This window comes from Myotis nattereri, assembly GCF_964212035.1.
Source record: "Myotis nattereri genome assembly, chromosome: 9".
NCBI classification, from domain to species: domain Eukaryota; kingdom Metazoa; phylum Chordata; class Mammalia; order Chiroptera; family Vespertilionidae; genus Myotis; species Myotis nattereri.
Window position 1 is genome coordinate 67364948 of NC_138084.1, and position 66796 is coordinate 67431743.

The 66796-nt window shown below is 41.1% G+C and overlaps 1 pseudogene across 1 annotated transcript; it reads left to right on the plus strand.

The window, feature by feature from the left end:
- Positions 1-57038: 57038 nt before the first annotated feature.
- On the plus strand, positions 57039-58569 carry LOC308525556 (PAT complex subunit CCDC47-like; annotated as a pseudogene). Its single transcript has 2 exons — positions 57039-57174; positions 57678-58569. The product of its transcript is annotated as a PAT complex subunit CCDC47-like (transcript).
- Positions 58570-66796: the final 8227 nt, after the last annotated feature.

Below are 66796 nucleotides of genomic sequence, written 5' to 3' on the forward strand. Positions count from 1 at the left end.
AAAGGGAGGAGGGAAGAGAAGGAAAGGAAGAAAGGAGAAAAGGTAGGGAGGAAGGGAGGTAGGTTGGAAAGAAAGTGGCATTTTTCTGAAGTAACAAAGGGCCAAGCACTGTCTTCTTGCATTTACTCCGATTTATTAGGGAGTGGCCAAGAATCTGAGTGAGTCTGTGCCTGATATCTAGATGAAGATACGAACAGAACTAGACAGGACGGTAGGCTGGGAAAACTTCCCCCAGCAAGTCCCCAAAAGGACTACTAGTTTATTTCAATTTGAGAACCCATTTAATCACTTTGCTGCCACTGGAACCTTTTAACCATGAATCCAACCCTAAATGAGATAATATAATCCAGATGTAGGAAATGAGCCATTCGCCTGGCAAAGCATTGCTTAGAATACATGCCAATTTTTTCCAGAAACCAAATTTCTTTCAAAAATTTCCAAAACATTGACAAGCGCAAATGATTTAGTAGATCTCACCCCGTCTTGTACAAACATGGATGTTGATGAAACTGATCAAGCAGGAGGTTAAAGATAGAATTTTATCTCTTTTTTCTTCCAATGCTTTACACATTTTGGAAAGTCCTACACCTGCGAGTTTTTGGCTGACTTCCAAGTTCTTTCAGCTTGAAGAGGCAAGTACATTTCATAACTAGTAGAAATGGAGACATTCATCCTAATATTTCATTTGCTCCCAGGGTATTTGGTCATATCCAGATTAAATAAATGGTTTTGAAACCGTTTGCTCTGTCACTAATCATTATCTTACTGTAGAATCTAGTCTGTTGATTCACATGGAGGCAGGGCACTATTCCAAAAATTAATATGACCCACCCCCAAACTTAGGCATTAATCAGGAACCAGTAGTGTTCAAAGATGACTTGGGGATGAGATCTAAGTAAACATATATTCCAACCTACTTTCTGCTGTCCCGAGTGATGGGCGACATTCATATACAGTGAACACTTCCTTGAACTACACTGGGCACCACCCGTAATTCCACCTCTTTCTTTCTGATAAGAAAAAATACTATAAAGTGATTATAGTGACATTATAATAATAAATAACCCAGGAAATGAAATAAAATTTAAAATGCAAATAATTTTTTCAAATTATTTTATTATTATTATTCCTCCTTACTGACCTCATACAATTAATAGAGACAAATTATTAAACTGGTCTCCAAATTCATGGTAGCAAAGTGGAGGATTGCTCCCCAAATGTAGGATATAAAGATAAGAATGTTGAAATTAATACAGGAAATTCTGTGTAAGAAACCTTCATTTATAAATGGTAAAATTAAAGAATATGAAAATAATTTATATTTTAAAAATACCTTATTTTAACAATTTATTTTGAAACTTTATTTTACAAATATAATAATACTTGACAAGTGTTAATAATTTAATGTTCTATAATATGTTTATAAATTTTTACATTTAAAATGCATTAACTACTTAATTTCAGTAATTTCTCTGGTATTATAAATTCTGAACATGTTTGAAATAATAAAATATGAGTATTAAATACATAATTTTATGAAACAAGTACTGAAACACCTGTATTATCATTTTGTTCATTTCAGTAATTCATTGAAATCTCTCAGTTGCTAATGAACCCCTCTCCCCACTCTCTTGATTTTTGTTGGGTTTTATAATTGTATTTTATTTATATAATTCTAACAGAGTAATAATTGACATATAGGCAAATTTGTCTGCAGCAATATCTGGTGTTTTCTGCCTGGGGTTTCTGGTCTGTGAGGGAGGAAAAAGGAACAGACCAGGTCTAACGGAATCATACTGTGAGATCACCCAGAACGCTTTGTTCTGCCTCCAAATAGATTAGGAAAGCTCTGCTCTTGGTTACACTTCTCATGTAGGTATCTCTCAAGGAATATATAGATTATTGGATATGTTTCTCTAATAATCACATTTTTACCTCAAAATTGTGTTCCTCAGTGCAGATTAACACTGAGCACTGGTTCACCAGTTTCCTGTGAACAGCTCTGACCTGCATTGAACTGCTATGTTCTAACGATGATTTGGGGGGTAAAGGATATTAGAGCCATAGAGATAGAAGACAGATGGTGGTAACCTAGTTGAGCTAGGTAACCACTCTTCCATCCCAGACTAGCCCACCCTAGATTCCCTGTTATAAAGTGCGTTATCTGGCCGAAACTGGTTTGGCTCAGTGGATAGAGCGTCGGCCTGCGGACTGAAAGGTCCCAGGTTCGATTCCGGTCAAGGGCCTGTACCTGGGTTGCGGGCACATCCCCAGTAGGAGATGTGTAGGAGGCAGCTGGTCGATGTTTCTCTCTCATCGATGTTTCTAACTCTCTATCTCTCTCCCTTCCTCTCTGTAAAAAAATCAATAAAATATATATTTTTTTTTAAAAAGTGCGTTATCTGCTCTTTGCTATGCAATACAAATGCAATTGACTTATTAGGACACACATGGTTGAGTTTCAGGAAAACATATACAACAAATATATGCACAAGCAACTTCCTAATCTAGATATAATTCATCAGGAGGCGGTCCAGAGATTTCTTTTCAGTTGTCTAAAGAGAGTTAGTTCTCTGTGACCCTAACTTCCCTATAATTCATAATTGTTTTTCTGTGAGCTGCATACTACTTTGAATTATTTTTTAATTCTTGAATTTATGCAGTGCTCAAAAATTACTTAATTGATGGCTAAATTAAACAGGAAAATCACTTAGACCCAAATTCAGTTTAAATTGTAAGTAGCTATATTCAATTAGAATGCTATTATACTATTGACATTATTAACACATAAGTTTAAAGAAGCTAGTTACAATCTCTTATAATTTGATAAGATTTTAAGGTATAAAGTGTCACTAAATAATGTGAGTCATGTTGTCGGGCCTCAACTCTAGACAATATTTGTGGATTTCCTTATGAAGAGTTTGTGAACCACGCCCTTGGGGCAGGGAGGAGAGTGCCGTATACCTTTAGTAAACGCTTTGAAATTGATTTGGTATCTATGAATCACCATCGGATTTTCCACAACCACAGAGGCGAGAGAGGGAACTGTAGATAACGAATAAATGACGTTTCATTTCCTTTAAAGGCATTTAAGGAAGTCAAATCTTAGTTCCGAAATGCAAAATATTTTCAAAATAAAGTAAACAATTGTAAACACTCACATTTCAGGCTATTAGCAATGGCAGTACTTGAGACGTAGATTCCTCTCAGTATCACACCTGAAAATGTTAATAGAGGCGCACAACAGAAACAGGCACCCAGTTTAATCTCAATACAGTGGGGCCTTGATTTACGAGTTTAATTCCTTCCGAGACCGAGCTCGTTAAGAAGCTCATTAAGGAGCTCGTTAACTCAAATTACTCTATCAACTCAATGCAAAAAATCTGCTGAGAGACAGCTGGTATCTCAAAAAACTCGTTAGTCGGGACACTCGTAAGTCAAGGCCCCACTGTACTTAAAAGATGTGTGACTTTGGAAAAATTGACTTAACCTTTCTGAGTTTCATTTCTCTCCCCTGTAAACTATCAATATGAGGAACAGAGATAACATAAGCAGCAGCCCCTTATCTGACATATAGCAGGTTCTCCACACTTATCATTGTCAGTCATTGCTGTTGTTATTGGTTGCTACTGAACATTAGTCAGTATTTGTTGAGCATAAATTATGCATGAAGCATAGTACTTAAAGTTTTAGGAGACATTTAAGAAATAGAAGATGTAACCTTTAAAAGACAAAACAAGTTGGCAGCATCCGTTTTACCAAGCGGTATTTCTCGTACGCACTCTAATATCAGACAACAGAAATAACCAAGAGCTAGGACAGATCAGGTGGAAGCCTGTGGACTGTAAAACACTGTTAGGAGGAAGTGAACTTTCATTAGGCTCTGCAGGGATTTGGTGAGGGGCTGGGACTGGCAGAGAGAAGCAAAGAGCATTTTAGTAGAAGAAATGGTGTATGTGGCAGATGTAGGGATGAACAAGCTGTTTCCTGGGTGATGCTCTTTCTTGTTTTATTGCATTCAGAGCAATCTTCCCCTTGACCTTTCTCCCCACTGGTCTTAATCTTTGAGCCCCTGGTGCATTGGGGTTTGACAATCAAGGCCAACCTGAAAGGCGGCTGAAGGAGTGACAGGTGTGGTTAGCTGCACGTGCTGCCAGGATGCTTGGACACAGAGGCCAGAAGTGATAACAGGTTATCTGCCAGGCCAAGATAAAGGAAGAAAAGGGAGAGCAGGAAGTCAGAACTTAATCACCTGTAAGGCTCAGCTTTACCAGGAGATGGACGTAGTGGTCACCCTCTGGGAATACTGGAAGGGACTCCTGGAGGCCCCGTTACCTTTAAAATATTTATGGTCATTTCTGCAGCCCTCTAGGCTTTCCCAGTTGGGTGGCAATTCTAGTTGTCCAGTAGCAGCTCTGGTGATAGTCCCACCAAAGCCAGTCACTAACCAGGAGACACTGCTGGACTCTATCTCTTCTCTCTCTGTTTCTTTGCTCCTGCTTAACTCTCTGCTGCCTATATTAATTCCTGACTCTCCCAGTTTGCCTTCTTTCATAGTCTCTTTATTTATGGTTTTCAAGTGTCTACTTGTTCTCTTCTTAGTTGTAAGTTTTCCAGCCTCCCTTCTCTCTCTCACCTCTCTCTGACATATGAAGTTAAGTCCTCATTTAACATCGTTGATAGGTTCTGAGACTGTAAGCAAAATGACAGATGACAAAACCAATTTTCCCACAGGCTCTTTGACACGAGCAAGAGTTAAGTTCCTATGGCAATCGCATCAACATCGTAGTAAAATGGTGTTGAGGAAACCAGAAAACCACATTATTTGAAGACCTGCTGTGCTCTAAGAGAGAGTCTTATGGATTCGTTTAGATTCTCTATAATGCAGAATTCCTCTTGCAGCGTTAAGTTTTCTGGCAAGCCTATAAACAGCTGCCTTTGGTTCAAGGGTCCTGGAGAAATTAAGTGGCCAGGACGGTGCTAGGGTGATCAGTACAAGCAGGGGGATGAATGAGGAAGAAGCCACTCCTGGACAGGAGTCTGTGGGCCTGGTATGCACTGAGAACATCACTAACTCCCCCAGAATTCTGCAGCTGCGTCTCAATCTTCACGAGGGTTGGCTAATCCCCCTGTTAGAATATAAATGTAGAGCAGAACGGACAAAAAGGGAGAGGCCATAATCAAAGTTAACAGTTCTCCCCAAAAAATCCCCCAAATCAATCACTTATAGGCTAAGGAATTTTCCATTTGGCTAATTTGTCCCTGTACAACTGTGCTACATTATACATACTAAATAGAAATTAAGTGAGAAAATAGATAATAAAAATTGCTAATATTTAATTAGTAACTAGGCTACATAATCTTATTTTATTTATGTAACAATACATAACCACATTCTTTATTATAATTTCCTTCCTACAGATAATAAAACTAAAATTCAGAGAAGTCACACTTCTTAAAGCCAATAAATGGTAGGCACCGGATTTAAACCTAGCACTTTCTGAAAACAAAGCCCATGGGCTTCCCCACTATCCGATAGTGTTTCTCAACCAAAAATGTAAAATAAAAAAATTTGGAAGATAAAACTGAAACCTATCTCACAGAAGAAAACCAAGACTAGAGGTCAACACTCAAGACTGAAAGTGTCAAAAGATCTGTATGTAACACCAGGTCAGCACCATCAATCCAGCAGGGGACAAAAGCTAGCCAAGTCACTTTCTGCTTGTTGTTAACAATATATAGTCATGACTCAATAACTTGTTTGCTTTCAGAGTCCTAGGCCAGCAAACAACTGGCCCCAACGACCAAGCTGGGAGAATATGAGAGTTGGCCCAGACTCAGGATTTCCTAAGGTGTCACTCCAGTACTTTCCATCTGCTGATATGCACTAAAACCCCTCACAATAATCACCAAGTAGGCATCGTGGAAACGAAGTATATACCTAATTGTGCTGCATAATTCTGAACCTGATCATGTATTTCCTAATACAGATTCTGTCACACAGGGCCAAATAGGTCCAGATCAAAAATAACTTTCCAAAGTGGCTACTGCCCTATATTTGGCATGTCGTGTTTGCACACAACACTCCTAACCAGCCTTTGGGTAGACCAGTCCTAAATAATTACTGGGGCAGAGTTCAAACTTTGGGCAGAAAAACATTCCAAGTCAAAATAAAGAGGGCTTGTCACCCAGATCCTATTCTCTATAAAATCACCAACAGTAAACCAACCAGAAGAAAACCATGCAATTAAAAACAAGTAAAAATAATGAAAGGTTCATCAAAATCCTCTTATAAGATTTGAAGTATTGCTATTGAGTCAAATGGTTTACTGTTTCTGTTTTGAAGAAGATGTCACACTGGGGACACAGTTTAACGTAATATTTTTCTTTAGGTTACTGGAAACCACTGTTGTGCTACCAACTAAAGTTGGCACTGCTCTGCTGTGGGATGAATGCCCTCCACTTATGGCTTCTCCTCCACAGCATATAATTTTTACCATACAGACATTGAGCAATGCATTGGATCTCTGGTAAACTGTTGGAGGGTTTCCCTGAAGTCCTAACTCCTGAGAACCCATGAAGTTAATGGAAATTGGGGTGTAAACCACCCTGGAGTTCTCACTGACAGTTTGCCAACCCATTTCTTTTTTTTTTTAAGCCCAAAGGGTAAGAATTCAATACAGACACTGAACTGATCTCCTGACCTCATTCTAGTCCTACTGGCTGTGGTAAATAAACCACTCCTGACCTGAATTTTCACCATCTTCACCCAGTTCCTGTTAGTGGTCATCCTGTCTCCTCACTGGACAGAGCCACCGGAATCCATTCAGCCACTGGGTAAGAAAGTCACCTATTTGAAAAGTCAACATCTAAACCATTTATCAGGAGACAAACAAAACCTGAGGGTGGCAAGTTCTTTTCCAGGACAATGTGGGGGTGGCAAATTGATAGAACATTGCTCATTACAAGTCTGAAACTCTGAAAAACAGCTGTAATCATGCACGTCTTGGGGCTGGCTCATTCCAGTGTGATGGCAGATAAAGACTAATGAGCAAAATATTATGACTCATATCCTGGCATCAACATTAGACAATGCCTCAGGGTTAATTAAGAAAATAAAAAACATTAAGGTGTATTTTTAATTTGACCTGGAAAGTTGAGTATGTGCCTTTTTTAAGCTCAGAAATCACTTTTTTGAAGAGTTGATATTAACACAGCATCCATATGGCAAAATGGTCCTAGTGCCTAGATTAGTTCTCTTGTTTAGATGTGTGCTTTCTTTAGCCCAATGAAGTAGTGATTCTTACTTTTTTTGTCACTGCCCATAATTCTTTATCTACATATTAGTTTAAAACATTCAAAATTGCCATTTTTGTAGGTCAAAAATAGACAATGCTAGCAATGTCAAATGGCTCTGTTTAATATTTGTGTGTGTGTCTATATGTGTTGGTGTGTGTGTGTGAGTGTGTGTGTGTTGTGTACATGTCTGCATGTGTCTCAAGCAGAAGCTCTATACAAATATTTTATTTCAATATCTTATAAGGTAGGTCAATTTCTTCAAGGTACCCATGTGAAAACAAGGGCTAAGAAAATGTAATAACTTGTCTATCTAAGGTCTTTCAGGATTCAAATCTCGATTTCTTTCCTTGAGCCACATCCTCTTTTCAGGCTTCCCATTATTGAGGCAATGAAATTGGCTGAATCACCTTGACCTCAAAGCTGTCTTGGGAAGTGACCCAACTGAGTGCTCCCAAGCTTGTAGAACCCCTTCTCTCATCCTGCCCCAGGATGTGGCACTGAACAAAGGAATCAGTCAGCATGTTCCATGTCTGCTTATCCATTAGCAAACACTGGTAAATTTAATTTAGAATGTTTTAATGATGGTGGTACTGATTTCTACAAGAAACCTTGAATAAATTTTCAAGCCAATTTTTGGGGGCTCTGGTTTGAGCAAAATATTGCACTTATTTTAGAGAAATGCAATTTTTCCCAGAAGTCTGAAGAAAAAAAAATGTGCTTATACTATAGTTGAGCAAAGGTGTCCAAACACTGTGAAATCAAGTTCTCTTCTCTTCCAAATTATAGAGCGTGAGAAGTGGTTTGCTGGCTTTCCGGTTCCTACTCTGGGCATGTTGGGAAGGAAGACCACAGCAGTCTAGATTTCCATTTTTGGGACTACTTTTTTTTTTTCTTTCAGTAAATGCTCATGCAAATCCATCCTTTCCTGTTGGTCTTTGCTTGATTTGTTTTCAACTCACATGCTTGGCTGAACTGAAATTATTTTTTAAAAAGCCTTTGCACTAGGTCATGGGAACACTCCCAGCTCCCATTCTTAGTAGCAGCAAGGAAGCTGGCTTTGGGTGATCGAACATCTTCAGGATTTTTTGAGAGGGGAAGAGGACACGAATAACACAGAAAAGCAAACAAGTGAGGTCACCAGCCAAGCATCTTTGTTCCAATGATCTAGCTCATTAACTAAGAAGGAAGCTGTACGATGAGCTGTTCCCCGTGCCAATATCACCAGATCAGAGGGCCACGCAGAATTACCCTTGCCTCAGACTGAGGTCTCTGTGTGCCGAGTTTGTCCGTGTGTTCTTAGGGGTCTGCGAGGTTCCCGTGAGAACGCTTTATGTTGTGTTTTCATTTTCATGGTCATCTTAAAGTAATGAGCATGAGCATAACCTGCATGATTTAAATGACCACCCTGTAACCAAGAAGCAAGACGTAATTCCGGGCCCAGGTTTGCACTTGTGTTCATATATTATTGAGAATTACTGAAAAAGGAATAGGGGAAAACTTACTAGGCCAAGTAAACGCTAAGTGATGTCACACGCATTGTAGGAAGGGCCATTCCGGGGGAGAGAAAGGGTACTGAATTCCCCCTCTACATTAATGAGGACAGGCCAGCACATAAGCATATTTGGAGCCATGATGCAGTTGCAGCAAAATTATACCAATTGTCTCACTAACTTAATGCAGTTCATTTCAAGCTTGCTGATTTTATCATTTTAAACAGATTTTGTAAATTTCTTTTGCTTTGGTCGCTGTAAAAGAATGGTAGATTTATGGAGAGTATAATGAGTATTAATTTGTACATATGTAAATGTGTTATTTTGCTAGAGCAGCCATAACAACATACCACACACTGGATGCCTTAAACAACAGACACTTAATATTGCACAATCTGTAGGTTAGAAGTGCAAAATCAAGGTGTCAGCGGGGCCGTGCTCACCCTGAAGGCACCAGGCAAGGCTCTGTTCCAGGTCTCTCCCAGCTTCTGGTAGTTCCTGGGCGATGACAGCATCACTCCAGTCTTCACACGGTGTTCTCCCTGCATGATTGTGTCCAAATTTCCCCTTTCTATAAGAACATCAGTCATATTGGATCTGGGACCCACCCTTCTCCAGTATGACTTCTTCTTAACTAATTGCATCTGTAACAGCTCTCTATCCAAATAAGGTCACATCCAGAAGTACTAGGGGTTAGGACTTCAATATATAAATTCGGAGGGACACAATTCAATTCATAACAGAAAACAGCATAATAAAAACAATTTAAGTCATCATTAACAACCTAAGGCAATTTTTTCCCTTTACAAGTGGTCTGCATGTTTCTCAATTTGGAGAAACCATGCTTAAAATGATATGATTTGGGTAAGAAGAAAAAAATTGGAACTCATTTGCTGATAGAAACCCTTATTAAAACCTATAACTATTAAAAATAAATTCTTGATAGATCAAACTATATAAAAGCTAGAAAAAATAGAATTAGCTATTGAGTCAGACCACTTGAAAAGAATCAATCTCTCCACCTAGAGGTAAAAGAAGAAATCAAAATGGAAAAAGATAAACAGGCTTAGTAGTATACAAATGTTTTAAAAAATTTAGACTTTTAAAAAAGGCAGACAGATTGTGAAAAAAAATGCACAACAAATAGAATAGAAAGGGAGATGATATGTTTATTTTACAAGGTATGTACAAAATGATAACAGAAGCATAAGACCTAGTAGATAAATAAATAAAAGACAAAATTAGATAATTTTTGTTTTTTTTTTGTTTTTTTGTTTTTTTTTAATATTTTTTATTGATTAAGATATTACATATGTGTACCCTCTACCCCCCCTCTCCCCGCTCACCCCCTCACCCCCCCGTTGTCCGTGTCCATTGGTTAGGCCTATATGCTTGCATATAAGTCTTTTGGTTGATCTTTCCCCCTTGCCCCCACCCTCCCCTACCTTCCCTCCAAGGCCCGACAGTCCAATCAATGCCTCTCCGTCTCTGGGTCAGTCCTTGTTCATCAGTTTATGTTGTTCATTATATTCCACAAATAAGTGAGATCTTGTGGTATTTATCCGCTCTCCAGTTCCATCCATGCTGTGGCAAATGGTAAGAGTTCCTTTTTCTTCTTCCTCTTCTTAAAGAATACCTTTCAGCATTTCATATAATGCTGGTTTGGTGGTGATGAACTCCTTTAGCTTTTTCTTATCCGTGAAGCTCTTTATCTGACCTTCCATTCTGAATGATAGCTTTGCTGGATAACGTAATCTTGGTTGCAGGTTCTTGCTATTCATCTCTTTGAATATTTCTTGCCACTCTCTTCTGGCCTGCATGGTTTCTGTTGAGAAATCAGCTGACAGTCGGATGGGTACTCCCTTGTAGGTAACTGTCTTTCTCTTGCTGCTTTTAAGATTCTCTCTTTATCTTTTGCTCTTGGCATTTTAATTATGATGTGTCTTGGTGTGGTCCTCTTTGGATTCCTTTTGTTTGGGGTTCTCTGCGCTTCCTGGACTTGTAAGTCCATTTCTTTCACCAGGTGGGGGAAGTTTTCTGTCATTATTTCTTCAAAAAGGTTTTCAATATCTTGCCCTCTCTCTCCTTCTGGTACCCCTATAATTCTGATGTTGGTACGCTTGAAGTTGTCCCAGAGGTTCCTTACACTATCTTCATATTTTTTGAATCTCTTTTCTTTCTTCTTTTTCGGTTGGGTATTTTTTGTTTCTTTGCATTTCAAATCTTTGACTTGATTCTTGGGATCCTCTTGTCTGCTGTTGGAGCTCTGTAATGTATTCTTTATTTCAGTCAGTGTATGCATAATTTCTAATTGGTCCTTTTTCATGACCTCCATGGTCTCACCATACTCCTTGAGGGATTCATTAAATTTATCGGCGGTTTCCATAAAATTCTTGACAAACCTTATAAACGTGGCCTTGAACTCTATATCCAGTCGTCTGGCCTCCTCCGTTTCTGACAATTGTGACCTGTTTCTTTGTCTCCGCATTTTGGCTGCTTCCCTGTGTTGATAGAGTGGCCTGCGCGCCAGGTGTCCTGTAGGGCCCAGTGGCTCAGCCTCCCCAGTTACCTGGGGTGGACACTCTTGGTGCACTCTTGGTGCCTCGCTTGTTGTAGGATCACTGGGAGGAATTGACCTCCAGTCCAATTGGCTGTGGGAAGCAGCTGTGTCTGAAGTAGGAGAATGGACCCCCTCTGACCACTGGGTACAGTGGCTCCTGGATCTAAGGAGGTGCTAATTCAGCCCCTGCCTGAGACCACACAGCCGGGCCACGAAGAGGCTCAGCTGTGAAGCAATGCAAACCGCTGCGGGGCCTTGGGCCTTCTCTTGGAAGTTCCGGGTCTGGCTGGCCTGGCTGCAGTTAGGTAATTATCAGGTTGCAAAGTTCTGGGGCATTCACATGCAAAAGCCTCTGCCGCAGCCCGGGTGGGGCGGGGTCTCAGGGAGTCAAAGGGCGGAGAAAGAGGCAATGGCTGATTCTCCGCGCCCGGAGTCGCGCGTCTCAGTGTCCCGGCAATGGCTGCAAGCACCTCTGAGGGAAAGCGGCCCTCAAGTTCGCCCGCTGCCACCTGAGAGAGCAGCCTCTCCCCGTATGTGTCCTGGGTCCCCAGAGACTTCCCGGAACCGGAGTTCAGAGCAGTCGGGAGCTTGTGATTCAAAAAGACAGCCGCGTCCTCAGGTGCCACCCCCTTTCCGCGCGCCGGAGCCGCCGCCGTACCTCTGCACTCAGCCTCCGCAGCTCCTCTGGCTCTCAGCGTGCTTTTCTTTTCTTCTAGTTGTAGAAATTACACTCAGCCAGCCTTCCTGTTGTTTTGGACGATGTTTGCTCCGTCCTTTGGGCTAATTTTCAATTGTTGTGGGAGGCGACTATTTCCCGGGGTTTATCTATGCCGCCATCTTAGTTTCTCCTCCAAAATTAGATAATTTTAAGAAGAGGAAATGTGACTGCGACACAAATAATCAAAGAAATGGGAATTTATAACTGAAATGTTATTTGCAAATATACAGGCAGGTATATATGGTGGAACTGGAACTCTTTATTTAAATATGTGTTCTTTAATTGATTTCAGGGAGAAAGGAAGAGGGAGAGAGAGAGATAGAAAAATCAATGATGAGAGAGACTCATCAAGAGGCTGCCTCCTGTACCAATTCACTGGGGATCAAGCCTGCAACCCGGGCATCTGCCCTGACCGAGAATTGAACCATGACCCCCTGGTTCATTTTTCAACGCTCAATGGCTGAGCCAGACTGGCCAGGAAAAACTGGAACTCTTGTATCTCGCTGGCACTAGAGTAAGTTGTGACCACCCTTGTAAAAAGCACTATTGAAAACATAGATTACTTTAAAATTTTTATTTATCGAGGTAGAATTCACATAAAATAAAATGAACCATTTCAAGTGTGTAATTCTGACAGGTTAGTGCATTCACAATGTTGTGGAACCACCACGTATATGGAGTGCCAAACATCTTCATCTTCCCAGAGGAAAGTCCTGAAACCTTTAAACGGTTTTTCCATCTGCCTCTTCCCCCGCCAGCTCTTGACAACCACTAGTCTGCTTTCTGTTTCTATGGATTCACCCATTCTGGGTATTTCATATCAACGATGTCATAAATATCTCATCTGTTCCTGTCTGGCTTCACTTAGCATAACATTTTGGAAGTTTATCTCCTTGTAGCATGTATCAGCACTTCATTCCTTTTTATACATTTCATGGTATATATGTATGTTCCTCAATTCGTTTATCCACTCATCCATTTATAGACATTTGCTTTGTGTCCATCTTTTAGCTATTGTGAATAGTGCTGCTACAAATCACCTTTAAGAGAAACAAACAACACATCTTTCACATCTCTTATTCAGTCATTCTAACTCGGGAACTTTCTCCAAAGAGAATAACCTAAAACATGGGGACATCTGCATCCTTGTTTATTGCAGGGTTATGGGTGTAACTAGGAAAAATATGGCTGTAGTAAAACCCGAGCTGACTGCTGGGTTATAACCTGTTTACTGAGCCCCTTGTCCCTGGCGTATGAAGTCCTGAGTAACCCTGCTCCATCCTCACCTCTGTTCACCCCTCGTTCACTCTGCTCAGTCACATTGGATTCCCTTCTGTCTGGCTGGGGACTTTTGCCCTTCTCCTCAAGGCTCTGTCACACTTTTCTCCTCTATTTCACTGCCTCTATCTCCTCCTCACTCGCTCAGCACTGTGGCCTGACCTCTACTCCACCACTTGACCGAAATTGCTCTCAGGAAGTGACTCATATAAACGATGTGGGAATAAACATCCATAAGATAAATCTTTATGGGATCTCTTGATGACATCCTTAAAAACAAATTGCTAAAGAAAAAGAAATTAGTTTTCGACATGCTTGAGCTTTTCTGCCAAACCAGTTCTGGAAACTTCTGTTGATTTGGTCTCTCACCGGTCATCTTCCTCCTTCTCTCTCCTCCCCATTCACAAGGTGTAACCATTCTCCAAAGTGCAGACAACCTTCTGGCCCCAGCTCTTCTCTCTCTACGGTTTCCCTAGTGACAAAAGGCAGTGCGGGACCCAGCACTGCTCTGACAACTCAAGGATTAGAGAATTTGAGAGCACTGGGAGTCAGCATCCTCAACATCTATGCACGTGTTTCATGCAAGGCAGTGGCAGCAGAAAAAGAGGTTAAGGTGCTTTTGAGATGGTTAGATCAAAAGAACACAAACTGGACTCATTCCTGAGTGCTTGTGACATCCAACCTTTTGGAGAATACACAAAATAGCATGAGGAGGCTGGATCCCTAGTGACAGGTGGGGACCAGACGCTGGTGAAATTCAAATACAGGGGTGGGCAAAAGTAGGTTTACAGTTGTGAGTACAGTTTATTCTTGATTTATTATTAATTAATGTATTATTTATTTATATTACAACTGTAAACCTACTTTTGTCCACCCTATATTAATGTTAATGTGGTCTCTTCTGTGCCCACAAGTTGGTAAAACCTGGGGCCTTCAGGATTGAGTCAGATCCATAGTTCTCTGCACCCAAGAACTCCACAAAGCAGTTGTCAGTTGAACACCTGTCAATTACTGCACACACAGATTGCTTCAGAGTAACTGACTCGCCGATGCTACTTAATGCAGAAGTAAAAAAGAAATGGCACAAGTAAACACTGCTGCTCATTACTGCAGCAGGACAACCCATCATTTCTCTACTTCAGCACAACTTTAATGTCCTCATATGCATATTTTGTTAATTCAATCCAAGGAGCACCGACCATGTGTTCATCCTTGAGCCAGATGCACGCATTAGATACACATTGGATCTGACATGGTCTCAGCTCTAAAAGACGAATAAACAAAGGAGAAAAGACAAGATGAAGGGATCCCAAGAAGAAGCCCTTTCTTCTCCACCAGAGCTCAGAACAAATTGAGAGATAAGATTAAAAAAAAACACAATAAAAATATATAGTTAATGCCCTTTGGAAACACAAAAGATGAAGGAATTATTGCTAATAGGGGAGTAGTAAAGTATGTAAAAAGGAGGCAGCTATTTAATTGTGTTGAAAAGATGAATATGGTTTGGACAGGTTTTACCAGGAAAGGAATAGTTGGGTCAGGGGTAGACTGCAAGGCAAAGGGAGCAACATGACTCAAGTACAAACACGAACATTCACCATGAGCTAAAGAAAGGGCAAGTATGCAGCAGTAAGGGCAGGGTCACCTTATGAGACCAATTTGATTGGAGGGGTTGTCAGGGCCTGAAAGCAAACATTTTTCAACTTTTACAATTATCAAGCAACGTCCAAATGTGCTTCATCATGGCTCAGGGTGGAGTGAAGTTTAAGGCCAGGGGAAATTCAATTAGGGATATGAGTGCCAAAAATGGGGAGAGGGATATCTGTTATCCAGGCTACTTGGTGATACAAACAAACAAACAAACAAACAAACCAAAAAGTCCTAGATTTGCCAAATGTCTCTCATTCCCAAGAATACTCTGCTTTATATATTGGGTAGTATGGAAGGCATAAAATAGGAGGAGCTTTTTTTTTTTAAGCAGGTTGAGTGAAATTATAGAGGACTTGGAATAACACTTAAGTGAGTTTGTACTTTATTCCATAGAAAATGGAAAACAAGATTGTTTTATCAGAGTTATAATGTGACAGGTGCCATACTAGTCACTGGTATAAAGTGATACTAGCCTTCTAAGAGTTCATGTTCTAGTTAAGATCAACACGTATGAAGATAATTTCCATAAAATCAATGCAGGTATAAGGTAACATAATCGGTCATATGCCAAAAATATCCTTCTGGAAACAGTATGAGTACTGCTTGGTGGGGAGACAGAGATGGGAGGCAAGGACCGCCATTAGAAAAGAATAGAGACAAGCCAGGCAGGGGGTCAAGAGGGTCACAGGGTGGCCAGGAAGACATGAAATCAATTGCACAGGCACACGCATTCATTTCGGAAAAAGGAGTTCCACATCTTCTGAAACAGATGAAAGAAACAAGCACAAGTAAAGACGCAGAAAATCATATAGCCTTTTAGCTATTCCATGATTTAAAAGATAATTTTCACATTTTGCTTCAATGGGCTTTTCCTTTCCACTGGTTGTGATGGAAAGCTTTCAGACCAATGTCTCAGATTCCAAACACAGCACACTTCCTTGTTTATTTAAATTCAATATGCCCCTGCGGTGGAAAATTAACCAAGAGTTGACCCGGGTGCCTGTTTGTACACTTAGGAAACTATAGGATGGATTCCCAGAGGTTTTTATTTTGCCAGGAATCAAAACCACAGTTGTTGTGAAATTACAAAACTGAATAATTAGGATAGTAAGATGGGGAGCTTTTTTTGAGGGAGAGGGAAGGAAGGAAGAGGCACATAGAGTGGGTTAGAAGTAATGGCAGGAGACACTCGTAGAGGTTATTATCTCTAGCTATCCCTGAACAGCTTATGAAATCAACTACTGGCACTGATATTCCTTCGTTTCTCAAACATCTATTGACCTACTACAATGGGTCAGGCATTCTTCTAGATACTAGGGACATAGTAGTATAAATAATAGACAAAAAAATCCTCCATGAGCTTACATGTTGGCGAGAAAAGGCAGATAACTAAAAAATATAACTAGAAAATAATAAATATGTTAGATTGTGATACCTGCTATGGCGAAAACAGCATGGAAGGTAGGAGGTGATGTTCATTGCTGGGGTTAGTGGTGTGCAGGGAAGTCTTCAGTGAGAAGTTAACATTTGCATAAGGACCTGAAGGAAGTGAGAGAGTGGACAGTGAATGCTTCTGCATTATAATGTCCACGGGCACTTAAGACTCAGCATGCTCAAGACGATGCTCATCCTCTTTCTTTTCAATGGAAGAATCAGGGTGGGGGGACCTGTGTTCCCAGGGTTAGTAATGGCACTAGCATACACTGGACCCCTAAATCATCCTGACCTTGTTCCTTCCATCAGTCCCCACATCCAGTCTATTCCCAAAGCCTGCCTCTTGGACATTCCTCTGCTTTGTTCTTCGGTGCCAAGTCTACTTCCATCTGCCCAACGGTATTAGCCTCCAGGCCTCTCTAATCCCTAGCTTGCCTCTCTCAAGTCTATCCATGCCATTGCCTTGCTTAGAATGCTTGCCTCTCCATGTCCTCTGTCATTGTCCAACCGCTCTAGCATGGCAAACAAGGTCCTCCAAGACCTGACCCTTCCATATTCTACACCCATGTTTTCTTCTAAACAACTAAGTGCTCCTTCCCAACACAAAACATGTTACTCCTCCTGCCTTTGTGCTATTTTCTCTGCCTTGAATGTGCTTCTGATCCCTACGTGTCTTATTAACTCCATGTATCTTTTAAGCTCAACTTGAAGACCGCTTCTTCCAGGTTTGACGAAGTGCATCTCGTCTGTGCTTCTTCTCAGCGTAGAACATACCGCACTGTAGTGTTATGACCTGTGGATGTGTCTACCTCCCCCTGAGACTGAGCATTTGTAGGAAAGAACTGGAACGTATTCATCTTTATATCTCCTAGCATATTCCTTCTTGAACTTTTCCAGTAAACAAATTTAAAGATAAGGCTCTCAGAATACAGATAGTGCTTATATTTTTGACTGAAATCTGATGCTTCCCGATACTTGTAATCCCATCTACAAAAATACCTCTCAGCTTAGCAAAATGGTTTGCTCTTTCCTATGTGGGAAGAGGGAGAACATGCTGCTCATTGACATTCCCCCTGGGGTCAGAGCAGAGATCCCTCTGTGGCCAGGGTGTGGGCAGCACTGGTCTGTGCAGGGCAAGGGAGAGAACTTTTGGTTAATTGCAGAGTCAAGATTGGAGTAGGTGAGCATTTAACGTTACAATAGGACAGAGAGCAAAGGGAAGCCAGGAGTTGGCAGAAGGCTGTGTGCGGTCACTGTGAAACTTCTGGTAATTATTCAAATCTTACTAAGTCATAAAGTGTTTGGTGCACAAATACTGTGTGTACATGTGCAAGTGCATGCTTACATGTACAGGTGGGGTGTAATCTGGGAGAGGGGCATGGGTTTATGTCTAGTGAGGAGTGGCTTAGGAGAGATTGCTCGCAAGGGTGCCGGATTAAAGACATTGGGGACCCTAAGCAAATAACCTGTCACTATTCTCAGTGTTTGGGTTATTTGAAGTAATGCAGGCCACGTGTTTTGGGGTAATGCATGGACCGTGAAGACGGAATGAGGTGGGTTTCAATCCTCCATTTAACTTCCACCAGGTGTGTAGCATTGGGCCAGTCACTTAACTTAGAAAAGTCACTTAACTTCTCTAAGTCTGAGCCTTTACCTTTATTATAAAGGGGATAAATAACACTACTCTGGGATTACTAGAGTGCTCAGTGCATTGCAACTGTCGTTACATTCATCAGTCCTGTGTTTCAGGAAGATGTTTCTGGTGCTGGCTCCAGGAGTGGGCAGAAGCCAGGAGAAACTAGAGACAAACTGACAAGAGGATATTTGAGCAGGTCTTCAGGAGAGAGTGGGGCCAAGAGTCTGAATGCAGAAAATGTTGATGCAAATGAAATAAAAGACAAACAAAACGCTTTGAAGGGCAGGACTGAGTAGCTGACCTGAGAGAAGGGAGGGTCTGAGACGGAGCCAAAGCCTTGCACTCCAGTAAGTGGGAAATGGATGGTGATGCCATGTTTTAGCCACTCCACTCTCCTGTGCGTGCAGAGCATTCCCGGCCTGCTCTCTGAAGTCTGTGCTGTTCTCCTCTCCACTAACCGAGGCGCCAGGCCTTGGCACAAGTCCCGTGTCATCAGAAGTCTTCCCTGAGCACTCAAGTCTAGGGTCAGCAACTTATTCTCCAATCAGCTGCTGCACTGTAAGGCACTTAATTAAACTTTTCCTGCGGTTTTAGATGTGACTTGCCCACTAAATTTCTTGTCGTTTGAAGATGAGAAGCAAGTCTCACTTACTGTTCCATTATCATCTCTGCCAGGTGGGCCACACCTGCTCCCTGCTTTTGTGGTCTAGTGTGGACGGTTTCCTTTGTTCTGGACTGAAAGTAAGGGTGTGAATTGCCATCTGTGAGAGTTCCCATAGGAAGAGAGTAAACTGGCCCTGGCTGGTGTGGCTCAGTTGGTTGGTCATAGTCCCACGCACCAAAAGATTACCAGTTCAATTCCTCTCTTTAAAATCAGTGAGCATGTCCGAGGGTATGGACTAAAAGGGGTAAAAAAGGTAAAAGAGAAACCAGGACACAACCCCAAAGAACAAACAAAATCAACACAGTACAAATATTTTGTACTCACTATATTCATTCTCATCACTGCCACCACTAACATTTATTGACCATCTACCATATGCCAGGTACATGGATCATCTCATTAAAATCTCACAATAACCGCATAACGTAGGTACTACTGTACCAATCTTACCACTCTTCTCATTTCACAAATGAAGAAATGAGACAAACAGGTTAAGTAACTTTCAAATACTAATAGCTACTAAGAGATGAAAGATAGACACTCTGGTAGAATTATCACACGACTGTTCGAGTTGTGTTAGCAACCAGATTAAAAGAATTGTAGTGAGGGAAGGAGGCAACTACAAAATAGAGCGTGAAGTGGTAGGAAGAGCACCGGGCTAGGAGTCAGGAGCTCTGGAGCGCTGGTCCTAAGCAAGGTGAGCTCCCTAGAGCTCGGCGCTCTTCATCTGGAAGGTGAGGGGGTTACACAGATAACTTCTAGGATCCTTCCGCCCCAGAATTCTGTGCTGGAAACATCATCTATCTGTTGGTGTGATAAGAGGCTTACTAGCATCACTTTTTAATATAGATCCACATATTCTAGAAGGTTATTGGACTACTCAGATCAGGTCACATGGAGTTTTGAGAAATGTTTTGAAGTAAGAAAGGAAGTGGCATAAAGTAGAGACACAACAAGGAATTCAGGCTAGAATATTGTCAGGAAAATGACTAAAAGGAAGGAGTGGGTGAGTCATGTGCATCGGGAGCTAGCAGATTCTCTGGTTACAGTGGGAACTACCATCGCAGCAGGAAATGGGTAGAATTAGTCAAGAAAGGACCAGGTGGAAAATAATCTTGAAAGCAAGGCATAGAGTTCCAGAAATTAGAAACTGGGGCAAAATATCGGTCCAACAAGCTTTTGATTTTGTACAGGAAAAAAAAAACACTAGATAAATTAATTTCTTCTTCCATTAATTTATCTGAGCATAACATGAACATAGTTAACAGGAAATTTTGAATAGGAAAAGTATGAAATAAGAAGTTCTGACAGTCTAAAAAAGCCAGATCTGAGACAAATAAAATGGTTTTGAATATAAGAGTTACATTTCCTCAGAGAGTGCTTATGAGCGTGTGTGTGTGTGTGTGTGCATGTGGTGTGTGTGTGTGGTGTGTGTATGTTTGTGTGGTGTGTGTGTGTGTGTGTGCGTGGTGTGTGTGTGGTGTGTGTGTGGTGTGTGTGTATGTTTGTGTGGTGTGTGTGGGGGGGTGTGCGTGGTGTGTGTACGGTGTGTGTGTGGTGTGTGTGTATGTGTGTGTGGTGTGTGCGTGTGGTGTGTGTGGTGTGTGTGGTATGTGTGGTGTGTGTTTGTGTGGTGTGTGTGTGGTGTGTATGTGGTGTGTATGTGTGGGGTGTGTGTGTGTGTGTGTGTGGTGTGTGTGGTGTGTGTGTGGTGTGTGTGTGGTGTGTATGTGTGGTGTGTGTGTTTGTGTGGTGTGTGTGTGGTGTGTATGTATGTTTGTGTGGTGTGTGTGTGTATGTGTGTATGGTGTATGTGTGTGTATGTGGTGTGGGGGGGGGGGGGCTTTGGGGAGAGATCTGAATGCAGTGTACACATAAATGTAAGAGGAAATTGCTGAGGTCTGCATGTTAGGGGTTGGATTTTTTTAAGTGATGGCTGGCATATTTTCTTAATTTTTCCCCAGAATGTAAAATCACCAGCTGAACTTCTCAAATGCACAGCAAGTCCCTTAAACTTTGTTTCACCTTTCTGAAATTGTGGTATTCAGGAAGAGGATATTTATTCAAGAGGAATAAAATAATGAAACTTTATAAAATTTGTTGAAGACAGCTTCACTTCTGAGACATTAGAAAACAGCAAGCCTATTTTTATGTAAAATCCTAATAAAATGGTTAGTTTTGATAATAAACTAGATAGGATAGTTCTTATCAGATGCAAACATTTTCCCTAGAAAAGTGCATCATGAAAATATTTATCCTCTATTCTCCTGTTTCTGAAATGCATTTTTCTTTAATTATAAAAGTGACATGAGGCACATTTAAGATTTGGATTTTCTAATGTGTTTTGGGGAAGTGTCCCTGGGCAGAGCTGTAGAGCTATAGCAGGCCCTTGATGAATGTTGTTTCACTCAACGTCATTTTGTTACAAAGATGAGATCCATGGGAACTTAACTCTTGTTATATCGATTACCCCTATGGTAAGATTGGTTTTGTTACATGTAATTTCACTTAAAGGTGCAGAACCTGTCAATGACTTAAAGTGAGGACTGCATATTGGAAAGGGGAAAGAAATGTACTAATTTGAGTGTGCATTTACTATGTGCCAGGCACTAAACTGGACCCTTTATACACATTCTTTCATTTAATCACCATCATGATCCTACACATGAGAACAAAGAGCCTCTGAGTTGCTTGCCTGAGTTGCACAGCTCATAAATGAGCATGGGATGCAAGCAAGCATAGGTCTACTCAGCATCAAAGCCCATGTCACTTTATAAGCAATAGATTCATACTACTGACCACCTCATTTTGCCACTCAGGTGGAACAAAGGGGTTCCTACCTTTTAATAAAATGTTTTGGTGTTTAAAATTATTAAACAATAAGTACAATTTACAAAGGTTATTTGGAATCAATTCCATTGAACTTCCTATTTGCTTATTTGCTACCTTAGAGTTGTAAAATTTGCTGGTTAATAGTAAATCATACATTCAGCTCTATCTTAAAACACATGTCCAGAAGCATAGTTCCCATCGCTGCCATTGCTACTACCCAGGACCACACTTCTGTCATCTCTTGTCTAGATCACTGCGGTAGCCTTCTAGCTGGTTTACCGACTTTAGCCCTTGTCTCCTCTTCAATTTATTTATGCAGTACTGCATCCCAAAGGGATCCTTAAAAGTTCATAACACAAAAGTCTCCTACTCAAACTCTTTAATGACGTTCCATCTCACTAGAGTAAAAACCAAACTCTTAAAGGGGTTGAAAGATCCTACTTGGTCTGGGCCATGGGTCTCTCTTTGATCTCTTCCACTGCAGTTTCTCCGACCCCCCCCCCCCCCCCCATAACCCTTCCTCTCCGCCACCAGGTCTCCAGTTCCTAGTATAAAGCAGGCGTGCCTTTCCTCCGGGGCCTTTGCTCTTGGCTTTTCTTTCCCTTCCCAAGAACACTCTTCCTCAACATATCTGCAGGGCTTGCTTTTAAATATAGTTTAGTTCTTACTAAAATGCTAGTACATTAACAGTTATGCAACTATCATCACAATAAAATTTTAGAACATTTTCATCACCCCCAAAAGGAACCTCAAACTCACTAGCAGTCATCCCCCATTCTCCTTCTCTCCATTATCTGGCAATCACTAATCTAATTTTTGTCTGTAAAGATTTGCCAATTTGGGATTTTGGACATTTCATATAAATGGAATCATACGACATGTATTATTTTGTGACTGGCTTTTTAGCATAATGTTTCCAAGGTTCATTCATATTGTAGAATGTATCAGTACTCATTTCTCTTTCAGACCAAATAATAGTCTATTATATGAGCATACGATTCACTCATTAGTTTATGGACATTTGGGTTGTTTCCATTTTTTTTTTTTTTTTGCTGTTATGAATAATGCTGCTATGAATATTTATGTGCAAATCTCTGTGTGGATATATGTTTTCATTTTTCAGGCAAATACCTCACAGAGGCATTGCCGGGTTTTAGGGTAACTCTTTATTTCTCTTATTTAAGTTTCTGAGGATCTGTCAGGTTATTTCCAAAGTGGCTTCACCATTTTACAATCCCAATAACAACATAGGAGGAGTCCAATTTCTCCACCTCCTCTCCAACACCTGCTATTGCCTATCTTACTATAGTTCTCCCAGTGGGCAGAAAGTGGTATTTCATAGTTTTGATTTTCATTTCCCTAATGACCAATGACGCTGAGCATATTTCCATGTGCTTATTGACCTACTGTATATCCTATCTATTCAAACTTAGTGTCTATCTTTTAATTGGGTTTTTGTCTATTTATTATTGAGTTTCAAGTGTTCTTTACCTGGATACTAGTCTCTTGTCAGCTATATGACTTGCAAATACTTTTTCCCAATATGTGGGTTGTCCTTTTTCCCCAACTTGAGCCATTTCACAATGTTGCTAACAAAATTAACATAATATTAAGCTGTGTTAATAACATTTTATAATCCAGGACAAAATATATCTCTTCTCTGCTAGTCTGGCCACTCTGGAATGTCAAAATCAGTTCAGGGAACCACAGTGTAGAAGGCATTCCCCTCCCACCTACCCCCCCCCCCAAAAAAAAGAGGTGAAATCTTTCAGGGTTAAATAAGGATCTGAAAACCATCCCATATTTCTTATGAGGAACAGAATAGGAAGCAGAGTATACTTATCAGAGAATAAGGATTCTCCAGTTACTAAAGGATTCTCGAGTACTCCTCTGGAAAACAAAAGTAAAATAAATGGATGCTAAACAAAGAGACATACTATTTTGGGCTCTATGTCATGAAGAAATTACAACAGTCACACAAAGCCAAATACATACTAAGTATTTAATAAATAGTAAATTGGTCAATGAAGAAATGAATTAGAACTACCCCAAAGTAGAATAAGCTGTTTCAACAAGGAGAAGATTCAGATTAATAAAATGTTCAAGAAAGTAAAAGGCCATGTGCTGCTCTTGTAGTAAAAACATTGCCTGCAGACTGGATGAGGAAACCTCCAGAGTCTCCTCTAAGTCTGATTCTATCACTTTACAAACCAGGATATGGTAAGCTATTGATGGAAATTAAAATTTTTAAATTAATTTTTAATTAGTAATATACTCGCAATGTAAGGTGCAAAGGGAATATAGGGAAACTGTATCCCAGCCACCAGTATCTTTCTCCAGAGGTAACTCCTGTTACTGTTCTCATCCAGGGATATTCTATGTTTACAAAAAGTATTTATGAAAAAATATTTTTGCACAATGTTAGGTACCTTGTTACACCCAATGTTTTGCATCTTGCATATAATACTTAAAATTTTTGTAGCAAATTATAGATTATGTCAGTACATAAAGACCACTTTTATTCTTATTAAGTTCTATCCCATAGTATAGAACTGCTACAATTTATTCAACTTGACCCCTATTAATCAGTAGTTATGTTGTTTTCTATATTTTTCTATTAAAAACAATGCTACAGTGGATACATTTATGCACTCCTTATTTTGCACCTGCAAAAATAATTGTTTTTAGGATCAATCACTGGAATCAAAAAGGTTTGCATTTTTGCTGTTGATAGATTGCCAAATTGCTTTCAACTGGAGTTGGGTCAATTTATCTTTTCACCAAAAATGTTTGAGAATAATTATTTCCCCTCACTGCAACCCCTGACTCAACACAGTGTTATCAGTTTTTATCTTGGCCAACATGATGGGTGAAAAATAGTAATTGTCAATTTTTATATCTCATTCTAAATGAGGTTGAGCTTCTTTTTATGTTACAGCCACTTGTATAATTAAAATATATATCCTTAGCTAGTGTGCTATTGGGTTATTAGCCTTTTCTTAGTGATTAATTTGAGTTCTTTATGTATTAAGGAAATTAGCCATTTGTCTATGAGTTGCAAATTTTCCCCGATTATAATTATATTTTGACTTTGTTTTACCTTCATGAGTTATTTTTTTAAAAATATTTTTATTGATTTCAGAGAGGAAGGGAGAAAGAGAGAGAAATAGAAACATCAATATGAGAATCATTTATCACCTGCCTCTTGCACATCCCCTACTGGGGATTGAGCCCACAACCCAGGCCTGTGCCCTGATGCCGGGGTCCAACCCCAGCGGTCCAGGGGTTCCCAAAGGTGTGGACGGAGACAGCGTTCAGAACTCTCTAGCTTTCCTTAGTCTCCGTGGATCTTCCTGTGCGTGGCTGAGGCCACAGAGAAAGATCCTGAGGCACACTGAGCCTTTATTTTTATAGTGAGAGGTAAACAATGTAGTGGTTACCAAAGTTACACTGTTCTTGTGAGTTTCACTTGTTTACACTGTTCTTGTGAGTTTCACTTGTTTTTGTTCTTGTTCTTGCTGCACTTCCCTCAGCCCATTAGCTTCCCAGGTAAGATCTAGGGAACTTAATAAGGTCAAGCCTAATTATGCTTAAGAGGACTGTGCCCTCTAAGCTGGGACTTGTTTGTGACTTTGCCAACAGGTCAGTCCGAGGCTTAATCCTATATCGGCGCCCCACACCCTGACCTGGAATCAAACTGTAACCTCTTAGTTCATGGGCTGACACTCTACAATGGAGCCACAGAGACTGGGCATGAGTTATTTTTAAATTCTATGTACTTGAATTGAATATCGATATTTTCTTTTATGTTTTTTGAGATTTATTATAACTTAGAAAAATCTTCCCTATTCTAGAATCATATTTAAAATTATCCTATATATGTTAAGGTATTGTTTTTTACATTTAAACCTTTGTACCCTCTGCCCAGGCTGGTGTGACCCAATTGGTTGGAGCGTTGTCATATATATTAAAAGGTGGCGGGTTCAATCCCACCATAGGATGCGTACAGGAAAGGAAGAGATAGAAACATCAATGATGAGAGAGAATTATTGATCATCTGCCTCCTGCATGCCCCCTACTGGGGATCAAGCCTACAACCCGGGCATGTGCCCTTGACCGGAATCCAAGCTGGGACCCTTCAGTCTGCAGGCTGACTCTCTATCCACTGAGTCAAACGGGCTAGACTAGAGCGTGGTAATTCTTTACAGGCATTAAAAGTGCTCTAATATCTTCCTATACATTTTCTTCATAGCATTTGCTACAATTATATACTTTTATATAATTAAACTGTCTTTCTGCCAGATTAGAGTGTAAATTCCCTGAGAGCTGGAACACATCTGTTTTGTTCAACATTTTACCTCACTATCTAGCACTTAATAGGTGCTCAGTAAATATTTGTCAAATTCATAACTTCATAAATAGTTCTAGAAGCAAACAGATCTAGTTTTTAATTCTTTTTCTACCTCTTCCTACCTGTGTGGCCTTGGATATGTTTCATAGTTCTCTATAATTTAGTTTCCTCACCTGTAAATGAACACAATTAAACTAAATAATACATTATTATCACCATCATATTGATTTCTTATCCAGGTCCTCTCAGCCCTACAAAATCTACTTGCAAAGTGTAGTCCATACACACACTCATGTTTGAAAAGCCAGTCCTGAGCTTCCATATCTGAATGTTTCCTTTAATCCTGTGACTCAAGCTCTGGCATCCAAAATCTACCAAGCACAGAGTCAGAAGAGATTAAGGGACCAATTATTTCTCTCACATGTGTTCTGATTTTTCCTGAGGTGTTTTGTCTGAGACTTGTAAAACCATGGTGACAGACACACACTGTATATAATAAAGGGGAAGAACACCTGTCAAGCAAGTATGAACAATTTATCCAACAAACTGTTTGTACCTTCTTCCTTGAGGGTTTGTAATCCAATCGTCTGTAAAACGAAATGAGCAATTTATGGGATATAATCTTGCATCTGCTCTTTCAATGCCCTAAGATTTATCATGCTGATTTGGCAGACAGTTTACTCCTATTATGAACTTGATGCCATCCTAATGTGAGTTAAAATCTACATAGAACATACATACTCTATGATGATAATTTAACAGTAAACTTTAAAATGTCTTTGAATAAAGCTATAAAGTATATTTTTAGAGAAAATGCTTGAGGGAAATCATAAAACAATTGAACTCATGGTATCTCTCCAGCTTGTCGTCACTATCTAGACCACTGCCTCACAGAGTTGTGCACATTAAAAGAGTAGTTTTCAAGTTTCCTACCAAAATGCATTTTTTAAAACATATTTTTACTGATTTAAGAGAGGAAGAGAGATAGAAACATCAATGATAAGAGAGAATCATTGATCGGCTGCCTCCTGTACGCCCCCCACTGGGGATCAAGCCCACAACCCTGGTATGTACCCTGACCCGGAATCAAACCATGACCTCCTGGTTTATAGGTTGATGCTCAATCACTGAGCCATGCAGGCTGGGCCCAAAATGCATTTTTGAAAGTTAATCAGGAAATATTTTTAAAAACTGTTGTTATCTGGACTCACTTGAATATCTTCATGCATTGCTTCAGTCCAGGGAGTTTTTTTCTTACATTTTCTGACTAAACTTTATTTGTTCACTCATTCAACACACATTTATTGTGTGGGCATTTCTATTAAGAACTAATCCAGGCCCAGCTGGTGTGGTTCAGTGGTTATGGTTCAATTCTTGATCAGGGCACATATTGGGTTGCAGACTCAATCCTTAATAGGGGGTGTGCAGGAGGCAGCTGATCAATGATTCTCTCTCATCATTGATGCTTCTATCCCTCCCTCTCCCTTCCTCTCTTTTAAATAAATGAAAACATAATTTTAAAAAAAGAAGAAAGAGACAACTATTCCAGGAACTGAGGATTTGATGAATAAGACATGGTCCTGAAACCGAGAATAGAAGACCCCAGAGGCTCAAATACTTGCTGCCACAAAAGCCAAACTCATGAGGCCAATACTGGTGAGAAGGAAAGAGGTTTATTCAAATGCCAGTTACTTAAGAAGATGGAAGACTCATTTCTGAAAAATCCATCTTAACATCTCAGTGGAGGTGAGAGAGAAACTAGAACAAAGAGATCAAGGGAAGAAGGTTGGTGGAATTTTTGGTGACATGCAGTCCTTGTTCTTGCTCATTCGTTCTGTTCTGATGTTATTTTTCAACATGTGTCAACCAGACCTTTGCAGTTTAACTTCCAGTGTTAGTGTTGCTTTAATAGGTTGTTAAAGTAGTGATAATTTGACCAGAGATTACATAATATATAATTTTGATCACTAGATTGGTCATATTAAATCATGGTTACAAGCGTAACAAACTGGCCTTAACATTTATGAAGATTAACATGGTAGCTTTGCTATAAATTCTTTTATAAGCTTTTTTTATAGTGCATTCTTATTTTAGTTCTATTCTATGGCTAGACAGACTAATATAAGTAGTATAGCATATTCACTTCCCGTTATAGTCCTTTCCTTTAAGAGATTTATAATCTAACTAGAGACCCAGTGCACGAGATTTGTGCACTCGCGGGGGGGTGGGGGGGTCTCTCAGCCCAGGAGCCCTCAGGCGATGTCCAGCTGATGGCTTAGGCCAGGGGTGGGCAAACTTTTTGACTCGAGGGCCACAATGGGTTCTTAAACTGGACCGGAGGGCCGGAACAAAAGCATGGATGGAGTGTTTGTGTGAACTAATATAAATTCAAAGTAAACACCATTACATAAAGGGGTACGGTCTTTTATTTCAATAGTTTTATTCATTTCAAACGGGCCGGATCCGGCCCGCGGGCCGTAGTTTGCCCACGGCTGGCTTAGGCCCTAAGCCTGCTCTCCACTTAGTGCTGCCACAGAGGCAGGAGAGGCTCCTGCCTCTGCCACTGCACTCGCCAGCTGTGAGCCTGGCTCTGGGCTTCTGGCCGAGCAGCACTCCCCCTGTGGGAGCGCACTGACCACCAGGGGGTAGCTCCTGTGTTGAGCATCTGCCCCCTGGTGGTCAGTGCACATCATAGTGACTGGTTGTTCTGCCATTCAGTTGATTTGCATATTACCCTTTTATTATATAGGATGAAGAAGATAGATGGGAAAATTCAGTGATAATAGTGGAGTTACTATTTTAACAAGTTTTTAAGTATTCATATGAGTCACTCTTAAATTTTCAATTTGATTCATTTATCATTTGCCCATTTATTTGATGTCTCCCATATTCAAATCACTAAAAGGATTTACTAGGAGCTCTATTAGAAGAAAGAATCAGGACTTTAGACCTCAGGGAAGCCTCTGCACTTAACATCTATGTCTTGATAACGCTCATGTGTCTGTTTCTAGTCCAGATCTTCCTGTTCAGTCCAGATTATTTTATTCAACAATCTACTGGACATTTTCATATAGCATTCCAGAGGCTCATCAGCTGTGCAGGTTCCCAATGGAATTATTAGCATTCACCCTAAGTGTGCCTGTATTCTGGTTAATGGCCCCAACACACATTTCATTAACCAGAAACTTGGAATGGGACTTGGATTTTCATTCTCCTTAATTCACCACATGTAATCATTCAGAATACCTCTCCATTTTATCATCTACATATTTCCTTATTCTGTTCTTTCCTCACCACTGCTAATACCTTAATTCTTGTCCTCATTATCGCTAATCTAGACAACCATTAGAGTCTCCTCAGGTGGTCTCCCTGACTCCAATCAACCCCTCCTCTAACCCAGCGATTTTCAGCGGGTGTGCCACAAGAACTTTTCAAACATGCAATACCTGACTATTTAATTAGGGACACTGATCTCTTTTCCCTTAGGTCAGGGATGGAGAACATCCAGCCCCATGGGACATATAAGGCCCACAAAATCATTTGGTCTTGCCCTGCCGAGGCATTAGGGGTTATTGGCAAAAAAAAAAAAGGTTACCCACCCTGTCTTAGATTGTCAAGTAAAATGACAACAGCCAACACAATAATAGCTGTCCAGTGTGAATGAATCAAAACTATACCTATTTTTGTCAGAACATATATAAAGAACATATATGTTCTTTAATAGAACATAAATTTTGGTAAAGAACATATATTTTGTTTTTTGTTAATCCACTAATTTTTAGGGAGAGTGGAAAAGAGATGGAAAGACAGAGAGAGGCATCAATGTGAGAGAAACACATTGATTGGTTATCTCCTGCATGAACCCTGACCAGGGCCCGGGCCAGGGAGGAGCCTGCAACCAAGGTGAGTGCCCTTGACCAGAATTGAACCTGAGACTCTTTGGTCCATAGGCTGATGCTCTATCCACTGAGCCAAACCGGGTAGGCCCTAGGGCAAAGAAAATATAATTTGATGTGCTGTAGAATTTTAGTAATTAGTTCTTGTATGCCCTGAGGTGAAAAGGGTTGAAAATCACTACTTAAACCCATTCTCTTCATTGCTACTGATGTAATGGTTCCAAATGCACATGTTATCATGGCCTTCCACTGTCCAAAATCTTTAAATGATTCCCAATTCCATAAGATAAAGTCCAAGTCCCTTTGTGTTATGCATCGATTGGCCATACCAGGGATTGAGCCTCAACCCGGTATGTGCCCTGACAAGGAATTGCACCGGTAACCTCTTGATGCATGGGTCAATGCTCAACTCCTGAGCAACACTGGCAGGCCTATCTTTCACTTCTTAACATATGTTAGTGGCTCCACGTTTTTCTTAAGATAAAGATCAGAATCTTTAGTACAGCCCTTACCACTCTCAAGACTCCTAGCCTTATCTTAAATTTAAGCTCCCTCCCGACTCCTCTCTCCAATCCTGCCACACTCGCTATATTCAGTCCCTTTATCTTACCATTAGACACACAGGGGATTTTAGATTATCTACTGAAGGAAATTAAGTCAGTAAAGATATTTGATCAGGTGGTTACCATGATGCATGATTTCCTCTCTGAAATCAATAAAAATATATATTAAAAACATATCAGAAAAGGAAGATGTCCAGATATAGTGATTGATTGGATGCATCCTGTTTGGTCAGCCAGAAAATTAGTCAATAATGCAGGTGTGACTTGTGTGATGGTGGTGCCCCGAAAAGAGGTAGGAAGAGATATGAGACATTTCAGAGAAAAAAAATCTACAGGACTGTGTGCCTGGCTAGTTATGAAGACTAAAGGAAAAAATAAACCACATGAAACTGGTTCCCCTAATGAGAGGGAACAACTGGAATGAGGTCTTGGTTTAGACCAGGGGTCCTCAAACTAAGGCCCGCGGGCCACATGCGGCCCGCCGAAAACATTTATCCGGCCCGCTGGGTGTTTTTTGCTGCCACCGCTGCCTGTTACTTAGCAGCTGACTTGTCCCGGTCTGCAGTGTGCATATGTGGAATGTGCGCCGCACTCTCCGACTCCGCTCCTTCTCTCTGTCTCTTGACTCCTCCTCTCAAGTCTCGGGTGTGATTGGATGAGTCACGAGCTTGCTTGTGCAGAGCCTGCTGCTGCCTGAGGACCGAGGTAAAAACAAGTTAGGATTTTTTTTTTTTTTTGAAGTTAGGAGGTCTATTTTTTTTTTTTTTATTTGCAATTAGTAGGGCCTTGTTTTTGAAGTTAGGAGAGCTTTTTTTTTGAAGTTTTGTTTTTTTACTTCAAAATAAGATATGTGCAGTGTGCATAGGAATTTGTTCACAGTTTTTTTTTTAAACTATAGTCCGGCCCTCCAATGGTCTGAGGGACAATGAACTGGCCCCCTGTTTAAAAAGTTTGAGGACCCCTGGTTTAGACAATGAGTCAAGTTGAAGGAGAGCTGACTGAAGGACATGTTCCTATGGAGGCACAGGCTACGGAGTATACAGATCTGGGAGCATTTACTGAGCACTGAGGGTGAGCAAAGGCTTATGTGGATCAACTGTTTGGGGAAGCCTGGGAAGAGAAGAGCCAGAAGGTCAAAAGTGAGCCTGAAGAAGTGCCTGGAGTAGAGGAAACAGATACGCTATCAAAGAGCTGGGCAGAGTCTGGAATGCGTGGTATCTTATAAATCAGAACAGGGGAGGTTTCAAGGAGCAGCAGGTGGCCGGGGCTACCCAATGGAGGTCATAGAAAGTCATGGAAACAAAGACCAAGAGAGGGCTGTGGATTTGGTAGAAGGTAATATTATTCTTTACTTTTGAGAGCATCTCTTTAGAAGAGCAAATACCACAGAAGAGAATGCTAAGAAATAGGTTCCCATTGCCCCCTGAAAACAAAAAAGAAGTTTTGTGACCAGTTTAATTTATATATTTTTGAAAAGTTAGAAAGGGAAGCCACTGTTCACTCACCGGACATCCTGAAACACCTCTTTGTGTTCAAGAATAGGCTGCCAGATTTTGTAAGCAGAAACCAAAGACCACATGAAACAATTCTCTTAAAACTTCCAGGGTGGGGGAAGCTGTGAAAAATCCCAGTCTGAGATGTTTTCAGAAGCTGTCCCCACCTCCCATTCCTGCTTAGTTAGTAGAATATTTGAAGGCAGTTGTTTTTCTCAAATAATGTCTGCATTCTGCCATTGCAACATGCGAAAAGGCAGCTGGCTGCTTCCTGTTTGTGTGTTGCTCTTAAACTCACTCAAACCTGAAATAGCCCAACTTTGCAGCCACGTTTTCATAAGCTTCTTAAGGTCTTAGAAAACATCTAAACTCCCATCTATTCATTCCAAACCTCTGTATAAACTATTTATCAGAAATACCCATCTCCCAGTTTTCACTCAAGGAAATGAAGTAGCTGTTCCCAAAAACTCTTTTAAAAATCCCCTTTAGCAGTAATTCACCTTTTAGTGATTTCCGTGTGTACCAAACATTATGCTAGCTTCTAAAAAGATAAATGAGTTCGCCCTCAGAAGAATTTACACTTCAGTTGGGAATAACAGAATAATGTGTGCTCTCTTTCTCCCATGGGAGAAGGTCTGAATTCCAGACAGAGCAGATATGAAGGTGTGTGAAGGATGCCAGCTCAGCTTATCACAGGAGAGTGAGTGAGTGAGTGAGGAGATCACTGGTTTCCCGTTTCCTGCAGAGCACTGCTCTTCTCTTTACAATTGGCAGTTGGGGTGTGGACCGGAGTGGAGAGCCCAGGGCTCTGTAAAGATAAAAATTATTTCACCTGAAAAGGGGCATGGCTTGTACTTTATTCTTTTCAGTTTGGAGTGAACATTAATGATTTTTTTTTTATTTTATTTTTTTTGCTGTTTACTGGGAACTAATTACAATTTGCTCTCACCTATTGTAAAATTGTAAAATGAAGATTAGTAGAGGGAGTGGAGAGATTTGAATGACTTTATCTAAATGAGAAAATGCATTCCTGCTTCCAGTGAAAGAACTCAGCTCAGTTACAGCAATGACTTTATTTTCTCTACCTTCTGAAGGGAAATTTCAGGCTCAGGAAATCTGCCAAATCAACAAAACATTACTTCAACGTACAGTGGGGCCTTGACTTACGAGTTTAATTCGTTCCGTGACAGAGCTCGTAACTCAAATTACTCGTATGTCAAATCAAAAAGTGAACGAGTGAGACGCGTGATGCTGGGCTGATGTGGCGTTCACTGTGACGTTCACTGTGCCAGCTAGTGGTGGGGTATCTGAAGCTGGCTTGTAACCCGAATTTTAGCTTGCAACTCAAAGCAAAAAATCGGCTGAGAGACGGCTCGTATCTCGAAAAACTCGTTAGTCAGGACACTTGTAAGTCAAGGCCCCACTGTATTTGATGTTTTCAATAGCAAGTTCAAAAGGTCACCAGGAAAATAGTTCAGAATCTGAATTTACTGTGCATGTCACTTTATCAAATAATATTTAGAGTTGGTCATTTTGAGGTGTCTATATAGTTTTTCTTCTGACGGTGTCTCTTCCTCCTCAAACTATGAATTGGACTATTCCTATTGAATATCAGTGATCATAATGACACCATGGCAAATTTCTAAGCTTATGCTTTGGTATTGGTAATGTTTTGTTTTAAATATATTTTTATTGATTTCAGAAAGGAAAGGAGAGGGAGAGATACAAACATCAATGATGAGAAGGAATCATTGATCCACTGCCTCCTGCACGCCCCACACTGCGGATCAAGCCCACATTCTGGGCATGTGCCCTGACTGAGAATCGAACCGTGACCTCCTGATTCATAGGTCGACACTCAACCACTGAGCCATGCTGGAGGGCAGTAATATTTTTTTAAAGTTAAGTTTCATTCATCCACTATACATTTTTAATTTATTAGTATTATGTATCTTCATGCCTCTAAATTGTCTTATTTTTCTGCTCTCAATTAGGAGGCACTGTTCAAGCCAACAGCATTTATTTATTTATTTATTTATTTATATAAATTAACCCATTTATTATAAGCTAGCAATGTTTTAAACTGCGGGGCTTCTACCGGTCTTTCAGTTGCTTCAGTCTTCTAATGGCAGATTTTACTGTGATGGCAGAAGAGGTGCTGTAGTTCCAGGTACCACCAGCTACTGTTTTCATGCAGGAACCACAGTGACAGATCCCCACAGCTCATCTCTTCATCTTGGTTTTGCCATAAAAGGAGCAAGTGTATTTGGCATGCTGGTTGATTTCAATTTTCTTCACCATTTTCCCGAGGGAGGTGCCAAAATGGGTCCCGTATTTACCGACAATTTGGACCTTCTAGGTCAGTGGTTCTCAACCTGTGGGTCGCGGCCCCTTTGTGGGTTGAACGACGCTTTCACAGGGGTCGCCTAAGACCATCGGAAAACAAATATATAATTACATATTATTTTTGTGATTAATCACTATGCTTTAATTATGTTCAATTTGTAACAATGAAATTGGGGGTCCACAACATGAGGAACTGTATTAAAGGGTCGCTGCATTAGGAAGGTTGAGAACCACTGTTCTAGGTGCATTTATAGTGCCATGTTCCCACAAACTAGGTCAGACCAGCCAACAGCTTTTAGAGGTCAATAGCAGAGAAAGAAATATTGGTAGAAGAATGCTTTAAAATTTAAGGTACATTAGGAATTTCCCTCAAATGAAATATTGAGTTCACCTGTGGCTACCTTGCCTTTACTTACATCCTGTTAGTTTAAAAACAGACCAACCTGATTGTTTTCTAACTGTTCCATGTTTGTTTCTTGAGCCAGATAGATCAGATGCTAATGAGAAAGGTCAATTCAAGAACTGACTGACTTGTAAGTTCAGCCCCTCTAGTGAGAGTCTGAGCTTCACGAAGGCAAAAATTATTTTAAAAGTTCTCTGGATTTTTTCCTCTCCTGAGTAAAATCAGCAGGGAATTAGTACTTAAACGAATACCTAGGGTCAGAGAATCAGGGAGGTCAGAGGAACCTCAGACACCACCAAGGGCCGTGCTGTTCAATAGAAATATAACAAGATCCACAGTGAGAATAACATATGGAATTCTAAGTTTTCCAGTTTTCACATTTCAAAAAGCCAATCAAGTGGCATTAATTTTGATAACGTATTTTATCCAAGCCAATAGTTCCAAAATAATATCATTTCAACATATATTCAATAGCAATATGAGCAAGGTATTTTACATTATTATTTATACTAAATATCCAAAATCCAGCACCTGTTTTGTACCCACAGCCCCTCTCAGTTTAAGCTGGCCATATTTCAAATGCTGCATAGTCACATGTGGCTAGTGGGTTTCACAGTGCACAGTACAGGTCTAGAGTCTAACCCCTGCACTTTATGGATGAGAAAACCGATTCAGAGAGGAGAAGTGACCAACCAACTGATGAGGTGAAGACAAACACTAGAGAGAAGGAGGCTGCACAACATGAAATCACAGGGTTTCCCTACTGGGAAGGTTGTGATGACTTTTCTTACTAAGCCACGTAACACCTCTTTTCTCCTTCACCTCCAGATACCTTAACCCAAAAGTCTGGGTAATGATGATGAAGTCTCTGCCTCCAAGTATAGGCAAGCAACTTGTTCCTAGGAACTGACTGTATTTGCTCTGCTCCACCCACAGATAAGTCAGGATCACTTTTCTACTAATCAGCTTGCCCTGACCATTTTCCAGGTGTTCATTCTTTGATACACTAATTGCATGTGTTGACTGTAACCCACAGAGAGGATGGGAAGCCCCTGGGGGTACAGTAGCTTGGACAGAGGATGTGGGGCACAAAAGACTGAGTACTTACCTGTGTCCTGGGAAAGGTGGGGAAGGCAGAGAGGCTCAGTGGATAGAGCGTCAGCCTGCGGACTCAAGGATCCCAGGTTCGATTCTGGTCAAGGGCATGTACCTGGGTTGCAGGCACATCCCCAGTAGGGAGTGTGCAGGAGGCAGCTGATCGATGTTTCTCTCTCATCGATGTTTCTAACTCTCTATCCCTCTCCCTTCCTCTGTGTAAAAAATTAATAAAATATATTTTTTAAAAAAGAAAAAGAAAAGGCCCAGCCAGTGTTGCTCAGTGGTTGGGAATCAACTCATGAACCAGGAGATCATGGTTCTGTTCCTGGTCAGGGCACATGCTCAGGTTGTGGGCTTGATTCCCAGTGGAAGGCATGCAGAAGGTAGCAATGATTCCCTCTCATCATTGATGTTTCTATCACTCTCTCTCTCCAAAATCGATAAAAATATTTTTTTAAAAAAGAAAAGAAAAAAGGGAACACTAAGGAAAAAATCTATATAAAAAGCCAGTGACTGGAACACTGTAATGACCAGAATGACCGGTCGCTATGACACCCACTGGGTGGGGCCGGCCGGCCAACCTCCCATGGCTCCTCCCCTGGCTGCTGACCCTTGATCGGCCTCCCTCCACCCAATTCTGGGGCAGGGCCAGCAGGCCCACCGCCCTCAGCCTCTCCCCAAGACTGCCCCTTCCCCAATTGGCCCCGCACCCCAATCGGGGGCAGGGGCCCCTTGCCAATCGCCCTTGGCCCCTCCACCCAGCCAGCCCAGCCCTTATCGGGCCCTGATCAGGGTGGGCCAGCGGGCCAGCCTCCCGTCATCTCCTCCTCTGCCAGGCCTGGCCCGGCCTGGATCTGCCCCAATTGAGGTCAGGCCGGCTGGACCCCACCCGTACACAAATTGTGCACTTGGCCTCTAGTAGTAGATAAAAAAATACTAAAGTAAAAATAAGGCTTTTTTTTTTTTTTTTTTTTTTTTTTACTTGCAAGGGAAAAGAACTTATACATGATGCATCCACTGTGGAAAGCAGTATAGAGTTACTTCAAAGAATTTAAAAAGGGGTCCCTGGTTCTGGTCAGCTGGGAGGTGGGGGTGGGATGGGGGACCCGCTGGTCAGACCAGCTATAGATGTCCATTTGCTTACCAGTGTTGGTGGTTTGGGCTTGTTATTTCTACTGGGTCCTTTGACAGGTGGTTACTCACCCTGCCGGACACTCGGCTGCCCGCCCAACAGACAGCTGTGGGGACCAAGCGATGGAGATACTGGGTTTCTTTATGCCAAGTACTGAATTCTTAAAAATTAATTGATTGGTAGAGGCTTTTTTAGATTTGGATGTGGCAGCGTCGTGGGTAAGACAGCAGGCTCTGATGTTAGAGTTCTGATCCAAATCCCGCTGGACCGCTGGCTCCAGTGGGGTTGTGAGGGAGACAGCAGAGCCTGTTCCCCCTTTAGGATGGGATGGAGCTCTTCCTGGGGCTCCTGTCTGTGCAGGGCTGAGGCCGCGCCCTCAGAGGCCAGCGGTGACTCGGTGACTCGGCGTGTGGCCGTCCCTGGAAGGCAGGGGCCAGATCGGTTCATTCACAGTCACTGGGAGGAAGCAGGAACTCAGTGTTGGCATGAAAAACCTCTTACCCGGCCCCCTTCCCAGCAGGTTCACCTTAAACCCGTTCTTCCTGCCAAGTGTCCCGCTGAAGAGCTCCCGGAAGGACCCCTTCCTGGGAGTTTTTCCTAAACCTCCATTTAGTGCTTTTGAACTGGTATGAACAGCTCGCACATTTAGAGCACGAGAGTCACTGTTAGTGCCATGATGCTGTCGCGTCTGGCACTTTTCCAAATTGTGTTTGTTTGTTTTACAATATCGGTGTCCTGCTGCATGTGTGGTTTTCTATCCAGCTCTTTCCACTTCCCATCCGTTTTTATATCATTAAATATTTTTGAGGACGTGAAAAAAAATTAAAAATGGAACTTAGGACCCAGCCATTCCACTTCTGGGAATTTATCTGAAGAAACCTGAAACACTAATTCAAAAGAATACCTGCACCCTATGTTCACTGCAGCGGTATTTACAATAGCCAAGATTTGGAAGCAGCCCCAGTGCCCATCAGCAGGTGAGTGGATAAAAAAGCTGGGGTACATTTACACAATGGCATACTACTCTGCCGGGAAAATGGAAATCTTACCCTTTGCAACAGCATGGATGGACCTGGAGAGCATTATGCTAAAAGAAATAATCTAGTCAGAGAAAGAAAGTACCATATGATTTCACTCACGTGGAATCTAATAAACAAAATGAACTAACAAAATAAAATAGAGACAGACTCATAGAGAGCAGGCCTACAGCTGTCATGGGAGGAGGGCAGCTGGGTAGGGGAGATGGAGGGATAGAGCAAAAAAAGAATCTAAAAGAGAGAAAAAAACTCATGAACACAGACACAGTGTGGTGACTGCTGGGGGAGGAGAGGAAGAGGGAATAGGGGGGATAAATGGTGATGGAAAGAGACTTGACTTGGGGTGGTGAACACACAGTACAGTGCACAGAGGATGTGTTGTAGAATTGTGCACCTGAAACCTGTATAACTTGGTTAACCAGTGTCACCCCAATACATTCAACAAAAATGGGGGGAAAGCCCTGCCTAGGTAGCTCAGTTGGTTAGAGTATCTTCCCAATATGACAAGATTGCAAGTTCAATCCCTGGTCAGGGCACTTACAGGAATCAGCCAATGGGGTGCATGGATGGTTGGAACAACAAGTCAATCATTCTCTCTCTCTCTCTCTCTCTCTCTCTCTCTCTCTCTCTCTCTCTCTTGTCAATCAATCAATAAAAATACAATATCAAAATATAATTATAGTATACTATGGGACTCAGCTGTATGTGGTCCACATGATTGATGTAAGCACTTTATGATGCCTGACCATAACTGTGATGTCACTCTATTGCAGCAGATCACAATTTGGGCTGCACATTGGAACCGTGTAGGAAACCTTTTTTAAAAACACTGATGCCTTCTTTTCAACTCAGACATTTTGATTTAAGTGGTTTCAGATATAACCTCGGTGTTGACAATTTTAAAGCCCCCCCTCCCTGCCCCCAGGTGATTCCAATGTGCTCCATTGGGTGGATGGGAGGGGGGAGGAAATGAGGGAGCCAGGGCCTGGTCCAGGACAGCTCAATTATAATGTGCATCGTAGGTGCTCCTACCATCCAATATCAAAAGTCAAGTACAGACAGAATCCAACCCTATCCTTGTATAACTCAGCTGCACTCTCTAACCACTCATCTCAGCCCTGTCAGAGTCTGCCTTCACTGGTATTTTGATTATCATAGATTTCTTGCAAAATTTTGATTTTTAAAACATTGCATTAAAATGTTATTTATTTTGATAACTGACTTTTGGGGGAACTCCGGTAAACCTGTGCCTGAAGTGAGTGCCTCACTGCCTAACCCTAATTAATTCCACAGGGGAAACTGTTAAAGGAGTTAGAAGTTCTTGCATCTTGGAAACAGGACTCAAGGTAGGGGGTGGATAAAGCAGGGGACCACATTGTTGTTGCTATAAGCCTTGACATGTTATTTGACTTTTGAAACTGAATACTTTCATTAAAGTATGTATTACTTTAATAAAAAAAAATTTAAAAAGACAGTATGTCAGTTATTTCTGTGGGCCACGTGCTGGCTGATTTTAGACCAGCCTTGCATTTGACAGAGGAGGAAACAGGCACAGAGATGTGAAGTGGTCTCCTGCCGGGCATGGCAGAACCTGTACCAGCGCAGGCAAACATTCCTGGTGTGCTTGCTTTCCGCCCTAACAAACTTTCTTCTTCAGCCAGTAACACCACATCAACACGGCTCTTCATCCTCCCTCACCCCAGTTCTACTCCAGCTCCTCTGCAGAAGGCTAGGGCCCTTTTAAGACCTTGGAGATCCTGGGCATTGTGGCTCTTAGAGGGGCCCCATCCCACACCCTATGAATCAGGTCAAAATGCAACCACAACTCCATTTTTAAATAAATTTCCTTTTGGAATTACTTGGCTTTGGGTTGGCGATGATTTCTCAGCAATAATTATGGATTCTTTGCAACTCGCGCAAAGTGAAAAAGCCAACCCCATCAATTGTTTTGAAAGCTATGCCATTTTTGTCACTGTTACATTAAATACTTTGTTAAATAGACACAATGTACATTTTATATAAATTTCAATTAAACACATTTTTTTAATTTTGCAGTTTTTCTTATTTTAGAAAAACATACTTTTCTTTCCAATTCATTGTTCCTCAGATCACAGGTCCTCAGCATCAAATAGATCGAGTCCCCCTGTGGAATTAGTCCTTCTGCGGATTGAGTCCTCCTGGGGGACCAGGCACAGGAGAGCCAGAAACCCTGCAGCAGCCTTCTCCTGGCTCTGTCTTAGGGACTTTAGCTTCATCTCCCAACCTGGTTAGATGTTACCACACTAATAACTTCCCTAAGGACCTGGTTTCTGCTGCCTCTTCATCGTCAGCTGTTACTGCCCCCTGCAGCATGCTGCCCGAATGGCATTTAATTCTGTTAAAATCTCAGGCTTTGTCTTGCCTGCATGTCTGTGTATGTGTAGCTTCTGTCGTTTGAAATGTACTCCCACCTCCCCAGCTATTGCTTCCTCAATCCAATTTTATTTATAGAACAAATCATTTTTCTTTTTAAAATATGGGCCTCCTTAGCTAATTTCTCTGTGATAGTACTTACATTATAATATTGCTGTTTTTATTTCTTGGCATGTCTATCTTATCTAATAATGCCAGAATTATATTATAGCCCCAGCCCCTAGCAAAGTGCTTGGCCCATAGTCAGTACATAATAAATTTGGTTGAATGAATAACTGGAAAGTACACTTGATACTGCAACTACCGATCAGCTGCAGCAACTGGCTTTTCCTGTCCAAAGCATATCACAATTTCATTGCAACAGAATCACAGACTGAGAGTGGAGTAAAAGCCCTTTGTCTTGCCATTCTCTAGTTATGTGACTATAGACATCCCAAAACTTAGTTTTCTCACCATTTCTATAAAATTAAGCTGATATCACCCTGGCCTGTATTACAGAGGTGCCCAGAAAATCAAACGATTCTTTGCGTGAATGCAGTCTGTAAACTCTCAAGCGCTCCACCAATCCAAGGCCCTGTAATGACCAAGTTGGTCATGTGGTCTCTGCCTGTGATGACAGCCGGGGGCTCACCCAGGCCCCTCAGCATGCTGCACTTGCATCTTTCCCTGGGCGGTAGGGGCAGCCCTCCTTAATGTGAGGGTATGAGGGACAGGGCAGAGGAAAACCAGAAACCCTGAAAAGCATATCACTCATTCTGGGCTAATGAAGAACACACTATAGGAGTAATACCTCCAAAGAAACAAAACCTATTTCTACAGATAGCAGCTCTATAAGCTGCAAAAAGAGATTAAAAATTAAATTTCCAGTTTGAAAAGAGATATTATCATTACTTAAGGGGGGAAAAAAGCACAAAATTGATCATTGGCAGAAAGCTTAACTGGTGGGAGCCACACTGCCCATAGGTGAGGAGGCCTGTGCAACCCACTGCCTGTCCCCAGCAGCAAGCTTCCCGCAGCTGTAACACAGACTGGCTTGGGTAAGCCCCAGTTTCCTTCCAACTTGTCAGTTCTGCAATCCCAAATGACCTGGGATCTGACCGTCCTGCCCAGGATTGCCTAAATTTCCCCAGGAACTAGCAGAGCATAAAGTGGTTTCATGTCTAGTTGAGAAATATAAACATGGGTCTGTTCAAGTGGCCAGAAAACACATCACTCTGACACACACAGAAAGAAGACAGAGGGTGAGGAATCAGTGAGTCTAAATTGCCAAACCAAGACTGATTTTCCAATTTGAGGGTAGAAGCCAAGCCGTTTGAGAAAGTTACATAATGGCTTGTCATTCGCTCGCTCTCCAGCTTTGGCGCTGTTATAGTGACTGCCTCCCCTAGACCACCTGGAAGGTGAAGGTGAGGAGCCCTGACTTGTACTTGAGGCTCTGTTGCCAAACCCTCCCATAACCCTCGGTAAGTCATTTAACCCCTCAGGGCCTCAGATTCTTCTATTTAAAATGGTTGAGTTGAACAATGAATACATTTATTAATAAACTAGAGGCCCAGTGCATGGAATTCGTGCACAGTGGGAATGTTCCCACATCCCACATGGTTCAGGGTTTGGGATCTGGAGAAGGGACTGCATGCAAATGAAAGAGACGAGACAAGAAATAATAATTTGGAAATATTGGAGGCCAGGTGGGCAAGCCCAATGCAAGAGAAAGGACTTCCCCTGGTGCCCAGGCCTTGTCAACCTTTTATTCAATTTTGGATACACATCTAGCTCTTAGGCAGGTAATTGTGGTAACAGACAGACTAACTTAAAGGTCAGTAAATATTAGAAAGATTTACTCCGAGACTATTTGGTCAGGAAATAGCTTGAGCCTCCATTATCTGGACTAAATAATCAGTGCATAGCTCTGGCCCTTGCCATGGGTTCAAGGTTCACCAGCACTCCAGGATCCTTGTTTACACTTCTCTGATAGTGAAGATAATGGGTGGTTTCCTACACACAGGAAGGGGGTCCCCTCAGCCCAGCCTGCACCCTCTCCAATCTGGTACCCCTCGGGGGATGTCTGACTGCCGGTTTAGGCCTGATCTTCAGGCAGTCAGACATCCCCCTCACAATCCAGGACTGCTGGCTCCTAACTGCTCATCTGCCTTCCTGCCTGATAGCCCCTAACTGGCCCCCCTGACAGGCTGATCACCCCTAACCGCATCTGCCTGCCGACCTGATCACCCCTAACTGCCCCCCAGCAGCCTGGTCACCCCCAACTGCCCCCCCAACTAACCTGCTTGCCCCCAACTGCCCCCCTGCCAGCCTGGTCACCCCCAACTGCCCCCCTGCTGTCCTTGTCCCCCCATTCAGCTTGCTGCTCAGTCATTTGGTCGTCCCTCCTGCTGGCCTGATCACCCCATGCAGCCTGCTGTGCAGTCATTTGGTTGTCCCTTACTAACCCACCTGCCAGTCTTGTGGCCCCACTCAGCCTGTTCGGTTGTTTCAGATGTGACGGCCCCTGGCTCTTTATATATATATAGATTGGTGAAAAGTGGTGGACAGAAATTAACAGCAGCAGTAAAGTATGCTCTGCAACATGTCACCAGGATGTACTTTTTATTCATCATTGAACAAACATTTATTGTGCCAGGCGTCACTCTAGGTGCTGTAGGTAAGGGAGTAAAAACAACAATAAAAAACAAACATAAAACAGGCAGATATATACTCCTGCCTTCTTGGAGCTTAAATTCCTATCAGGACAACAACAAATAAACAAATAAATGAAACATATAGGCTGACAGATGGTGATGAGTGCTGTGAAGGAAAAGGGCAGGGCAGGGACCTAGGAGTCCAGGCCTAGGTGCAGTGTAGGTGCTGCGATGCCTGGTGGAGGAGAAAGAACGAGCCAGGGCTGTCAGGGAGCAGAGCTTTCCAGCAGAGAGAGCAGCAGGCACCAAGGAAGCTGGGAACCATAGGGGCACTGGTGTGGCTGTGGGCAAGGCAGAGAGTATAGGAAATGGGGTCACAGACTCAACAGGGGACAGACTCTCGTGCTTTACAGGAGTTTGGTTTTTACTCAGAGCGAGAGAGGCAGAATTGGAGGATTTTGAGAGAGGAATGGCTATACCAACTTGCGTTTGAAAACAACACTCTGGTGCAGTGTGGAGAACAGACTCTAGAAACTCCAGCAGCCACAGCACTGGAGAGGTTGGCACAATAGGGCAGGATGATGGCGCTGGGTCGGGGTGGCAGCAGTGCAGGTGAGGAGAGTCAGGTTCTATGTACTTACAAGAGCCAACAGGATTTGTCAATGCAGTAGATGCAGAACTGAGAGGAAGAGGAGACGAGAACAACTTCAAGTTTTCGGGTCTGAGGAACTGGGCAGAAGGGTTGACATTGGCTGAAATGGGGACGATGGCAGGAAGAGGAGGTTTGAAAAGGAAGATTAGGAGTTTATGAAATTTGAGGTGTTTGATATACAAATAGAAATGCTGGAAAGGCAGTTGGGTCTACAGTACTGGAGTTCAAAAACGAGGAAGTGAGAACTAGAAATATACATTTAGGAGTTCCTCTGCGTATTTTATTTAGCATACATACTTCCTCTGTGATCACCAACAAATGAATAAGTGAACAAAATGTGGCATGCTCATACGCAGAATACTATTCGGCCATAAAAAAGGAATGAAGTTCTGGTAAATGGATGAATGTTGAAAATGTTATGCTAAATAAAATAAGTGAGGCACAAAAGGCCAAATGTTATATGATTCATTTTTTATGAAACATCTAGAATAGATGTCAAATCCATAGAGACAGAAAGTAGATTAGAAGTTACCAGGGGTTAAACATTGAGGAGAATGGAGAGTTTTTGCTTCATGGTTACAGTTTCTGTTTGGATTAATAAAAGTTACGGAACAAGATAATGGTAATGGTTGTACAACATTGTGGATATAATTAATGCCACTGAATTGAATGGTTAACATGGCAAATATGGTTATATATATTTACCACAATTTAAAAAATTAATACTGCAATATGCCAAAAACAATTGATTCATACACTCTAAATGAGTGAATTGTATCGGATGTGGATTATACACCTCAATAAAGCTGTTTTAAAATTAATTATGCAGAAAAGAGGGGGGGAAATTGTGGAGTCCCATCCTTGGGTATGCAAGAGAAGATGAGATATACTACATACCTGCAAGGCTGTGGCTTAGAGATAGAAATATGGATAATTTATTTATAGTGCTAGGATGAAGTTAAAGAATATGGACGGACAGGGAATGCAGGTTGGGGTCGGGTTTATCATCTTAGTGGCCTTAAAGCTATTGTCATGTTACACATTGCTTATAGCGTTTATTTCATTCTGCCAAATGGATCCTTAGGTGATCTTCCTCTTATCCATCATCACTCAATTGCAAGTTTCTCAAAGGTGAATACAATGACTTATTCATTTTGAATTTTCCTAGCACCCAATATAATATGTTCTTAAAATATTCTGAATGAATGAGTAAATTATGGATACACTAGACAATTGGCTCCCAAGAGTTCAGCTACTTTTTATTTCCCATCTTCAATTTAGTTCATATCCTCTATTTCAGTGTTGTACATAAGCCAAATGTGTTTGGCGAGAAACCTTCTTAGTATCCAACCAACCATAGTTGTGTGACACTATTCTCCAATTCCTGCTTTTTTTTTAATGTTGTTATTATAGGATTTTCTGTTCTTAACTGGAATCTTATCAAGTCATGTGAAAAATCCTGAGGGGAAAATGACCCAGGATGCATAAAGAGAAAATATGAGGTAGATTTAAAATATTTATGAATAGTATGATGAACAAATTCTAAATGGTGAAAGGGCTTCTACCCCTTGGGCTGTTACCACTAGGTGGAATCAGAAAAAAACTTAGAACAGCAAGCTTCTGAACAAGTTGTTTAAAAAGGTGATGAATATAGATTTAAGCAAAGGAAGTAAAGATCTTCTCACCAGGCAAAAGCATACAGATGTAATGAGAAAGCCAAGTGAGGGAGTGGGCTGAAGGGGACAAGTAGAACGTAGGTTAAGTTTTCTTTAAAAAGCCTGAAAATGAATGACTTCATGTTTTAAACTTTATATAATGATTCTTGTGAACATTTCATTTAAAGTGCAACATACTGAGAAAATTAATCCAAAACTAATTCACTAACTAAATGGCACAATCTAAGAAATGTTCTGATATATTCAGAGAAACTTACTAAATCTCTATTTTTCTGCCTTGTGTCCTTATAAAATCACAGGCCCTAGCCCATTTGGCTCAGTAATTAGAGCATTGGCCCATGGACTTGCAGGGTCCCAGATTCAATTCCAGTCAAGGGCACATATCTGGGTTGCAGGCTCAATCCCAGTCCCGGTAAGGGCATGTGATAGAGGCAACCAATCGATGTGTCTATCTCTCCCCCACCCTTCCACTCTCTCTAAAAATAAAAATTAAATAAAAATTAATGGAAAAGCCCTAACCGGTTTGGCTCAGTGGATAGAGCATCGGCCTGTGGACTGAAGGGTCCCAAGTTGATTCCGGTCAAGGGCATGTACCTTGGTTGCGGACACATCCCCAATAGGAGGTGTGCAGGAGGCAGCTGATCAATGCTTCTCTCTCATCAATGTTTCTAACTCTCTATCCCTCTCCCTTCCTCTCTGTAAAAAAATCAATAAAATATATTTTTTAAAAAATTAATGGGAAAATATTCTCAGGTGAGGATTAACAAAGAAATAAATTTCATCACAGCATTCTTTTTGGAAGTGGTTTTAGAGCTAACATTTACTGGGTGCTTGCCATATTCTACACACTATTCTATGTGCTCCACACGTGTTTCAGTTAGTTGTTACAGCCATCCTATGAGATAAACTTTTCATACATAGTTAAGGAAATGAGGCACAGAGAAAATAATTAAAATAATGTAACTGGTTCAAGGTCACACGACAGGTCTGGATTTGAATAGAAGCTGAGCCTGCCTTTCCCAGGTTATGTGGCACCTCTCCTTCAAAGCAATAATGGCAGTCAGACCATCTCTCCCTGCGAGTAGATTCATTTGGTTGGAAGAATTTTATTCACCAAAAGTGGAAGATGTAAGGGTCAGGAGAAAAATGAGGTAGGGAAAATAGTTTATACTTTTGAAATATATAATTACTCTAAAGTATTATTAAGTAAAAAGGGTACTGTGTGTGGTGCTATCAGATAATTCAATATGAGATTTGCCAAGCTCTCACCCTGTAAGGAGGTAGAGGGAATAAAAAGATGCATGACTCATTATTGCCTTAGAGGTGCCTGTAGTCTAATGGCAGAGCAACAATGACAAATAATGAACATGTATTCCAGGCTGACAAGATAAATCCTATTCTTGAGGCGTCAGCACTGTGAGATCATAGCAAGAAAAATGAGCAATCCTGAGTGCATGGTGCAGCGAACTTCAAGGAGGAGCGGGCCTTGGAGCTGAGGTTTGGAGGATGAGCAGGGTTTTCACTAGGTCAAGCAGCAGGGAACGCATAGTCTGGGCGTGAGCGAAGGGTGGAGATGCCGAAAGTCAAAGAACAGTCAAGTGTGAATACTGCATGAGTGGAGAGCAGTGTGGGATAGGTGGCAGGAGAGGCTCTGGAGGGAGGCCCTCTCTCCTGATTGTGGAGGGAGGGCCCTGAGTGCCACCACACTGAAGTGTCTAAGCTTAATTTTGTAGGTAATGGGATTTGGCTTGTGTTTTGAGACTTACTGTGAGCTTTTTGAAAGCAAAAACAAGGTCCATGTCTTAATCATGTCTGAATCCCCAACACCTCATACAAAATCTAGAACACAATACACACACACACACACACATAAAATGGATGGATGGACGGATGAATGGATGGATGGATGGATGGATGGATGGATGGATGGATGGATGGATGGATGGACGAATGGATAAATGGATACATGAAACATACAATAGAAGCCTTAGAAGTAAAAATGGCAACATGTGATGCCTAATTGGATAGTTGAGCCTCAGGAGAGAGTCAATTTGACTAGAAGGTTCCTAGCACAGATTATAAGAAATACATACGGATGAGCAGTTTGAAGAGGTGAGAAATATTTTAATAAACCTGGTATCCTTAGGCAAGCTTCTTCTAGGGTTTTGCTCGGGGATAGCAGATGAACCAATGTCCTTGGGCCTACAGGGAGAGGGGGAGAGGGTAACTTTTTTTGAAGCTTTCTCCTATTCTAACCTCAGGTTTACCCAACCTAGCCATCCCTGCTTCCCTCTTGACTCACCTCCTTTCTCCTTTAATATTACACCCAACCACTGCTACCCCACAGTCCCACAGGCCTGGAGAAAGAATCAGGCCGGGCAGAAATGTCATTTTAGGTTATACAACTTCTCATTAATCTTATTATATTCTGTCTGTTTTTTCTGGCATTTTGAAAGTTTGCATAGATTACTGTACTCTTTGAAGGCAAAGGACCAAGTACATGAAAAAAAGGTGGAAGGAGCTTTGCCCAAGAGAAAGAGTGGAAAGTAATACACCCACAGTAATACTCAGTAAAATTTAACTGTTTACCCAGGGTTAACATTCAAACTGTAAGGAATTTTTGTGAGTTTATTTGAACCAAACTGTCAACTATTGCCGGGAAGCAAAATCTCAACGAATTAAAGATAATGCTCCAGAGAATGGTGGTTTTTTACCTAGTTTTATCAATTTCCATCAAAAGAGGAAATGTAATTGGAGGAGACGTTACTTGAAATCCATTGGTGACGGATTAGAGAGGTGGGAGAAAGTAAAGTAGGAGGGGTAACTCTGGGATTGGATAAAAAGTGAAATGATAGACACATGCTTCTCTTAGGTACTCTGGTTCTCTTATAAATACTTTTTACAGACACAGCACTCAAAGAGCTCACAGTTTAATCAGAAAATCCAGACAAATAAATGAAATTAATAAAGCTTCAGTGGTAGCCGAGAAAAAGTACTTAACATCTGCGGTGTGGTCAGGTCAGTACTAGCTGAGATTCTAAGAGTGTGCCTAGTAGTAGATGAAGTCTCAACATCACATGTTAATTTAATTCTTGATTAAGGCAGAAGTGATATGACTGCATTTTTTTTAACTTTTGAAAAAAAATTGATTTCAGAGGGGGACTGTTAGAGAGAGAGAGAGATAGAAACCTCAGTGATAAGAGAGAATCATTGATTGGCTGCTTCCTGCACACCCCACACTGAGGATTGAGCCCACAACCTGGGCATGTGCCCTAACTGGGAATCGAACGGTAACCTCCGGGTTCATAGGTTGATGCTCAACCTCCAAGCCACACCCAGCTGGGTAAAACTGCATTTTTTTTTAAACTGCATTTTAAGACTTCCTTTGCATTGCTTTTTGGGCTGTCTGATTCATGTATTTTTTCTACTAATTGAAGATTCAGAGATTATATCCTGTCATATGACAACTTCCAGATGGGGTTAGCCAATATTCTAAGAGCAAATTCATACAATTCTTAAATGAAAAATAAAAAGCAGCACTCAAAATAACTCAAATATAAAACATGTTATCATAATGGACAAACTTTCCGAAAAGCTGGCATGTGGCTCAAAATTTAATATACTATTAATGGTACGCATGGAATTCCCAGTAAAGACTATTAGTAAAATGTATGACTATATATAAAGAAATGTAGCTACTAATTAAAGTACTTTCAGATTAAAATCACATAAAGCCTTCAAGAGAATGACATGTATTTTCCATCCCAGAAAATATCGCTATTTATCAAAAAACAGGAAATAGCAGAGGATTATGTGTCCAGTTTCAGTAAACAAGAGATTTCCTGAAGCTAAACAGGAATGCCGATCAATGGCCTCATTGAACTCTACTGCCAGACAACCAGCCTTAAGGCAAACCTGCCTTCTCTTATGACAAAACCTAAACTGTGACTCAAGAGCTAAATGATGACGGTAAATAAAACAGAGTTCACCATGATTTAGCAGAATATTCTAGCCTTCTGAGGGAAACAGAACTAGCCTTACACAACATCACAAATCATAATTATTCAGAAGGTTTCTCCTTGGGTCTTGGTTGATCACCCAGATTGCAGTAAGTCCTCTCGAAAGAAAAGGCTCTCCACTGAGGACTGCCCGCTTGTCTGTCCACAGAATTTAAACAAAATGTAATTGCATTTGTTGCCGGTATTTTAGTTTTGTTGAGGTGAAGAAATATGTTTCATCTTTTTATAAAAAATAAAATGGGGTCAGGGGGGACACACAAAATTTTACTTAACACTGTATTTATTCAGCTTTGGTCCAAAGAAGGGAAGAATCCAGGTAGGAAAGGAGAGGGATAAAAATGAGAGAATTAGCCGAAGCCAGTTTGGCTCAGTGGACAGAGCGTCGGCCTGCGGACTGAAGGGTCCCAGGTTCGATTCCGGTCAAGGGCATGTGCCTGGGTTGCGGGCACATCCCCATTGGGGGGTGTGCAGGAGGCAGCTGATCGATGTATCTCTCTCATCGATGTTTCTGACTCTCTGTCCCTCTCCCTTCCTCTCTGTAAAGAATCAATAGAATATATTTTTAAAAAAAATGAGAGAATTAAAGCTAAAAAGGAACCTATTCTCAATAATGCATTTAAGGAAAACTGTTTAATTTTAAAAGATTGAGTTGAGAAAGGAGCAAAAATGGGGAGCAAGGAAGGTGTTAGAGGAGACATACTTGTACGGATGTACATCTCACAGGGAGGTACACATGGTAATGGGGTAAGGAAAGGATGAAGCAAAAGTCTAGAAACAGTAATTAAGCAGAGGGATCTAAATACTTAGGAAATAAATAGGTGTTAACTATAAATAAGTATGGATGAGCTTCACTAGAATCATGCCATTTTAGTGGATCTAATTTCCTTCTATAACAGGGTTATTAAATCAATACATCAAGGGAATACTTCCATTGATTTGGGATATATCTGACCAACTCTCTCCTAATACTTTTATGAATTAAAAAGCAAAAATTTAAGTTGGATGTTGGCCACAGTAGATGGGTGGGTACACAGTTGAATAACCATACCCAAAGCATATTACTTAACAGATTAATGTCAATCCATTCATCCATTCTCCAATTAGAAACTCTTATTAGTAGCTACTACGTTAAGCCTTAGAGATTCTAAGACCAAGCTGTGGTCTCACAATCTATGAAAGGAGAAGCAGTTCTATCACAAAAAAACTGCTCAGCAACTATGAGAGTAGTCAGCATTAGAGGAAAATCTTCAATGAGAAGACACAGTGTTCTTTGCAAGCCTTATTTTATTCAAAACTTTTACCATTAATCTATCTAAAGCCAGAAAGGACTTACCACTTTCGTAGATGTCATAAAAAACTTAACAAAGATAACTGTACATTGGTAGATAAAAGTAAGAAATCAAATAAATTGCAATGGTTGGAATGAAGGCCTAAAACCATGATGAATTAAATAGAAATAAATTCAGTGATCTACATTTAGGTTAAAAACTATACCCAGATAAATATAGGACCTGGAAGACCCAAATTGACAGCAACTCATGTGAAAGGAACGTGACACTTAGTCAAACACAAAGTCGACATAACTTAGCTGTAAAATATAATAGGTGAAAACACTCGTGTAATTTGAGGTTGTATTATCAAAGCAGTGAATGAGCATTATGATACTACATTCTGTGCTGACAAAAATGATTCTGCCGTGTGACATATTAGAGAGGATTACACAGGAGGCAACCAGGAGGAGTTTTTAGATGAAACCCATTCATTTTATATTTTTTAAAATATGTAAGGAAATGGAGCTCTAGTGTCTACAGAAAAGAAGATGTAATGAGACATGTAATTGTTTTCTTTAATAATAAATCTAATGGTTCAATGAAATCCCAGAGGATGAAATGGGAACAACTCACTTTTCTGTTGGAATTTGTTCTTTGCAAAGAACTGTTTATACATTATAATCTGGTTCTCATTATGACCCTGAGAGTTAGGCCATGGAGGCACAACCAATTGCTATTTTATAGGTGAGGAAAGAGGTTCAGAAAGGTTGGGGCTTGCCTAAAGTGAGCACATTGGGATCCAAATTCCAGTTTTCTAATCCCAGACCTGTGCTTTTCACATAATACCATAATGTCCTTCCACCCAGAAACACATTTCATCTCAGTATAAGGAAAGTTTTCTAATAATATGGGCCACAGAATTAAAACACAGACTATCTCACAAATTAATGATCTCCCTTTCCCAGAAAAAGGCAAACAAGGGCTGGAGGACTTTGTGTCTAGAACATTTTGGAGGTGATTTCTTTTTTTAAAAAATTTCTTTATTGGTTAAGGTATTACATATGTGTCCTTATCCCCCCATTGCCGCCCTCACCCCCCCCCCCACCGTTGTCTGTGTCCATTGGTTAGGCTTACATGCATGCATACAAGTCCTTTGGTTGATCTCTCCCCCTTACCCCCACCATCCCCTACCTTCCCTCTGAGGTTTGGCGGTCTGATCGATGCTTCTCTGTCTCTGGATCTGTTTTTGTTCAGCAGTTTATGTTGTTCATTATATTCTATAAATGAGTGAAATCATGGATATTTATCTTTCTCTGACTGGCTTATTTCACTTATCATAATGCTCTCCAGTTCCATCCATGCTGTTGCAAAAGGTAAGAATTTCTTCTTTTTTACAGCAGCATAGTATTCCATTGTGTAGATGTACCACAGTTTTTTAATCCACTCATCTGCTGATGGACACTTAGGCTGTTACCAAATCTTAGCTATGGTGAATTGTGCTGCTATGAACATAGGGATGCATATATCCTTTCCAATTGGTGTTTCTAGTCTCTTGGGATATATTCCTAGAAGTGAGATGACTGGGTCAAAAGGGAGTTCCATTTTTAGTTTTTTGAGGAAACTCCATACTGTTCTCCACAGTGGCTGAACCAGTCTGCATTCCCACCAGCAGTGCAGGAGGGTTCCGACAGCACCTGTTGTTTGCTGATTTGTTGATGATAGCCATTCTGACAGGTGTGAGATGGTACTGCATTGTCATTTTGATTTACATCTCTCCGACAATTAGTGACTTTGAGCATGCTCTCATTCATAGGTGCTGGAGGCTAAAGCAAACAACAGTTAACATTGGAAGGCAAATGGACTTTGATATTCAGCAGGGATGAATCAGCTGTGACTGCAATGGCTTGAGACGATTTCCTGACCTGATAATCTTTACATTGTATACCAAACTTTACCTTTGATCTGCCTGTATGCATTGCTAAAGGGAAAATGTGTATTCAAGTAAATAAAAAGTGGACCAGGCCAGAAGAAGTGTGTGCCTCTTCAGGAAAGAGGTCTCCACCTGGCCCCCAATGCCTTCTACATTCATATTTCTTGTATAGCATCTTCATTTGTGCGTTGGCCCCTCCTTCAGATCCTGAACCTAGCCCCAAAGGCCATGGCACATAGGGAAAGTAGTTCCCTAAATCCACTCCAATAAATATTTACCATGGGGAAAGGAAGTAAGAAAAGAAGGAGGAAATGAAGGAAGGAGAAAAGGAAGGAAGGCAGGGGGAAGGAAGGGAGGAAAGAAGGAAAGGAGAAGAGAGAGAAGAAAAGAAGGCTGGTTTTAAAAGATTCAACTTGTGCCGAAACCGGTTTGGCTCAGTGGATAGAGCGTCGGCCTGCGGACTGAAGGGTCCCAGGTTCGATTCCGGTCAAGGGCATGTACCTGGGTTGCGGGCATATCCCCAGTGGGAGATGTGCAGGAGGCAGCTGATCGATGTTTCTCTCTCATCGATGTTTCTAACTCTCTATCTCTTTCCCTTCCTCTCTGTAAAAAATCAATAAAATATATTAAAAAAAAAAAAAAGATTCAACTTGTCCATGGACTCCATTCATTTAGTCAAGAGTCACTGACCTCTCACTATGTGGTACTAGATCCTGAAATAGTGGTAAGCATACAAGACTTGAAAATAGAAACCTTGGTGTTAAGTACTAGTTCTCTCAGTTATTATGTATGTGCTTTTTTTTAGTATAAATTTTCCCATATGTCAACGGAGGCTTATAAAATCCACCTCAGGAATTGTAAGGATTGGGTGAGATAATATTTCTAAAGTAGTAAGCACATAGTAGGAGCTCAATAAATATTAGTTATTTCCCCCCTTTAAGTATGAGAGGTACCTAAAGTTCCTTGGAGAGAGTTTGCATGAATTGAATACGGCAATAAGACAGGACCTGGACACAGAAAAGGTGGAGGGCAAGCAGAACACCTCTTGGTGTTCATGTGACTTAGCTGGTCTGATGGTGACCACGCTGGCTCAACTGTGTAAGAATATACACAAGCCTAGAGTACAACATGCTCCGAAACTTTATCTGAGCTTGAATTCTCAGTCTCAGATTGATGTCTTTTTGTTGATGTTTGTACATTGTTGAGCAAATTTTACTAGCTTCTTATTCTTAGACAGTATTGGAGGAAAAGCGATATCTGTCAGTTGGATGTTCTTATAAATAAAATGGACATGGGGGTTTGCTTTATAATGATTTATGCATCCAAAACATTATCCATCTAAACATGCTTATAATCAGAGAAAAATAAATCATTTGCTGAGAAATGATGAATTTTCCACTTAGTAGATTAACCAGTTGCACATTTCTGTTTTGAAAATCAAAATTCTTGGCTATATCTAGAGCGGCATAGGATGTAATGTTTTGGATAATTTTGCCAACTTCATGTTCTGGCCAGAAATAAGAAGGCATCAGGAGACAATGGCTCAGCTGGTTGTGAAAGACTCTGGGTTGATACATAAGCTCACCCAGCTACAGAAACCAGTTTGAAAAAAAAGACTTGTTCAGCCTTGCTGAGCTACTTTTCCAGAAATAAGACCAGGTGAAGGCTTTATTTTTTTTTCCTGTTTTGCTTTAACATATAAATTAAATATTTGCCTACTTCTCACTTTAAATCATTAACAAAACCTGAATTCTTATTGAATACAGCCTGGTTTACTCACATTCATCTCCTACTATGTACCCAGAAGGGTAAAAGATACCAAAGAAATGTAAGTAAATATATGCTTAGATGTTTTCCCCACGGTAAAAATATATATTTAATATACACAATATTTCATATGTATTAAAGAGCAATAAAAATATATTTGATGTTTAAAACAATAAACATTTACTCTGTGCCTCACCCATTATATAACATAGACACCTATATTGGCTTGAGAAACTATAGTCTGATGGAAGTGGAGGGTGTCAGATATAGACAAACTTGCTTTTAACAGTATAATGTAAGATGGGTTTTGTTAAAGTTTAGGACTAGAGGACTATAGGCTATGACAAGATAAAATTGTGTGTCTGTGTATACACACACACACACACACACACACACACACACGTACATGCAGAAGTTTCCAGCTTTCAGAAAACTCAGTCTTATTGAGCCAAGCAATAACCTCTCCAAATAACTTAAAAACCATATAATGCAAAGTTTAACAAGAAATGCAAAACATAAATTCACTTTCTAACATATTAAGAATCAAAACAACAATTCTCAACTTTCAAATACTTCTTCAATCACAGACTCCAAAGTCTTAAAATTCCTTGAACAAACAATATAAATTCTTATAAAAATCTCTCTTGCCGAAACCGGTTTGGCTCAGTGGATAGAGCGTCGGCCTGCGGACTGAGAGGTCCCAGGTTCGATTCCGGTCAAGGGCATGTACCTGGGTTGCGGGCACATCCCCAGTAGGAGATGTGCAGGAGGCAGCTGATCGATGTTTCTCTCTCATCGATGTTTCTAACTCTCTATCTCTCTCCCTTTCTCACTGTAAAAAATCAATAAAAAATATATTAAAAAAAAAAACTCTCTGAAACCCAGCCAACATGGTGCAGTGGTTGAACATCGACCTATGAACCAGGAGATCACGATTCGATTCCCAGTCAGGGTACATGCCCAGGTTTCAGGCTCGATCCCCAGTGTGGGGTATGCAGCAGGCAAATCAATGATTCTCTCTCATCACTGATGTTTCTCTCTCTCTCTCTCTCTCTCTCTCTCTCTCTCTCTCTCTCTCTCTCTTTCTCTCTCTCTCCCCTTTCCTCTCTGCAATCAATAAAAATATTTTTAAAAAAATGTTTAAATCTTTATGAAATAACTGTTTTTAAAAATCAAAATAACTAGCCATGATAATTATCACATTTCCTCCTTTCATTTTATCTAGTTGCTAACATTAACTGCAAAAGTGATGAATTGGGATAATTTCTAAGAGAAACTTTCTGACAAGAGCATAATTTGGATGGTAGAATACATTATTAAAAAAGAATCTTTTTCTGGTATAATTAGGTTATAACTACATGATATCAAAACAACCATTTGAGTGAGGTAAGGTGATTCTACTTACCTAATATTTTCTAAGGAGAATCTATTGTGTATATAACCCTATGGTAGATACTTGATGGGGGTGGGGAAGGGAGATGGGGTGATTGCCTGAGTGAGGTCTAAAGCATTGAGGAACCTCAATCATTGCCTTAGAGAAACACATAAAACAGGTGCATAGGAAACAATAAATATATGCTATAGACCAGTGATGGCGAACCTTTTGAGCGCGGCGTGTCAGCATTTGAAAAACCCTAACTTAACTCTGGTGCTGTGTCACATATAGAAATTTTTTGATATTTGCAACCATAGTAAAACAAAGATTTATATTTTTGATATTTATTTTATATATTTAAATGCCATTTAACAAAGAAAAATCAACCAAAAAAATGAGTTCACGTGTCACCTCTGACACGCGTGTCATAGGTTCGCCATCACTGCTATAGATAGTAGGCATTGGATTAGTTTAACAGACCTTAATGTGCTCTGGATTGATCTAGGAAAAGAACAAGAGTTGGAACCTGAAGAATAGAATTTGCATGGTTAGAGACAAGAGGAAAACAGTATTAGCAAAAGCCCAGCACACTGTTTTGTCTCCCAGGCTGCTAAGCGGCCAGGTTGAATTGAATTGCTGTTTTGGGGTTACCAAACCACAGCTTTACTTTTTCAACAGTAAAAACAAATAAACAAAGGAGGAGAGAGCAAGGAGAATAAGATATTTAAAAAAAATAAAGGGGAAAGTAAATTTCCATATAGAAAGAATTTCTGCAGGTAGGCAGACAAAACATTTCCTCACTGAATACCCCTGGGTTTATTTAAATTAATAATCAGAAGAAAATAGCAAACATTTATTGAGCACATATCAGACACAATATTATTCCAAGCATTTACATGCTGTGAGAATACTGTGAGGTAGGAACTCTTGCCACCATATCATCACGGTTCCTAATAGCCCATGACTCTCTAAAACTAGAGATTTTAAATCAAAGATTAATTTCATTTATGCATTTTCAGTACTTTCTATTTTTGTGCATCAAAGAAGTTTACTTTAGCAAACTAGACCTGAAAGGATGGTAGAAGCTACGTGAAGTGTGGTGTGGCTGATTGAGCTGCCTGGCACAGCTTATCTGAGGGCAGTAAGACTGCGGTGACCGCACAGGTGGCAGCTGCGAGTCAAGAGGGGCAGAGGTGGTGGCCGCAGGAGCACTGGCCGGTTTCTAGCCCTGGCTACAGGTGCAGCAAGACCTTCCACGCTGTTTCATCCTTTTGGTATTCGGGGTGAGGGGAGGGCGTTTCTCTGAAGCCAAGTTTGAGGTTTCGAGGCTAAGGAACACGGAGTTGAGTATGATGATAGTGACTTTGCTGAACATGAGGACATCACAGCAGATGCTGTTACGGAAGCTCCTCAATGGGTGATGACCACTGAAGATGATGAAGACAAAGCAGCTGTGGAGTTGGGAAGGTCAGGTGAAAATCAAAGAGATTTTGAAGATGCAGATACCCAGGAGGGAGATACTGAGAGTGAGTCATCCGACAATGAAGAATTTGAAGGTTATGAAGACAAATACAAACTTCTAGAAAAATAAAGACCCAATAACAATTGTTGATGCTCCTGCACACCGCCAGAACAGTTGGGAAAATATTATCTAGAAACTAGAGGTCCGGTGCACGAATTCATGCACGGGTAGGTCCCTCAGCCTGGCCAGCAATTGGGGCCAATGGGGGCCATCTTGCCCAGTCCCAATCGATTGGCTGGCTGGGGAGGGACCAGGGGAGGGCTCCAGGGCATGTCTGGCCCTCTTGCCCAGTCCCCATCAGCTGGACCCCAGCAGCAAGCTAACCTACCGGTCAAAGCATCTGCCCCCTGGTGGTCAGTGCATGTCATAGCAACTGGTCAAGCAGTCAACCAAACGGTTGACCTATTGGTCGACCTATCGGTGGGACACTTAGCATATTTTGCGTTTATTATATAGGATTTTGATGGTGATGGGTCTGCTTCATTGGGAAGAATAAAAGCAGTCCCCTTGCTCGGGCCTGGTTTGACACTCAGACAGAGCTTTCAGAGAGGAGCTTAGCCTTAGTAGAAGCATCAAGCACAGGAAAGCTGAACCAGGGGAATGAGAAAGTTGAACCCTGGGGCCTTCTGGTCGAGTGTGCTCTGAAGGGATTCCCGTCAGCTCAGGCTCCTCAGGAGACAGGACTTACTGAATGTCCTGGCCCAGTTGGTGGGTGACACCCGTGAGTGATCAAGTGCAAACAAAAGTGACCATGAATGATGAGGCCCTGGATACCTACGAAGTGTTTGCTGTTGGTACGCAGAAAGCCTTGGTGAGACTGCAGAACGAGATGCGGGAGTGGGCATCATGACAAACCTACATCTGGAGCAAAGTATGGACTGCCAGACTCCTTGGCCATGCTGTCAGGTTGGAGAAGTCACAGGGAATTCCAGACACAAAAGTTCACTTGCTAACACACTATGCTGACAAGATCGAATCCATTCATTTTTCAATCAGTTCTTGGGTCCAGAAATTATGCAAGAGGAAGGTGACCCTTTAAAACTACCTGACACAAAGAGGATTACTGTTTGCATTTCATGTGCCTGGCTCAGGCGATATTTACCCAAAGGATATGGGGGCTTTGCTACCGCCGATGAACATGGTGATGTATTCCAGTGACAAAGCCAAAGACTTCTGACTCAACAGGGGAGGCAAACAAAAGTCAGATAAGAACAGAGCTAAAGTCCAAGAGATCATCTAGAAGCTGAAGCAAGTGCAAAGCCCAGAAGTGGCACAGTCTCAGTGTGAGGAGAAGAAAAGAGCAGAGAAAAGCAAATCATAGATGAGAAACTGCTCAGGCTAGAGGAAGCTGTCTTGAGTGAGGTGTGAGCAAAAGAAATTGGAAAAGAAGCAAATGAAAATGAAACAAATTGAGGTGGAAGCCATGTAAAGCCTCCCCAGAGATCTGAGTCCAGATGCCACATGTAAGCTCTAAATTCATAGGAAATGTAAAAAAAAAAAAAAAAAAAAAATACCAGTCCATTTCTCATCTTAAAGTTCAAACACTCGCCCTGGCCAGTGTTCTCAGTGGTTAGTGTAGGTACCCATACCGAAGAGTCATGGGTTCAATTCCTGATCAAGGGCACATACCGGGGTTGCAGGTTTGATCCAGGCCCTGGTTGGGGCACATGCGGGAGGCAACCAATCAGTGTGTCTCCTTTACGTCAAGGTTTCTCTCTCTCCTTCCCCTTCGCTCCATTCTCTCTAAAAATAAATGAAAAATATATATATATATATCCTCTCATGAGGATTAACAAAAAAAAATTCAAACACTCCCAGCGATTGAGAAATCCTATTTCCTCATCTGCTATTTTTTGTTTGAAGTTTTACTGAGGTTATATGTAGATACATTGGAAGGATGCTGTTTCAGTAATTTTCTTCTAGGTAATAAAATTATTTTGATTGTTTCATGAAGGAAATAATATATGAATTATGCGTAGTCTTAAAATATTTTTAAAATTACAACATGAATCATCTGTGCTTTTAGTGTTTAAAACTAGGCAGTTGAAATGGATGGCTATAAAAATAACTCTAAACAAAGATTCCACAAATAACTGTTGGAATTGCACAATAAACATTGCTTAGTGTTTCTTTTTTTAAAAAGGCAAGAAAATAACTCTTTTTCATGAACAGTGTATTCAATCAGTTGAAATGTAAATTTGAAGAGTTACAATCAGGAAATTCCCATTGAATGTTCAATACAAACTTCACATATATATGCCGTATGTATACATTTTAAAATTATTACTGTTGATGAGGAGAAAAGTATATAAACTTATATTTCAGTCTCAGAGAAAGAGAAGCCAAGTAATGTGGAACAGAGGAAACACAGAAAGCAATATCAGGAGAAAGCCACTTACGAATTGAACAAGCAAGGCCAAACATGGTAAACTAGTGACCTAATGTAAAAATGTATCTATTTCAATCACACATTTCAAAGGTAATAGACCAGATCTATCAATAACAAGCCAAGTGGGTTCAGGAGTTATAGCTTCTATTATTAAACTTCCCAGCAGTTAAACACACACACACACACACACACACACACACACACACACACACTAAAACAACAACAAATTTTTGCAGTGGAATTCTTGGGTGATTCTTTTGGCTAATATTAACAAATTCCAAACATCTCTGATCTTCCCTCAAATTTACTAAGCAAAAATTAATGACTTAAATGCCAATTCCACCCTTGTTTTGTAATTACAAGTTTCCCACTAACATTAGCAAGAATGTCTTCTTGGAACATTGGTTTCCCCACATATATACCAAGCAAGTTGTTTCTTCATCGACTGAAGAGGTTCAAACTGCCAATTGGCTCTAAAAGTTCATTAAATGGTCAGTTATGTGTGAACCATAGTTGTAGAAATTTTAAGGTGACACATGCATTAGACTAGTTTCCAATCACGTCTAACAATCAATAAATTTGGAATTCCATGAATTCAGTTATGCATTTCACAACGTTAATCATTGCAGTATTGATGTTAATACCATTTAAAAGTACTGAGCAGCATTTTAAGATTCTATGACATGCTTTGCCATGCCTTATCTTATTAGGACTTTATGACAAATCCTGGAATTCACCCAGGTAAATCATCTGGCTTCGAATCCAGAGCTTTTCCTACAGCTAATAAATGAGGGTTATGAGAAGGCAAAGAGAACAGTGGACTCTCAGTTACTAATGAACAGATTTTCTAGTTTATAGTGAACTGTTCTTCCCCAGCCTGACTTTTGGAAGGTCAGACCCACAAAGTGGACATACAAATTCCCCTGCTATATTTTTCTCATCTAGGATAAAAACATGAACAGATCATCTTCTCAGAAGTATATAGAGTTTAATATTTAAAAGAAGTTGCTGTTCATTGAAATATTGATTTCTGCTGATCTCTCATTTACTTTTACATATTTATGGGGATTCTGTTGACCATTTCTATTTTGTAAGTAGTGGAGTAATTTTCTAAATTTAGATTTTAAGTTGAAGGCCATGTCATTGCTAGAATATGGCTCATTGTACTTTTCTCTTCCTAGTTGCTATTATTTTCATTTAATTATTCTCTGGAAACTGGATTGTAGAGTGTTAGGTTGGCACCGACAGGAGACAGGCCAAGAAACACGGTGAGAATTTAAGAAATGTTATTGCATTCTCTCACAGTGGGCTGAGACTAGTGTGTTGGTGTCAGCCCCGAGGGGGTGTGTTGGTATCATTCCTGAGGGGGTGGTTAGGTTCTCTTGTATAGAGTAAAAGTATGCAAGGTAGGGTCAGGATGTGGGTTGCACCTGTTGGTCAAACAGAGGGGTGGGCATGAGTCAGTCAAGGGGGTCAAGGGAGGACAGGGGGATTCATCTTATCTTGCTGCTGCAGGTGCAGGCCATCAACCCCAAGCTATAGGAAAAGGCTTACCCTATATAATAAAGAGGTAATATGCAAATTGACCTTCACACCCTCACATCACAAGATGGCCACCCCCACATTGTCACAAGATGGCCAGCAGGGGAGGGCAGTTGGGGGCCATCATGCAGGCAGGGGAGTGGTTAGCAGGTGATCAGGCTGGCAGGCAGAAGCAGTTGGGGGCATTAGACAGGCAGGCAGACAAGTGGTTAGGAGCCAGCAGTCTCAGATTGTGAGAGGAATGCCCGACTGCTGGTTTAGGCTTGATCCCACACAGATCGGGCCTAAACCGGCAGTTGGACATCCCCCAAGGGGTCTCAGATTAGAGAGGGTGCAGGCTGGGCTGAGGGACACCCCACCCGCCCATGCATGAATTTCATGCACTGGGCCTCTAGTAAGAACATATATTTCAGAAAATATGTCCAATCAGGAGAGATTAAGAGTAGGTCACCCTAACCTAGAGAATATATAATTTTCCAATAAAGTAAGGCAATAAGTGCTTGCTTATACTTCTGAAGTATTTCTGGTTTTGTTTTTCCATTCTTTATATTATGCATATACAAAAAGTCTGAAGAGTTTGCTTGTTTTCCCTTAGCCCTACTGTCTTTTTTCATGCCCTTTTCCCAATCAAATAAACAGGATACACAGCTCATAGCACTTACAGCAATAGTTGGTGTCATTTCATTTTGCATTTTCCATTATTCCCACACTCAAAGCTATACTCTGTATTTGTTTCACCTGTATATGAGCCATTCAGTGCCTGTATCTACAGGCATTTGCTTAGATAAGATGTGGAAGTTATGGAAGGCATTCGCATTTTAATAATTGGAGGAAATAACATTCTAAGTAGTTCTGAGCAAATTGCACATAAATCTATACTAGGATTGCATTAAATTATAGCTTTTATTTTTATAAAAGCTTATATCACTTTAAAACGCAACAGAGAGCTTCTAAATAATCATTTTTTCTGAAGTCTTGCAGGTAATTAACTTATAAAAATTATTATTTTTTAATATGTTTTTATTGATTTCAGAGAGGAAGGAAGAAGGAAAGAGAGAAACGTCAATGATGAGAGAGAATCATTGATTGGCTGCCTCCTGCGCGCACACTACTGGGCATCAAACCTGAAGCCCAAGGAATGTGCTCTGACCAGGAATCAACCTCCTGGTTCATAGATCAACACTCAACCACTTGGCAACACTGGCTGGGCAGTAATTAACTTTTTTATGTTAAGGAAAGATATTTCATGATTGTTAGATGGACCTTGAAAATGAAGTTACCAAATCATAAGCACAATATTCATAATAAGGACAAAAGAGGCAAGCATGTTGACATAGACAAGCATGAAAGACCGGAGGAAGAAAAAAAGTGAAAAACAAAAGAATGTCTTTGAGAGCTAAGACTAGGCCAGAAGGTAAAACAAAATAAGAGGTCTTAGCTTCTCTATTCTCTGTTCATGGGAATGTGAATCTGAAATTAAAAGAGGATAATTTCAAGAAAAAGGTGAGTAGCCAATCCTCCATACCATCTATACTGGCTGAATGGCATCTGGAGTTTTATGTTTCTTTCTAGGACTAGGTTCAATATTTTAAGAGGATTCAAAGGATAAAATACACCAAAGCAATAGTGTATTCATTTGTCATCCATGTATTCATTAATTCTTCTATAAATACTTCCTGAGCACCTACTTTATACTGTAACCCATAGTATATGTTAGAAGATAGATTCATTCATTCATTCATTCATTCACTCACTCACTCACTCACTCATGCATGTCTATCATGTTCCAGGAATTGAACAAGTCAGTTAAGGTCCCTGCAATCACAGAACACCTGGATATGTTAAAGAAAACTTAAAATACAGTATAAAAATCACTATAAGACATAGTAAAGCCTTTATAAAGCACAGAGGACAGAGGACAGGCTATGTCTGGAAGAGGAAAGGGTTTAACTTGGGCCTTGAAGAACGAGTAAATCAGTGTATGGAGAAAGGGAGGAAGGGTACCACCGCCAGCAAAGAACGGCAAAGTCACTGAGGTGCAAACATACCATCAGGCTGCAGCAGGAATGAGGAGCAATTTGGTCATATGAGAAATTGTTAAAGAAACTAGATTTTTAACCTAGAGAATAAGTGGCTCATGGCTGGGGTATTATTATTGTCTTCAAATATCTGGAGGTATGTCACGTATAAAAGAGCAATTCCATTCCATAGGGCAAAACGAGAAACAACCCATAGAAGCCTGAGAGAAATAAATACATCTAGAGTCAATGTCAGAAAAACTTGCAATGAGAGTTGTTTCATATGGAATGAGAGGCCTTTTGTGGAAGTAAGATTAAATGACAGGAAATAGTCAAGCAGAGGCTGAACAAATCATAGGTCTACAGAGCCAACTCCCCCACTGGGCTGAGCACTGACCTTTAAATCGAGTCCAATTGTTCAGTCCAAATGTTCAGTATCATTGAGAGCTAAGATCAGGTCACAGTGTTCTGAGAGCACAGTAGAATCCTGGGGAGGAATGAGACCTTGATGAGTGAAGCCAATGCTTTTATTTTATAGATGAGAAAATGAAAGGCTTGGAATGAGAAATGGCTGAGGTCGCCAAGCAAATCAGTAGCTACATTTGGATTAATCACCCCTTCAACTCCCTGTGTGGTAATCATATTACACTGTTGCTCTGATGTAAATCTAAATATCTGGAATCCAAATTCTCATAAATAGACACACTTAATAACCAAAGCACACTCTGGAATGTTAAGGTAAAAATGCAGAACAAGAAGCTCAGTTATCAGAAAACTGGAGAAGGGAGTACATTTTCCCTCATTTTTCAAAAATAAAAGGGTTTCTGGAGATTTTTACTTCAACCCAGGAGAAATATATATCAGATCAATGAATATAAAAAAAAAAGTTGTGATCACAAAGAACCAATGCAGAACAATTCATGCCAAACTAACCTTTCTTTACCTTTTAACACAGTAAGAAAATGTATCTGTGTATGCCATCATCCATTTCTTTATCTTCTCAACAAGTATATATTTGAGTATCTGCGATGACTCTCACACTGAACTAAGTACATCAGGAAGATAAAAAGGAGCTCAGAATAATACAATGCGCTGTGACCAAGACAGAGGATGTTGGGGTTGTAAAGGATGAGTGAAGAGGTGAGGACTTTCAGGGGGGAGAAAGTAGCATGTAAAGAAGTGCATTTGGAAGTGGGGTGGGAGCGCGAAGATGGCCACAGCAGAGGATGAGCTGAAGCCCAAAAAGCTGAAGGTGGAGGTGCCACAAGCGCTGAGGAGAACCAAGATGGCGTAGGGTACGGACCTGTGCATGCTGTCTCTCACAACAGCATCGAAACTACCAACTATAAGACAAACAGCTGTCATTCAGAACCATGGGAAGGCTGGCCCAGTGGAAGCTCTACAACTGGAAGGAAAGAAAGAAGAGCATTGAGACTGAGTAGGATATGCAGAGGCTCCAAGAACAGAGGTACGGAGTTGTGCGCCAGGCAGGCTGCAACTGGATGCGCGGTTTTTTTCAATCGGAAGGGGTTACAGACTCTTGAATCCACTGAGCTTGTTTGGGACGGGACTCTGAGGTCCCAGACCCCTACGGGGAGAGGCGGGACAGCCTTGCAGCAGGTCGGAGAGCGAGGGTGGCTTGCTCGCGAAGCTGCTCGCGGGCACTCAGGGATGTGGAGACGCGCAGGGAGTCGTGGAGAGGCGAGAAGTCGCGAAGATGCCATTGCCCTTTGCTCTATTCTGATGACTCCTGGAGGCCCCGCCCTACACAATCTACATCCCCGCCCTAACTGTGCCAGTGGCACAAAGAGAACCTCCTGTGCTTTTGCAGCCCAAACCAAAAAACGGCAGACTTCAACTCCTCGCATACATAAGGGACACACTCAAGAAGCAGAATTAGGTTTGGAGGAAGCCGGAGCCAGACCCAGCTGGGCCGGTGACGTGGAACCACTGTACCAGCAAATGCACAGGCAGATCTAGTCTCACATGGGACGCTGGGAGACGGCAGACAAGCAGTCTGTGCGCTTAGTAGAAAACGAAATCCAGGCAAGCATACCAGATATTCAGCCACCAAGAACGCCTGGAGATTTTGTCCAGCAAGGAGCCGCCCAACAAAAGACAGAATGCCAAACTTCGTGTTGCTGAGACGGCCCCCATGAGGCTGAGCCAGCCTCCGTGAGGCTGAGCCGGCCCCTGTGAGGCTGAGACAACCCCCATGAGGCTGAGACAGCCCCAGTGGGGCTGAAATGGCCCCTGTGAGGTTGGGACGGCCCCGGTGAAGTTGAAACGGCCCCTGTGAGGTTGGTACGGCCCCTGTGAGGCTGGGATGGCCCCGGTGAGGTTGAAACAGCCCCAGTGAGGTTGAGACGGCCCCAGTGAGGTTGAGACGGCCCCTGTGAGGTTGGGATAGCCCATGTCAGGCTGAAACGGCCCTGTGAGGTCAAAACGGCTCCAGTGAGGTTGAAACGGCCCCGGTGAGGTCGAAACGGCCCCGGTGAGGTTGAGACAGCCCCAGTGAGGTTGAGATGGCCCTGGTGAGGTTGGGACAGCCTCTGTGAGGCTGGGACGGCCCCTATGAGGCTGCGACGGCCCCTGTGAAGCTGAGACAGCCCCTGCGAGGTTGTGACGGCCTCTGGGAAGCCGAGAAAAATACCATATGATCTCACTCATTTGTGGATAATAAAGACCATTATAAACTGATGAACAAAAATAGATACAAAGGCAGAGCTGCATTGAACAGACTGTCAAACTACAGTGGGAAGCCTGGGGAGGGTTGGGGGGGTAAGAGATCAACCGAAGGACTTGTATGCATGCATATAAGAATAACCAATGGACATGGGACACTGGGGGGTAGGGGAGGATGGAGGGATATCAAGGGGGGGGGGAGGGAGACATGTGTAATACTCTTTGTAATACTTTAAGAAATAAAACAAAATTTAAAAAAAAGAAGTGCATTCGGTAAACTGCAGGTAGTATAGTGCTGTGCTGTTATCATACTGTATCTGTATTTCAGCAGTTGATACAATCTACATAATAATCTTCATACATAATGTAAATACATTAAGTAGGATAAATTACTGACTGGCTAAAAGGCCCCTCCCTAAAAGTAATAAGCAACAATTTGATATACTAGTAGATGGGGGAGAGGGTCATTTGGCTTTGTCTATTTTTACTTATAAGATTAAAATAAAGCAAATGTATAATTTGAGGACAAAATAGCTTAACAATGGCTAATATAAAGATTTTTTGATATACTAGTAAAGTTTTCCTTAACTACAAATTCTATGAGGCAAAGTAAAACAAGGCTACTCATTAAAGACATTGTAGGAGATACAAGCATGAAGATTTCTTTTTACTTTGAGAATCTATAGTTGTATAGATGATAGTTTTACAAAATGAGAGGCTCAAGTGACCAGAAAAAGTACTGGACTAGAAAGTGAATTTCTGAATTCAGGTTTAGATATGTTATTATTCATTTAATCTTGGGCAAATCTTTGGGATCCAGTTTCTCTGACTCCAAAGAGAGAGGTTTGGACTAGATACTTAAATTCTTAGTTTAAAAAATACAATTTGGCCTTCAAGAATTTGATGCTTATCCTTATATCTCAAGTTCCTAAGCCACTGTAGGGTCTCAGTACGTATTTCCTGAATGAACGAAGCAGTGTTACTTCTAATGCTCGACTGTATCCTATGACTACCATGGGAAC